This window comes from Carassius carassius, chromosome 32 (assembly GCF_963082965.1).
Source record: "Carassius carassius chromosome 32, fCarCar2.1, whole genome shotgun sequence".
NCBI lineage: Eukaryota > Metazoa > Chordata > Actinopteri > Cypriniformes > Cyprinidae > Carassius > Carassius carassius.
In genome coordinates, this window is record NC_081786.1 from 25,676,007 (window position 1) to 25,740,775 (window position 64,769).

The 64,769-nt window shown below is 37.7% G+C and overlaps 2 protein-coding genes across 3 annotated transcripts; both read right to left on the reverse strand.

The window, feature by feature from the left end:
* Positions 1–2,564: 2,564 nt before the first annotated feature.
* znf292a (zinc finger protein 292a) lies at positions 2,565–48,158 on the reverse strand. The gene is made up of 8 exons (XM_059520837.1): positions 48,010–48,158; positions 47,204–47,358; positions 25,094–25,172; positions 21,769–21,904; positions 21,455–21,657; positions 14,874–15,010; positions 9,288–9,426; positions 2,565–9,200 (listed from the first exon to the last, which is right to left on the reverse strand). The coding sequence occupies exons 1-8, from the start codon at positions 48,142–48,144 to the stop codon at positions 3,195–3,197; spliced, it is 6,990 nt and encodes a 2,329-aa protein (XP_059376820.1). The 5' UTR covers positions 48,145–48,158; the 3' UTR covers positions 2,565–3,194.
* A 911-nt stretch (positions 48,159–49,069) lies between these two features.
* Positions 49,070–50,279, reverse strand: cga (glycoprotein hormones, alpha polypeptide). 2 transcript variants are annotated; one of them, XM_059521105.1, is made up of 4 exons: positions 50,177–50,279; positions 49,919–50,014; positions 49,650–49,837; positions 49,070–49,528 (listed from the first exon to the last, which is right to left on the reverse strand). In XM_059521105.1, the coding sequence occupies exons 1-4, from the start codon at positions 50,226–50,228 to the stop codon at positions 49,454–49,456; spliced, it is 411 nt and encodes a 136-aa protein (XP_059377088.1). In that variant the 5' UTR covers positions 50,229–50,279; the 3' UTR covers positions 49,070–49,453. The 2 variants fall into 2 exon arrangements, with proteins under 2 accessions (XP_059377088.1, XP_059377089.1); XM_059521106.1 differs by having other exon boundaries at positions 49,071–49,528; positions 49,919–50,033; positions 50,177–50,201.
* Between the last annotated feature and the right edge of the window lie 14,490 nt (positions 50,280–64,769).

Below are 64,769 nucleotides of genomic sequence, written 5' to 3' on the forward strand. Positions count from 1 at the left end.
ACCCACGTGGGAAGAGAGCTCTGCCAGGAAAGTCTCAAAAACACACACACACACACAAATCCGAGTGGATTCGTAGTAAAATAACGATTTGTACATTCAGACACTCGTACATTTTAAACATTCAAAGGTTTTTGTGCACAGTTGTATATCTACAAATTGTTTTTTGCATTTGTGAAATGTATTTTATAAATATATAATTTTATTTTGCGCATGTGAATTGCTTTTTGTGAATATATTTTTGTTTCACGCACGTGAATTTTTTTTGTGTGTACGTGAATTAGGTTTCATGCATGTGAAATTGTCTACGCATGTGTGAATCGTGTTTTTTGCGTGAATTATATTTGAGACTAATCTGCTTCCATACTAGTCATACTAGTCATAGTAATTCACATGACTGCTTAAAGACAGTGACAGACAGCACTCATTTTAACTAAATATCAGAGATTGACAGAGATACAGTTGAAACATTGTGTGGTTTTGTATTAAATAATGACCCAGATTGTGAAATACATTTATTAGCCTTAGAGTAAGGGAAGCTTGGGAAATGAGAGCATCCAAGGTGAAAGGTATGGATTTATTTTAAATATTTGTAATGTTCCTTAATTTTATCCACAGTTTTTTTTTTTGTCGAAAAATGGCGAAATGGCACCGGACGCTACTTAAAAGTTATTATTTCTTACTGGCTAATTTACCAAATGGGTACGATTTTATACAACACTTACATAAACAAACATAGTTAAGAGACTTACGTTTTAGACACTATATTTCCTGTTTTTGCTCTATTTGTCCAACAAAAAAATATTTTCAAACACTGCTGCTGTTTTGTGTCTCTGAGTAACATGACACAGTTTTTTTTTTTTTTTTTTTAATGAATCAACCGTTTAAATGATTCGGTTCAAACGCAATGACTCACTTATTAACAACAACTTGCTGCCGCTAACTGGCAGTTTTAATTTCACATTTAATGTACCTTTTCATTTTTAAAATAGTTTCAAACATCAGTTTTCAATGTTTTATATTTAAAATATCCAAACATTATTTATACATTTGTAAACACAGGTTAAAGTATTTAATGTCCTTAAGCTGCATTAAAGAGTGTGTAAATGCATCTAGACACTTCTAATGCAGCTTCTGTGTTTCCTCTGCATTGAAAAGATACATTTAGTTGATACCGATTAAATTTTCTTGGTAACAACCCAAATACAAGAATTTGACAACAGATGGGACACACCTGTAGAAAAAATGGCTTAAAGGTAAAATTGCCCATAAAAATGGGATGAAAATTTATAATTTCTATTACTGCTGTGAACTTACCACAGAGAATATGAAGAATATCAAAAAAATTCAGGAGTCAGCTGTCCACGGTAGTCCTTAAGATACCAGCACAATAACACACACAGCAAATTATAGTCTGCTTATAGTTATAGATGAAATCCCAGAATAGCGATATATATTGTGAATATCGCACACCCCTAATGTATTTAATATAATAATTTATTGATAATTGTTTAAATTAATATATTTTTTACTCATCCATTTTCTTGACAATGGTTTAAAGACTGAAATGTGAAGTTTATAATTTTGTGAAAACTTGAATCAGAACTGTAAATTATGCTTTTTACAGTTTAATTTGGTACTATAGACATTGCCCTAATCCTGCTCATATGGTATTAATTTTGTCATTGCAGGTCTTTAAAAAGATCTTAAATTTGAGAGTAAAAATGTTACGGTGCGAAAGAGGTGAAGATTCAAATGCAGGCAGAATGATCCTTTTAATACAAAAAATGAAACAAAACTAAAAAAATAAAAAAAAACCCCGAGTGGGACAAACAGGCAGACTAGAAACTGTACTATAAACAGACATAACACCATGATGGAAAACAACAGATCAGCACAGGATTACAGACACCAGGAGAATAAATAGGGAACCTAAGAGGGAGACACAGGTGTGGCAACTAAAACAATAATGATGTAACAAGATGGGTGGGGTCAGAAAATAGACAGGAGAGAGCACATGGCACCAAATAAAACACAACACTCACAAAAAGACAGTGTCATCTGAGGGCCACCAGATTTATACTTTAAGTAGTTAAAGACCACTTATAAGATGTAAGATATATAAACATATTATAGCTTAAATATATATGATTTTTATTGTGTGCCATATAAATCATCACACTCTTAAAAGTTATAAGCGCAAATAGGTAAGTATTATAAGATTATATAACATACTATAATATTGTTTAGAAGGCATTAAGTGTACATTAAAATGCATTAATGATTCCCTTATAATGTTTTACCATATTTTGTTCTTTTCAGAATGGAACACCGGATCCTCAATCCACCACTACGCTGAGAAGGGACTGACCTTGTTGAGGTGTACTCAAGATAGACTACAGTAATCCTGATGTGCCATAGCAGTGTTTGTGATATCAGAGAAGCTGCATTTATATTTCTTCACTGATTCTGCCACTAAGTTTGATTTGTGTCTTGTTTGTTGCTTCCAAGTCCATCCTTAGAGCTATTATTTTTGTTGTAAAATTATACAAACACAAAAAAAACTGTAAATTCTTTTAATATCTTTATTCCCCCCAACCCCCCCCCCCCCCCCCAATCTGTACTTTGTCCTTCATTTCTGTACTATATTGAATGTTCACAAATATTTCACCTCATTCTTGAATTCTGGTGGAAAGAACCTCATAACTGCAAACACCACAATCCAACACCTCATGTGGATGCCACAATTTACACTGAGCATTCAGTTTACTTAAATTGAATGTTAGGTGGAAGACAAGTACATTGACACGCTAACGTTAAGCTAAAAATAAATACTTTCAAAAACAACAACAACAGCAAAAATGAAAAAAGAATACAATCCCACAGGGATATATCGTTACTTTTTCATCCTACATAAAAGTGTACATTTTTAAAAATGTTTCCATCTAATTTTTATCAGACAATTTCAGAAATACAAAATGGTATTTTAACACAAACATTATAATGGTACATCAAAATGTTAAATATTGTACAAAAGTTTTCTCTATTCTTCTTTTAAAGCACTAATCAAAATCCATTAACAAACAAGGTGTTGGAACTACTATAAATGCAAGAGTGTAAATGGATGCACCTGACAGCTGCATGTGACACAGTATGTGGTCCTGAGAACAAGGCCTTGATTAATATATATCTAACCATCAACTGTGCAGCCCCTTTGTCAGGATCACCATAGGCTGCATATCTTGAAGTTGCCTTAGCATAAGTTCAGAAGAATGGGATAGGTTGTCATACATAACAATTTTAACATTCTCAACAGTCTCAATCTTTAGTGGATTTCTGAAATTAACAATGCATTGGATTTGATCTCTCTCTGGGATGACTGGTTGAAGTGTTCGCTGTCGTTTTGATGGGTTGGATAGAGAGTCTTCACTGAACTTCAGGACGGATGTCTCAAACCCTGAAGGCTTATAAAGTTTTAGTGCAACTTCATTATCTACGTGGTTCCCTTGAGAGTTTGACGAGTTCAATATGGATTCTGAGACTTTCAGCAAACATTTAACATGCTCAGTAGAGCAGTTCCGAAGACTTTGTTTTCTCTCGACGCTGATTTTGTTTCTACATTCTGACTTCCGTGGACGACCCCTTTTCCGTTTGATTACTGGCATGGTTGTGGAAACGAATCCTTCATTAACTACAACCTCTGTTGCAGGCTCTGGGCCTTCATCTTGAGAACTGACCTTTAAATTCTCTGTTTGATCTCCATCAAAGACTGTTTCCGCAACCTCAACATTTTTTGAGGTATCATCTTCTTTGGGCATCTCATTGCTTTTCTTGCAAAATATGAACTGGCTTCTCTGATCCTCAATATATCGTTCTGTGAGACCATGAGTGGTGTAATGTTTTATTATATTGTGCTCAGCACTCATTACTGAATCACAACTCTCAATCATGCACGGATACTGTAAAGCAAGTCTTTCATTGCACAAGGCAGATGCTTCATCTGTGGATTTAAGAGCAGGCTTTTCTACCATCATCTGATGGTTCTGGGCCTTGTTCTCTTTCTTTTTTGAATTATTCCTCTTCATTTTTATCTTGTTATTTGCAATATTCTCTTTTCCATTGTTTGAACCTGCACTTAAGTTTTTTGCTTGAACATCATCCCCAAACCTATTTTCTTGTTTCTGTTTCATAGTTTCAAAAGTAGCATCATGTTTCTTCATAAGGTGTCGAAGAAGGTTTGACTTGGTTGTATATACCCTGTCACAACCTTCAAACTGACATCTGAATGTGAGTTCCACGCTCTCAAAGTCCCCATCTGCTGAAACCTTTATTGCTTTGTGATCATTTTTTATATGATCAATGTACTTCAAATGACACGTGAAGTGAGCAGAACATTTTGATTGGTCACACTGAAACGTGCCTACCTCAACACCGGATAACAATGCACTTGCCTTTTCCAATGTGCATCTATGGAGTAAAAGATAGTGTTTCAACAAACTGGTAACTTTCGACACTACTTTTGAGCATTGTTTGACTTGGCATCTGTATTCCTGCACTTGGACAACTCCATTAGTTTCTTTAGCCCTCTTTTTGTCATCACATTCTGATTGATGCATAGCCCTGTAATGGAGAATAAGATTTTGTTGGATTGAAAAGGCAGCCACACATCCTTCATGCACGCATCGGTATGGACGGTACATAATTTGTGCGTCACTTGAATCACAAAACTCAATATTGTCAACTGGCATTTTAGCTTTTTCTATAAGATCAACCATCACATTTGAATTTGTCTCAGTTTCTCTGTTAGATTGTGCAGTTGCATATTCTGTTCTTTTGTCTGGAGCATTAAGAGTGTCAAAGAGATACGGACTTCCACCACTCAGCTCTTGCACTGCAAATATACCTGGCTCGTTTAATTCAATGACACGATTCTCTTCAGTCAGAGAGGGACTTTCTAGTTTTATATTTGTAGCTGAAAGTCCATCAAGATTTACTACATTTTTCTGTGATGTTTCCACAGTCCTGGAGGTGTCAGTGCTGGCAACTGTAACAGAGTTTTGAGTGGGGCATTTATTTTTTCTTTTGGTAATGGTGCTGGCTTTTCCTTTAACATTGGAATCAACAGATGTAACTGTCAAATTTGTACTGATTTGGGATTGAGACTGTTCTGGCAGGGAGTCTTTTCCCTGGTCGATGATGACACTGGTATGCACATTTGCTGACACATTTTCTGTTGATTTTCTGATTTTTCTATAACCAAGACCAATTTTCAAGCCAGACAATTCCTCTTTTGAAAAATGGTGGACATTTTTGTAGTGAATTTTAAGGCCTGTGGTTCTGGTAAATGTCTTGGAACATAGATGACAGTTGTAAGGAGCTAATTTGTCAGGGTTTTTCTTCATTTCATTTATCCTTTCCTCACTGTAATCATGTACACGGCTAAGGTGTTTAAATAAAGCTTCTTTTGTCATTGCTCCATAAACACAGCCTTCTTTACATCTAAAGGGCTTTAAAATACATTTCTGCTCGTTTTGAACAGGGTCTTTATTTTTTTTAAACTGATCATTTCTAGTGACAGCTTCAGAGTTTAGATCATGCAGGTTAGTGCTCTCAGATACACATTTGTCTTGACTATGTATATCAACTAAATCAAGACGCTGTAGTGCCCTTTCAATTTCTATGATTTTGCCATCTTCACCAGTATTTGCAGGGGTGAATTCAACTTCAGTTTTGATTTCTGTGCCTGTGTTTGTAACAGGTGGATGGAGGGAATTGTAATTTCTAGTCATTTCAGAGGGGTCTTGAGAGGATATATTAGTGTTCTGAAGGTTGTCTGTGCCATGTACACTTGTAAAAGAGTTCCCATTAAAGATATTTGATTCTAATGGTGCATAGATGCAGGATTTGTGATTGGGCTCATGTATGTCATTCGCAGGGAGAGGCATTTGCACCGTTGAAATGTCAGGATCATTCAGAAAATCAAGAAATGATACTGGTAAATCAGCAGTAAGATCAATTTCATCTACAGGTTTGCACTGAGAACGTTTTGATAAATGACCTCCTAGTGACTTTGTGCTTGAAAACTCTCTGTAGCACCTGCAGCAAATAACTTTCCCATCCTGTATTATGGCAGGCCATTTTGTTCTCTTAGATGATTTCATTTTTTTGGATTTCCCAGTTTCTCCAAAACCTGAAATGCTTTGGTCATCTGAAGCAATTACTTCAGTTCCTTCCTGTGACAGTTCATGATTACAAAAATCTTCTGGACTTTTCTCATCAGTCAGCGGGGCAGCACCAAAGAAATCTTCTCCCGATTCCTTATATTGAGGGTTTAAAAGATTCGAAATACATTTGATATCTGATGAGAATACGGCATCAGTAATATCAGTACTGATTTCTTCATCTGAATTTGCCAATGGCTGCACCGAAATAGCACTTTCCTCGGAAGGCAAAGTTGAAAAATATAGGCTGACATTGTCTCCAGACAAAGATCCTGTTTGCAGCAAGCCAGTGCTAACGGAAATATCATTGAGATGGTTTTGTCCAATTTGACTGAATCCAGGATTGACACTTGACTCAACCTGTGGCAAGTCACAAGTCTGATCGCTGTTAAGTGCATGTAGTACTCTAAGAGAGGTTGACACATATTTTGAGGCTTCGTTCATCACACTGGAGGGTGTGTGGGCATTCACAGAAAGGGGGATGATCTCATCGTAAGAAGAGGGAGATGCGTAATTTAAGACTGTGTCAGAATGGTATGACAGGTTTGTGTGTTGGTTGTCAGATAAAATCGTAGTGTGGTAAGGATCATTTACAGAAAAAACTGAATCCAAATGTTTCATTGAGGGTGTTTCCCATGTCTGAGTTATTGGTAACTGCATCAGACCTGTCGGGTTTGGTGATGTTGCACTTTGAGTGTTTTCAAGCGGAGTGCCAAACTTTGCACTTGCAGAGTGCACACTATTTTGATTGGAAAAAGCAGAAGAGTCCAGAAATGCAGTATGTTCAGTTTGTTTGTAACGGCTTGTCCCTTTTGGTTTCTGAGAACTAGCGGTTGTGTGCTCAGAAGATTTTTTTGCAGCAATTTCCACAATCCGTTTGTACTTCTTTGACAGCTTCCACTCCTCAAAGGCCTCTGAATGAACATTTTTGACATGTCTCGATAAACTTTTTGAAGTGCTGTATTTCCGTGTACAGGTTTCAAATGGACACACATGAGTCAGACCTTCTTCTCTGTTGGCTTTTGTCACAAAGGTAGATGACTTCAATGTTGAAGGCTCAAGCTGACTCTGCGGGAAAGAAAACAATTTCTTGTCTTTCAAGAGTGTTTGAGTTTCACAGTCAGCATCCTTTAGAGCATTTACATATATTGAATCATTGCACTTGATGGGAATAGGCTGCAGTTTTACAAAGCATGATTCAAGATGTGATTGATTTGTCCTCCCAAGACAATGAGATGTCTTCGATCCATCAGGCTGAGAAGCATTAGTTTGGGAATCATTTTTGCTTGCTGTCAACTGAGCTGTTCCTGATACAAGGTGCTTAGGTTGTTCTGTGGAATCATGAGTGTCTACTACGTTTTCAACTTTGCATTTCATTTCTACTGGGGTAGACTCTTGAGAAACCTCTGTCATTTGGCCTGGAGGCAACTCAAAGGCAGGACAAGTCGAAGCTGTTAATTCCGGTTGAGAAGGTGAGTGAACATCAATAGCAGAGCGGTCCTGCTTTGTGTGTCTTTTCTGATGCAATTTTAGCTCAGACAGGGTGTAGAACACCTTGTCACAGTTATGACTTTTGCAGGAGAATGACATGTAGTGCTGTGCTTCATGATCATATAGCAAGTATGTCTCGTTGAATATTCTCTCACAGTTTGGATATGCACACTGTGCCTTAAATTCAGCATGATCTTTTCTGTGTATCAGAAGCTCAGCATGAGAGGAAAAGCTGCAGTTACATCCAAGCTGAATGCAAAAATATGGCTTCTCACCACAATGCATCTGTAAGTGATCATTAAGGTGGGTCACATTAACAAACTGGCGGTGACAATATTGGCACAAAGCCTTCTGGCTCTGTTTTTCCAGGAAATGTGTTGCTTCCCGCTCATTTTTGTGGGCCTTAACATGTGCAACCAAATTCCTGAAGTACTTAAAAACTTTCTGACAGCTAGTAACAGGGCAGGAACAAAGTTTAGTGTTGTTAACGTCACGAATAGGGTTGTTCTGTTTTGGGGATGACGACTTAATTTTACTTTTCACATTTGTGATGGGACTATCATTTGAAGCATACAAATTATTGCAAATTGTCCCTTGGCTAACTTCTGCAGCAGTTTTGTTGTAGTGCTCTTCCCTGCTGTAGTGCTCTTCTGCTCTGCTCGAAGTACTGCTAGCTTGTGTTAACTTGGTGTCAGAACTGGGACGTTTCTTGCTCACACCCATTGCAGCAAGGCGCTCCTTACATGACTGTTTCACATGTGATGCCACATGAGGCTCTAAAATTGCCCTAGTTTCAAAAGTCTCAGCACATATTGGACAACGGAAAATCCCATCTTGGACATGCTTCAATGCATGCTTCACAATCCTGTGTCCAAGGAACTCTTTATCACACAAAACACAATACTGCATATAAGCCTGCCAATTGCGGAATCGAGCAGAAACAAATCCCCTCTCTCTCATCTTCTTGGTTTCTTTTTTCTTTTTTCTTTCTTCTTCAGCCTCACTAAGTTCATAAGTAGGACTATGTGTAAAATGCACATGTCTGAAATATTTCTCATCAAGGTCATGGACTTCATTGTCTTCACTGTCAGTAAATTTATCAGTAGACAATATAGCTGCTGCCTCCTGATCCATCAAAGCAAGGCATTGACGTTTTAGGGTTTTCCAGTCCCAGAACTCTGGATCGAAAGGCCACTTAGTCTTTAAGGCCAACAACAGGTCACAGCGTAGTGAATTTAGAATTGGTGGATCATCCAGCTCAAGCTTTTGGTCGTGCTCATTAAAAAGAGCCTCGACATCATAATAAGAATCCAAAGATGGCTTTATCAGGAACTCAGTGAGCTGACAAGCCTGTTTTACTTCCAAGTCTAAAGGCAGCAAACAAGAGATAGTTTTGCAGATGGAGATATTGCAGCCCTCGTTATCATTGACTCCCATTTTTAGTGCTTGAATGCACATTTCGATGCATACTGACAGTCCATCTTTCTCAACCTGAGGAAACAAAAATGTCACTGTCACATGAATGCCATTGCCATGATTTCCAAAACAAATCGACATAAAAACTAAAACCTTTCTAACCTCAGCCTGAATGACTTTGATGAGGAGCAGAATATGGTACACACTCCCAGAAAGGCGTGCTAACAGTCTGCATTGGTCCAAAAAGGCCCGTTTAGATTCAAGCCGTATAAGAAGTTTACTCCAAAACAGTGTCAGCTCCCTGTAAGATGTACAATATAAAACGATAATCATAATTTGTTCAAAATTGTTCAATTATTTTCATGCAAGCTCAAGAGAACTCTTGTTAAAATCAATCAAGCTGTCTATAGTGCACAATAAATCTTCACAGTGTAGCTATGTCTAGATAATTAAAAAGGGGACATTGGTGAAAGTGGGGAAAGTCAGTGAGTTTGCACAGTCATACGGACACTAAAAGAGCTAGTGCTATACAAAAGGATCTTCAGTGGTTTTCTTTCACGCCAGTGGACATATCATAAAACTTTCTTTTTTTTTTTACACTGTGTGTGCATTATTGAGCAATTAAAAACAAGAAGAAAAAAAAAATCTAACACTAGCTTCTCTAATCTTTTTTGTATGGTTTTCTTGTTCTTTTTTTATACAATTAACAAAAGCAAAAAAGGCCTCTAACACTAGCTTGCTCTGTTCTTTTTCAATTCTACCTATTTCTTTTTTATTATATAATAAAACCTTGCTACGTGTACAGCGTCAGTGTTAATTTTGGCAGACATTTTTGATTTAGTCTTAGTCTTAAGTCTTGAGACGAAAATGCTTAATAGTCTTAGTCACATTTTAGTCATTTGAGTCTTTCATAGTTTTAGTCTAGTTTTAGTCGGCGAAAAGTCATTGCATTTTTATCAACTTTTAGTCATTACTTTTAGTCAATAGTTTTAGCCAAACTGTAGTTACCAAAATTGATTTTGGTAGCTATTTTATATGTAGTTTTCAAATTAAAATAATCATTAATTCTTCTCTCTTTAGACCAAATAAATTAAGCTTATGAGAAATTTTAATCAAGGACTGAATTTGGAAAATCTTGAATAAATTATGACAATTTTCATTTTTGGGTGAACTATCCCTTTAACAGAAGTGAAAAGGGAGCAACTTAATATATATATATATATATATATATATACATACATACATACATATATATATTTACTATCACACATTCAGTTTTCACCCACCCATCATTTGGACTGCTGTGTGTGTATTTAAGCGCTGAGAACTGATCGCGTGCTGTATATGAGGAAGTGGAGTGTTCGTGCACACGCACACGAGAGCACTTCTATCAGCGTGATTCCGCCTATCCCGCCTTTACTAACTTTAAGTTAATCGACAACGAATTGTGACTCCCGGGAAAAACGGGACGTCTGGTCACCTTATCCCTACTCCTTCGGTTGCTGAGGCCATTGTTTCATATCACTAGTTCGCATTTTATTAGCCTATCCATCCACTGCAGCTGTTATACTGACTAGATATGCAAACGGCCCTTATCCGATCGCAATCCAATGACAGAGACGCACATTTTGAAGGACATGCAGCCTATAGGATGCATTCAGAATGTCCGGTAGTCCTCAAATAACAGGTCTCATCTAGTCTTGTCTAGTTAACGAAGACACAGCATAAATTTCATCATAATTTCGTCATTTGATATTATTTTTAGCTCGTCAACGTCTTGTCTTAGTCACAGAAAAAATGTTTGTTAACAAATATTTTTCGTCGTTGTCTTCGTTAACGAAATTAACACTGTACTGCGTTAAGGTAAATTAGACTTGTTATAGCACTTGCATATCATTGCTATTTTTGTTGATTGTAGTTGCTTTCATTATTTGTAAGTCACTTTGGATAAAAGCGTCTGCTAAATGACTAAATATAAATTTTTACCTGACAAAGGTCTTTGACAGAAATGTTGACAGTTTTATCTTCTGCTTAATAAAGGGTGAATAACTGTGCAGATCTTTCTTGCATAATTTGAATGTACCCTTTGATCTTCAAGATGTTTTGGATGTGCGTATTTTGACCTTTTTTCCCAATCTGATGTGCCAATCTGAGTCACTGAATACCGTGTGTATGCCGATACTGATACCCGGCGGAAGTTTCACGAATAACTTTAGCACGGGACTGACTTGAAGTTAACGCCGTGTCCCTGCAGTGGAGGTACACGCGGCGGTAATAGGCATTTTGGTTGTCCACCTACTGTAGCTTTTAATATACAGTTTTATCCTGATTAAAGCTTTAATACAGTATTGCAAATGCACACATAATGCTTCTCATGGCTGGAAACAGAACTGCATTTCCTAACAAAATGCTCCAAATACACGGACATTCAAACAGTGTTCTATGATAAAATACAGCAGATCCATCAGAAATTTAAAACTCTTTCAAACCAGGAGAAACTGCCATATCTGTTAGGAGAACACAAAAACTGCTGTGTGTTTGCTGCTCAATATGTGTCTGCCTGCCATGATATAAGAGAAAACACTCAACCTGCCCTTATCTGATGTTTCCAGCACATGTAAATTATATTATGCCATATTACTATATTATATTACTTAGATGTATATTTTGCTTCTGTAAATCTAATACTTCCATCTTTATTCATCTCATTTTATTTTATTTCTAACTTATACACTTACACTAAATCATTTTGCACTGCATGCTTAATACTTTTTATAAATTTTTATTATTACTATTACTTTTATCCTTTTCTTTTTCTGTTAATACATATGTGCACTATTTGTAAGCAGCCCAACTGCAACTGCTTTGGCAATACAAATGTAGTTTTTGTCATGTCAATAAATCTCACCTAAATTGAAATTGACATTGAGAGAGAGAGAAAGAGAGAGAGCGAGAGATGCAGAGCGTGTGCAGAGAGTGGGACACAAATAACAGTATTAATAACTGCTGCTTAGTTTAGAACACGGATTTTGAAACTTGTGAATCCATTAGAATCATTAGAAGACAGAATCGCAATTCATATATAAAAAGATTTTTACATACACCTCTAGTCTTCTCTTCCTTTTCTTTAAAGCAGCACAGCATGGCCTCGTATGGAATGATATTCCGGACATTATTCAAAAGGAATTGCAAATTGTATTTGCAATTGCGATTTCAATTTGTGGATGCATAAAATGTGACAATCCAAACGCAAATGCAAATCGCACATTACCGTTTGCATTTTCGTTTAAGCGAATGCACAGTGTCTGCCAAATTTAAAATGGAAATGCAAAGTCCCTTTGCAATTGTGTTTCCCATATCTTACGAGCTATGAGCCTGTTATATTAAAATAGCAATATTAATTACCACATTTGCTTTTTTACTCTCTCTGCACTGCGCATGTAAACTGCCAAAACACAAATGGAATCGCGATTTCTTTTGCATTTGAATTTCTGATGTCTACACGGAAACCTGTCAATCACGTGACAGGGTGGGGCCATTTTATTGGGCGTGTTTGCATTGGGAAGTGACGTCACTCACAGTCGACGGTAATAAACAATTATTAATAGACGACTTTGCGGAATGTTTTGAAAAATGGAAGTAATTGGTGAAATTGTGGAGGACATTTTGACACTCGCGCAGCAACTTGACGACAGTCAATGAGTTAAATGAGGACTGGTTAAATGAGTTTGTTGCCTTGACGAACAGCATCATCAGTAATGATGTCTTTGCCAATCTAATGCCGCGTTTCCACCGAAATGACCCGGAACAATTGTACCAGGAAACTTTTTGCCCCAGGAACTACCCCCCCCCCCCCCCCCCCCCCAGACCTTTTGCTTTCTGTGTTTCCACCACTGTCTAAAGTACCGGGAAGATTAGGCAAATAGACTGGTGACGTAGGTCTGCGCGCGTTTCTCAATACAAAGTACGCTGATTTCGGATTTGCATCCTCGGTAGTTCAGACTTTGTGCATTCGACTCGGGGGTGTGATGTCCGCGAAGACGCAAGTCCGGTAATTCTGCAAACAGCAGCGTACTTGATAACATCAGTCAGCTCGCCTTGACTTCTGCAATTTTCCTCACTGTATATTTACAATAAAACGAAAAATGATATGAAATACCAGTGCCTCCTATCATTTTTCATTTAAACATAATAGCAGCAGAAATGTACATAGTTCAGTTTTAGTTTTACAAATTAAACTAAATATTATTTCAATTGCCTCTTTTTATCTTTTTAATCCGATGACAACACACTAATATTTTCAGAGTCGCTTTAACGCAAAACAGGAAACTCATGTCATGTATGGTCCGCCCAGTGACACCAAATATCTCAGAAACCGAAAATTTCAGAACTCCGGCCACTTCACTTAGATTGGCGAAGACATCATTACTGATTATCCTGTTCGTCAAGACTACAAACACATTTAACCTGTCCAAAACCAAATGGCTTCTGAGTAAAAGGAAATCTGTACCGTATGAACTGTCGTCAAGTTGCTGCGCGAGTGTCAAAATGTCATCCACAATTTCACCAATTAATTCCATTTACTTCCAAAATCGTCTATTAATAATTGTTTATTACCGTCGACTGTGAGTGACGTCACATCCCAATGCAAACACGCCCAGTAAAATGGGCCCACCCCGTCACTTGATTGACAGGTTTCCGTGTAGACGTCAGAAATTCAAAAGCAAAAGGAATTGCGATTCCATTTGAGTTTTGGCAGTTTACATGCGCAGTGCAGAGAGAGTGAAAAAGCAAATGTGGTCATTTATATTGATATTTAAATATGACAGGCTCATAGCTCGTAAGATAAGATATAAGGCGGGGTTTGTCTGGGTTTGTTACATCAAGAACCTGTGAAGAAACTTGTTGTTGTCCCTACCAGCCGTTTTTGTAGACATTAAACTGCCAGAATTTTATAGGGGTCCTATTTTGCTCTTTTACAAAATCTTGATTTTGTTTTGGGGGTGTACTAGAACAGATTCTCATGCCAGGTTCATTAGTTTTCACATATTTTACATTATTACAACAACCCTCTCCCCAGTCTGGCATGAACGGCTCGAATAGTTCCTGTAACAAATGAAGGCCCGCCTTCTGAAATATGAAATGTGCTTTGATTCATTATAGTTTTTAAAAAGTGGTTTCTGTTAAATGAAATATCTCATTTTGAAGTGGAGTTTGCGCTTTGTAACTTTGCAGATCTTTTTATGTTCAAACAACATTAAGAACTAACTAAAGTTGAAAAAGCATAATAGAACCCCTTTATAGAACTCAGCTTGCATTGAACTTTCAGCTTCGTAACTTTGCAGATATTGTTCATGCTCAAAAAGCAATATTACACACTAACATTAAAAAACTGAAATCGCAATTAACCACCCCTTTAAGAAAATACATCTTTTATATTTAATTAGAGGTGGGGTGTACTAATTTATGCTGTGCGCTGTGTATATCTTAACATAAATTAGTAAGATTAATGTAAATGAAATGTGTGAATGTGCTTAGAAGAAATACATGATCAGAAAATTGACTTGCCAAATAATTATACATGCACTGTAATGTGCCACTAAAAATACAGAAGTAAATAATTTAAACAAATTTAAGAAAAATTATGTTAACTGTAGCATGCGAAATCAAGATCACAATTACTTTAACATAATTAGTGCATGCTAATGTACAATGACTGACAATTTTGAGTGAGAACAAGAGGCTTACCAGGCACAATAAGCATCGCCACTGAGAAGCTGGCGCTTGAAAAATGCTGTACAAAGGCTGAGAGCTCCCTTTTCCTCTTCCTCAGACTCTAAATTACAAATCATGTCCAGAGCCTCTTTGCAGTCTACCTCCTTTATCTGCCAAAGAGAATGGAGAGAATTTAGGGTATAAATTAGGTGTGTGTGGGTGTATACACATTTTATATATGATCAGTGATATCACACGAGCAAGTCAAGTCACCTTTATTTATATAGCGCTTTAAACAAAATACATTGCGTCAAAGCAACTGAACAACATTCATTAGGAAAACAGTGTGTCAATAATGCAAAATGACAATTAAAGGCAGTTCATAATTGAATTCAGTGATGTCATCTCTGTTCAGTTTAAATAGTGTCTGTGCATTTATTTGCAATCAAGTCAACAATATCGCTGTAGTTGAAGTGACCCAAACTAAGCAAGCCAGAGGCGACGGCGGCAAGGAACTGAAACTCCATCGGTGACAGAATGAAGGAAAAAACCTTGGGAGAAACCAGGCTCAGTTGGGGGGCCAGTTCTCCTCTGACCAGACGAAACCAGCAGTTTAATTCCAGGCTGCAGCAAAGTCAGATTGTGCAGAAGAATCATCTGTTTCTTGTGGTCTTGTACTGGTGGTCGTCTGAGACAAGGTCTTTACAGAGGATCCGTATCTGGGGCTCTAGTTGTCCTGGTCTCCGCTGTCTTTCGGGGATGTAGAGGTCCTTTCTAGGTGCTGATCCACCATCTGGTCTGGATACGTACTGGATCCGGGTGACTGCAGTGACCCTCTGATCTGGATACAGACTGAATCTGGTGGCTACGGTGACCTCGGAATAAGAGAGAAAAAGAATAAAATTAGCGTAGATGCCATTCTTCTAATGATGTAGCAAGTACATGGGTGTTATGGGAAGTGTTCCCCGGTTCCGGTTTACCTAATTAATGCAGCCTAAAAATCCTTTAACGGATTTGGATATTAAAAGTAAGCCAGGTTAAAGAAATGGGTCTTTAATCTAGATTTAAACTGCAAGAGTGTGTCTGCCTGCTGAACAATGTTAGGTAGGTTATTCCAGAGTTTAGGCACCAAATAGGAAAACGATCTGCCGTCCGCAGTTGATTTTGATATTCTACGTATTATCAAATTGCCTGAGTTTTGAGAACGTAGCGGACGTAGAGGATTATTATGTAAAAGGAGCTCATTCAAATACTGAGGTGCTAAACCATTCAGGGTTTTTATAAGTAATAAGCAATATTTTAAAATCTATACGATGTTTGATAGGGAGCCAGTGCAGTGTTAACAGGACCGGGCTACTATGGTCATACTTCCTGGTTCTAGTAAGAACTCTTGCTGCTGCATTTTGGACTTGCTGTAGTTTGTTTACTAAGCATGCAGAACAACCACCCAATAAAGCATTACAATAATCTACCCTTGAGGTCATGAATGCATGGATTAACATTTCTACATTTGACATTGAGAGCATAGGCCGTAATTTAGATATATTTTTAAGATGGAAAAATGCAGTTTTACAAATGCTAGAAACGTGGCTTTCTAAGGAAAGATTGCTATCAAATAGCACACCTAGACTCCTAACCGATGAAAAATAATTGACAGAGCAGCCATCAAGTCTTAGACAGTGTTCTAGGTTAATACATGCAGAGTTTTAGGTCCTATAAAAAACACTTCTGTTTTTTCAGAATTTAGCAATAAGAAATTACTCGTCATCCAGTTTTTTATATCGACTATGCATTCCATTAGTTTTTCAAATTGGTTTGTTTCAACGGGTCGCGAAGAAATATAGAGCTGAGCATCATCAGCATAATAGTGAAAGCTAACACCATGTTTCATGATGATATCTCCCAAGGATAACATATAAAGCGTGAAGATTAGCGGCTCTAGTACTAAGCCTTGAGGTACTCCATACTGCACTTGTGATCGATATGATACCTCTTCATTCACTGCTATGAACTGATGGCGGTCATATAAGTATGATTTAAAACATGCTCTTCTATTAATACCAACAAAGTGTTCAAGTCTATGCAAAATAATGTTGTGGTCAATTGTGTCAAACGCAGCACTTAGATCCAATAGAACTAACCGAGAGATACAACCACGATTAGATTGATGAGAGGCTTAATAACAGCCAGTTTGAAGGTTTTGGGACATATCCTAATGACAATGAAAAATTAATAATAGTCAGAAGAGTATCTATGACTTCTGAAAGCACCTCTTTTAGGAGCTTAGATGGTATAGGGTCTAACATACATGTTGTTGGTTTAGATTTAACAAATGTATACAATTCTTCCTCTCCTATGGTAGAGAATGAGTGTAACTGTTCCTCAGGGGGTCTATAGTGCACTGTTTGATGCAATACTGTTGCTGACGGCTGAATGGTTACAATTTTATCTCTAATAGTATTGATTTTAGAAGTAAAGTAGTTCATACAGTCATTACTGCTGTGATGTTAGGCTTTATTTTTTGTTAATTTAGCCACTGTATTGAATAAATACCTTGGGTTATGTTTGTTTTCTTCTAAAAGAGAAGAAAAGTAATCGGATCTAGCAGTTTTTAATGCTTTTCTGTAGGATAGGTTACTTTCCCACCAAGCAATATGAAATACCTCTAGTTTTGTTTTCCTCCAGCTGCGCTCCATTTTTGGGCTGCTCTCTTTAGGGTGCTCATTATACCATGGTGTCATACTGGTTTCCTTAACCTTCCTTAAGCGTAAAGGAGCAACTGTATTTAAAATGCTAGAAAAGAGAGTCCATAGTTTCTGTTACATCATCAAGTTGTTCTGAGGTTTTGGATATGCTAAGGAATTGGGATACATTAGGAAGATAACTTAAAAAGCATTTTTAAGCAAGTCTTTTGTGGTAGAAGTGATGGTTCTACCATACTTGTAACAAGAAGTAGAATTTACCATTTTGGCTATATGAAGTTTGCACAAAACTAAATAATGATCTGAGATATCATCACTTGCCTGCATAATTTCAACACTATCAACATCAATTCCATGTGACAGTATTAAGCAAGAGTGTGATTTCGACAATGAGTAGGTCCTGAAACGTGTTGTCTAAACCCAATAATAGTTCAGAATGTCTATAAATGCTGATCCAAATGGACCTTTTCATTATCAACATGGATATTAAAATCACCAACCATTAAAACTTTATCTGCAGCCAGATGTAACTCGGATGTAAAATCACCAAACTCTTTAATAAAGTCCGTATGGTGACCTGGTGGCCTGTATCCAGTAGCCAGTACAAACATAACAGGGGATTTATCATTAACATTTGTTTCTCTGGATAATGTTATATGAAGCACCATTATGTCAAACAAGTTACACTTGAAGCCTGCCCTCTGAGAAATCCTGAAAACGTTGTTAAATTGAAGCAACACCTCCCCCTTTACTTTTAGACGTGGCTCATGTTTATAACAGTAATCTTGGGGGGTGTACTCATTTAAAATAATGTAATCATCAGGTTTTAGCCAGGTTTCTGTCAAACAGAGCACATCTAGATTATGATCAGTGATCATATTATTTACAAAAAGTGTTTTCGTAGAAAGGGATCTGATATTCAATAAGCCAAGCTTTATCATTTGTTTATCCATATTGCATCTGTTTTTTATTTGTTGAACCTCAATTAAATTGTTAATCTTAACTTGGTTTGGACGTTTTTTTGTATTTTCTAGTTCGGGGAACAGACACAGTCTATATAGTGTGATATATAGGTGAAAGAGTCTCTATGTGCTGAAAATGAACAGACCTCTGTGACGTGAGGCAGCTAGCAGATGTTATTTTTAGTGATCTCCGACTGGCAAAGTCGAACATCATTAGCGCCGGCATGAATAACAATCTTACTGTATTTACTTTTAGCATTAGCCAGCACTTTTAAATTTGCCAAGATGTCAGGCACTCTGGCTCCCGGTAAACATCTGACTGTGGTGGCTGGTGTCTCTATATTCACGTTCCGTACAATAGAATCACCAATAACTAGAGCACTTTCATCAGGTTTCTCAGTGGGTGCATAACTTAGTGGGGAGAACCTGTTTAATGTTTTGATCGGAACAGAAGAGCAGTGTTTTGACCCACGACTATGCTGCCTCACTGTAACCCAGTTACCCTGCTGCAGGGGCTCTGTTGCCGGAACTGAACAATGTACAGGAATCCCTGAGCTAGACGCATCCAAAGCCATATCTAGAGCCTTAACATTCTTACTGTCCTCATTTAAAGTTTGGATGCGTGTCTCTAATTATGAAATCTTCTCTGTCACCCTAACTATTTCCCTGTATTTATCACATGTGAATCCCTCATCTGCGACAGAGATAGATAAACTGTACCTGTGGCAAGAGGTGCAAATAACAATAGCAGGAGAAGCCATTACTCACTGTGCTTGATGAAATATTCTTACCACAGTTGTTTGAGGAACTTGTGAAAAACTGGAGCAAGAGAGAGGAGAGAAGAAAAGAAAACAGCGATAGGTTCGAATGAAAACGCTAATGACAAGCTAACGAGTGCTAACGCAAGAGCAGCGAGAGCAATATCACATGAATAGCACAAGGCAAATGGGATTTTATACAACAGTTAAGTAATTAAGAAGTTAGTGTATTACAGGGGTGCCCAACCCTGCTCCTGGCGATCAACTGTCCTGTAAAAGTTAGCTCCAATCCTAATCAAACACACCTGAAGCAACTAATTAAGGTCTTCAGGCTCACTTAAAAAATTAAAGGCAGGTGTGTTTGATTAGGGATGGAGCCAAACTTTGCAGGACAGTCGATCGCCAGGAACAGGGTTGGGCACCCCTGGTGTATTATATTTTTTGCTCAGTTTTGACAACAAAAGTGTGACCTAAAGCATAATTGTTAAAATTATGTTTTACATCCTGCTTGCCAAGAATATGTTATGAATGTTATGAATAAAAACGCAAGGTTTTTCTTTGCAGCGCCGCAATGCGCCTGTCTGCTTTCATGTGTTACAGCTCTATGAACAAAATCTTTCGATCTGATCAACGGATTATTGTTAATTTGGGCTCTTATTAAATACTTTTTGTTACAAAAGCCGGTTTTGTCCAATGTCAAGGCATCGCGAGTTTCTTCTGCAGCTGTGTTGCTTTTAAAATCATCCTCAGTGCTTGAGTCTGATGTTATTAATGCCAGTGTCACAGAGGAGCGCTTTAGTCTATTGTTAACTTTTGTGGAGACTCTCTAATCATTCTGGTGAAATCACAAAATAAAATGCACAAAAAAACAAAAACAAAAAACTTTAAAAAAAAAACTAAAACTTTTATATTACAAAAAAACTAACTTTTAATGAACTCTAATTTGAAAAAAGTGATATTACTTTGGAATGCACAATCAAAAAACATGATTTGTGAAAATCTACAAAAATGTAGTTAATTGTTTTTTTGCAAATAAACTCTTCATATATATCCTTGTATATCCCTTTATTAAAGAAAAAAACATTATTCGATAATTTTTCATTGGGACCTTAAAGTTTTTAAAATGCCCTCCCTTAAGGGGAAAAACAATTGTGAAGCCCTGATTTCCTCTTTCTCATTTCATTTTAAACCCAAAAGAAGTCCATTCATCTTTGGAACATATCATTATTATCCATCAAACTTTCATGCATCAAAACGTAGAAAAACAAGAGGTAAAAGTAAACCATATGAAATGAGTCTTCTAAAGAGACACAACTGCTTTAAATTATGAACTGATTTTTTTTTTTGTTGTGGCTTTTATTCATATAGAAACATTGAGCTTATCAAATATGTTAAACAGAGAAGCTTGATAAGGTTTGTCTCACACATCGAGAAAGTACAGTTGTGCTTCCATATTTACCATATTTAATAAGCTTCATGCATGGGCGTTGATCAAGGATGAGAGAATATTAAAAATCTTAATTTGTGCTCCGAAGATGAACAAAAGCCATCAAGCAAACAAGTCTGTGTTTAACATATTTGATGTAGATGCACTGATCAGTGTTCATGACAGAATAAAAGCATTAATTAAATATTTTCATCATAAGCAATCATGTCTCTTCAGAAGACTTGGATTAATCTGCTCAATTCATATGGATTACTTTTATTTCTTTATTTTTGAAGCCTCACGTTTTTGGTGGAATGGACTGTCAATAGAGGGGAAAATATCAAAATACATCATTGATACACATCATTGTGTATCAATGATGAACAAAAGTGTTGAATTGGTTTGGAGCACACTTTAAGCATGATGGGGATTCCAACATGATGCAGATACATGCAGGCCAAGATATCTGGATAACTTGAATATGACTAAGATATCAGAATCCTTGGCGAAATCAGGAAAAAATGATAATAGAATGACTGTTGCCTGGAAGACATTTACTTTTTTTTTTCTTGTTTTTTTTTTTTAATACACATCTTTTTAATTAAGAATCAATTCAATAAATAATGAGTCTATTATTTCAAAAAATAAAATAGAAAATATCTTGGTTATAATTTCAAATATAACAAAAAATGTGAAAGAGCCGAAATAAAATTCAGAATATGCATAAACTTCAACCATCAATGCAAAGTAGACAAAAGACCCTTACCTCCTGCATAAGTTCTTCTTGCGGCTTTATTTCACACAGACATACGAGGTAGATTTGTTTGAAGTTCTTTTTGCCTCCAAATTCTGGAAACTCTGTGCATGTCTTAGCTAGTCTTGCAGCTTTTTCCATATGCTTGTGTTTTATTAGGTGCTTTATACGCATATGAAGTAGTTCTGGTCCTTCTCGAGATAAAAACTCATGCACTATGGAAGACGCACATTCAATCAAGTTAACAACCAAAATATGGAAATAAGATAATAAGAACAAATAGAACATTTAAATAAGAATGTTAAAGACAGTAGAATACATTTCACCTTTCTGTACATTAGTGATATCAGTTGAGAGAAGGCTACACAGCGTAGCGTTGGACCACACACCATTCTCCTCTGCTAGAGTCAACAGGGTGTGAAACTGTGAGTTTCCATGTGCCTGAAGAATACCATGAGCCATCTGGATTAAAAGAAAACAAAAACACACTCATAACACAAGCACTGTGGTGATAAAGGGTCATCTAACTAACCAAGCCCAAGGATAAAATAAATACACAATAATTCCACAAAGAATTATGGTTTTATTGTGATATTAAAACTTGCAAAAAAAACTTTAACTATGCATTAAAAGTTAAACATTCAAAGTCCTTGAACATGCAAAACAATTACACACACACATTTTTTTTGTCATATATATTGTAATATATGGATGGAAACCAGACACAAATGAATGGAAATGTCCACTGCATCCTGAGACAGGTTTTAATTTATTTTAACTTGACATCGTGCATTAAAAGTATTTGAGTATTTGAGAAGCCAAAATTACTAACATCCCTTGTAGTCGATTAAAAGCCTAATGAAACATTATTCCAGTGAAATAACTCCTGTTAACTTTTACTTCAGTAAAGTATAAATGTACTTAATTTTAATTTATATATGTTATTAAAATAGTAAGAGTACTGATTGGTGGATTTTTTGGCCATTCTATATACTCTATCCTACTGGGGAGTACGTCCTAGGCCACAGATAGGAAAGAGATTATTATGAACTATTAAGAGCAAATATGATTAGTAATTTGCACTCAAGCAGACACTCACACTGTTTTGTGTTTATTTTATTATTAAAGTTTCATTTGAATGTTCGCTGGTTCCCGCGTCCTTCTTCCCATGATTATGAAGTTTTTACATTGTTACATACACATTACAAAACTAAATGAATCGTTGGACTAATCCTATTACATTTGGAAAAAAACAGCTTAGAGTGTATGAAATATAATGTTCACAGTGCCACTGTGGTCAACAAGGCTTTCAAAAACAATTTGTTTCTATAAAATCTGGACTTAAGAATGGTTTTGTTGTCCAGGGTCACATTTCTTCTAATTTTTTATCACTATGTACGGGCCACGAGAAATATTAAAGGTCCTATGACCTGAAAATTTCACTTTCTGAGGTTTTTTAACATTATAATAAGTTCGCCAGCTATACAGTGCATTGTGATAGGCTGAATACCTCAAGCATGAAGCTCAAGCAGCGCTATCAGAATACATGCAATGTGCATGCATTAGAAAATAAAACATTCTGCAGTTTATTTCACAATTTCTCATCTCACAGTAGCCTAACCACCAGCATCAGCCACCTCTTCTTCTCATCGGAGACATGTGATGCAGCACAAAACAGTCTCTCGCTGTCGTGGCTTCATGCTTGTAATGATTTTGGCGTCTTTCTCTGATAGTTTTAAATACTTTCACACTGCCGACATGTTTGCTGCATTAGTCCGGGGCCTCTATTTGATCGCATTAGTCATTGCTCGGTACATATTATTCGGCCTTTTCGCTAATTCAGGCGAACACCGAAAGATTTATTTTTTTATATTTTCGGCCAAATAATTTTGGTTGCCGAACATTCAGTGCATCCCTACTACTAACGGTTATTTTTTATTTCAAACAACTGAAATCAAAGCTAGCTTGAAATACAGACACTCACGTGTGCACACATACCTATACTCTGAATGCAAGAATTAGTAAATTATGGGTATAAAATTAGTGTTAATAAGGATAATTCATGGATAGAATGAACATGCTGTAAGCTGTCAGACAGACATTAACTTTATGTGTGTGTTTTATCATATGCAGCACTCATGCTTTCAGAGCTGCACTCTCTAATTTAAATCTCACACAATCATATTCATATATCATCGCCAGCTTCCACGTGTAGTTCTTCTGTGTGCTTGTAGGCATTTTTTTCTTATTTTTTACACTCTGAGGACCGAGTGAAACACTTCCAGACGTATGCGCTGCCTGCCCCCCCCCCCCCCCCCCCCCCCCTCAGTTCCAGAAGAATTGGAACCTCTTACGATACTGAAAAAAAAACAAGTACCGACAGGATTTTCAAATGTTTATACAAACTTGGTTCTGTAGTATCGGTTCTTGTGACAACCCTACTTGCAACGCTTGACCCACTTCCGGGGTCATCCAACTGGTTTCGGAACTGCCATTGATGAGCAGCACTGCATGTAAATTTTTTAATTAATTTAACGCACCACTCACATGTGAGACATAGGCTTGCCATAATAGACGCTGCTAACGGTGATACCGTTGTTAAGCAACAACACCGGTTACGTCACTTGCCCAACGCTGCACCGACCCGTCACCGTCCAGTGGACCACTGACACACCCATGGTAATGCACTTATAAATCTGCGATCTGCCGTAAAGCAATAAGAGGAAGCCTCCTCACGTGCCTGCTTGAGAACGCGCTCAGGAGGATGCGCTTAGGAGAGTTCGAACAGTTTGCACATTGCATGAATCAGAGGTAAAAAATGATATAAATACTGTTCAGTTTCTTGCACAGACCGATTGTTTTGTCTTTACACATCAATGTATCATCACGAACCGCAGGGTTTGTGAAATTTGGTTTTGTTGGTGTATGTTTTTTTTTTTTGTTTTATTGTATGTTTTAACCGTGATTCCCATCCACTTACATTATAAGACTGAAAAACTGCAACAGTTTCAGTTAAAAATCTCAGTTTGTGTTACGAAGAAACAAAGTCACCTACATCTTGGATGCCCTGGGGTAAAGCAGATAAACATCAAATTTTCATTTTTGGGTGAACTATCCTTTTAGTAGGATTAAAAAACAAAAACAAATAACAGACATGGGAAAATTCTGTCAGTTAGAGGTTCTGAATTTCAGTTTAAATTAATCATCCAGCCCTAACAAACAGTGCTATTTTTATAATCACATCGCTTCTTTATAATCATGGCACACAATATTTGTTTGTACGCACATATAAATGTACAGTATGTGTATATGATTCTGTTTACTATATGAATAAAACATATTATAGTTTTCAGTGTTTTGTAAACTCATAAATCCCTTAACCAAGCTATCTTATACATATTTTTTATTTTGACCTCTTACCCAAGTTTTCTTTATAGCTCTTCTAAAAAAAAATTGTTATTGTGTGACAAGTGCGATTCAACGGTTAATAAAGCTGATCCTTTATCAAATGATATTCTTATATGAAGCTTATATGGTTAATTGTATCATTCTGCTTCATAGTTTAATGATCTAGGTCCATCTATTACTTCCCCATATGCTGCATGTTACCTTTATTGTAATAAAAACATGCAATTAAGTATTGTCTCTGACCTTGACAGAAGACTGAAACTCTTCCCATAAGGCACCAGGGATTTGCTCAGAGAATGACAACAGAAGATTCAGACAGCTCCTAAGAAGAAACAAGAACATAGAATGAGTACATTTACTTACATTGTATTTAAAAATGGCTATTTTTTTATTTAGTGAACAGCATAGCATGCCACTATATAATTAAATAGTGAAAAAAATCTGTAAGCAAATATGGACATTAAGGTATATACATTGTTGCACCCCAGAGAACTGCAGCTCTGCAGCATTTTGAACTAGAACTGCTGCACAGCTGGATAACATATTTAAAACAATAAAGAATGACATAATGAGAATTGATATTTACTAAATATTTATAAAATACATTTATCAACTTTCATTTTAGACGTCATAAAACATAATAAAAAAAAAAAACAACTAACAACTACACTCATAGTAGCTCCCCCTTCCGACCAAAAATAGTCACATGCTTAAATTGCACAAAAAAAAACTACTAGGGTACAATGCACAGCATAAATTAGTACACCCCCTCTAAAACTTTACTAAGAAAATATGTTGGGGTTCTTTGGAGATACAATGCTCTAACAAGTCTGCTTGATCAATTACCAAAGAAGGATGCCAAAATTATTTGGCAAAATAAGATTTTCTTATCAAAGTGATAAAATTTTGTGTTGCAAAAACGAGTATGCCCTCCTGAAAATTACTATATAAAAAAAGTGTATAGGTTTAAGCAGGGCTCCGAACCGGTTCAAGGAACGAAAACGAAAACCGGAAACGAATGAAATTTTGACAGGAACAGAACCAGAAACAGAAACGAAATCAAATTTTATACTTTCGAACAGAATCGAAAATTTGAAAAGGCCGATAACCCGTTAATAACGTTATTTTATCGTTCCATTTGATATTTGAAATTTGCTGCCAACCAATCAGAATTCCAGTAGACTACGGCATATGCAAATATGACGCTGAAGCCAGCGAGTGAAATGTCCGCTTAGCTGTGAACTCATCATAGGAGACTCTCAATGACAATGAACCGCCTTCAGGGCCGGTTTAAGACCAAATTAGGCCTGATGATTCAGCGCAAAAAGGGGCTTTTTTTTCTCGCCGTTGGTGCATGTGCATTCGACACTCAAGCACCAGCATGCCTTTCCTGCCCAACTGAGGACCGCAGCTCTCCTTTGATCATTCCCAACATTTAGAAGCTCCGCTCGCCGGTGGCATTGTACATCATCATGCACAGATAGATGCTCTAACCAATTTCGTCACTGTGGCGAGTGGGGCGGGGCCGAGGGACGTGGGAACAAGGAGGGAGGCCGGCAATGATTGGGCAAATCAGTGACACCTGCGACCCACTGCCGTTCTCGAGTCCCACGTAGGAGATGGAAGGATATAAAACTGGAGCGACGACAGTGAAGGACGAGAGAGGACCAGGCCTGGGCATTATTTTAGGTTTTGGTTTTATTTTGGTGCGCACCAGTCGTCCGTGAGGGGCTGGTGCGCTGTTTTGTGTTTATTTTGGATTAAAGTGTTATTTGATTGTCCGCCGGTTCCCGCCTCCTTCTTCCGGATGAATACGAAGGTTGTAAATCATTACAGTGGTGCCGAAGCCCGGGAGAAGGAGGGACGCGCTGCTGAAGATCCCTCGCCGCTGTGGGGAATCCGTGGTGCCACAGAGTAGGCGAGGAGGATGCCGCCATGGACGCTCGAGGCGGTGGGCTGGAGCGAGTTGCCGGGGACGGGCGAGCTCGCTGCCGACCGCCCGCTATCTGGAGGGGCGGCTGCCGTCCGTGAGGGAGTGGAGGAGTCGGCGCTGTTCGCCAGAGAGCCGGAGCCTGCTGCCGTCCGCCTGGACGGGGAGGAGCAGGGAACAGGGGACTCCTGCCGGCTGCCCAAAACCGGAGGAGCCGTCGCCGTCCACCGGGCGGCGTTTATAATTTGTATTTTTTTTAAATACTTTTTAATAAAATATATATAAAAGAATAAGAAATAAAATACTGCTGCAAAGTTCTCCACTAAATAAAATACTCTCAGTCTCAAACCAATATCATATAATAAAATATAATGAAAAATATAAATAAATAACTATGATTACAGTGCAGCATTACCAATCCCAGCTTGTAGGCCTGCTCATATTTAAAAACTATATATAACTTTTCCAAAGTGTAAAGTGTAGCATCAACAGTTTCAGTTTTTAGACCTGCTCAGATTTCGTTATTGCGTTGGCCCGATCGGAATTAAGAGCAAAGGTCTGTTTAAATGCCGAGAGGAGCTGCGTTTGAATTACAATCTTTTTTTTCCTAGTTGTAGTGATGTTCACACTCGCGTGATGCCTTTTGAAAACATTAGGCCGGTGACACACTGGCATATTGCACCTGTCAAACATAGTCTATTTTGCCATCAATACTGTTGACGGTGTCCTTTATCAGTAGGCTTTATATTTATGCTCAACATGAAGTATAGATATTGTTGTCGTGAAGACAAGATCCTGGTCTGTCGGCGGTCTCCCTCTATGTCACCTACAGTAGCAGCACCGCGTCAGGCACCATTCTGGTGTGTAAAGACACAGAAAACGCGAAGCAGCCGTCACAGCAGAAACGCCACGCAGCCAGTGTGTTACCGGCCTTAGAATCAGCTGCAGGGCAGGATTTGCGCTGAACGCAAAGACTTCCACCACTTAATATGTTCGTTTGGAAACACGAAAATGTACAGTCATGGCCAAAAGTTTTGAGAATTACATATATATTAGTTTTCAAAAAGTTTGCTGCTAAACTGCTTTTAGATCTTTGTTTCAGTTGTTTCTGTGATGTATTGAAATATAATTACAAGCACTTCATATGTTTCAAAGGCTTTTATCGACAATTACATTCTTTCATAATCACTTCTTGGAGTTTGTCAGAATTAGTGGGTTTTTGTTTGTCCATCCGCCTCTTGAGGATTGACCACAAGTTCTCAATGGGATTAAGATCTGGGGAGTTTCCAGGCCATGGACCCAAAATTTCAACATTCTGGTCCCCGAGTCACTTAGTTATCACTTTTGCCTTATGGCACGGTGCTCCATCGTGCTGGAAAATGCATTGTTCTTCACCAAACTGTTGTTGGATTGATGGAAGAAGTTGCTGTTGGAGGGTGTTTTGGTACCATTCTTTATTCATGGCTGTGTTTTTGGGCACAATTGTGAGTGAGCCCACTTTCTTGGATGAGAAGCAACCCCACACATGAATGGTGTCAGGATGCTTTACTGTTGGCATGACACAGGACTGATGGTAGCGCTCACCTTTTCTTCTCCGGACAAGCCTTTTTCCAGATGCCCCAAACAATCGGAAAGGGGCTTCATCGGAGTATATGACTTTGCCCCAGTCCTCAGCAGTCCATTCACTATACTTTCTGCAGAAGATTAATCTGTCCCTGATGTTTTTTTTTGGAGAGAAGTGGCTTCTTTGCTGCCCTTCTTGACACCAGGCCATCTTCCAAAAGTCTTCGCCTCACTGTGCGTGCAGATGCGCTCACACCTGCCTGCTGCCATTCCTGAGCAAGCTCTGCACTGGTGGCACTCCGATCCCGCAGCTAATCCTCTTTAGGAGATGATCCTGGTGCTTGCTGGACTTTCTTGGACGCCCTGAAGCCTTCTTTACAAGAATTGAACCTCTTTCCTTGAAGTTCTTGATGATCCTATAAATTGTTGATTTAGGTTGCAATCTTAGTAGCCACAATATCCTTGCCTGTGAAGCCATTTTTATGCAACGCAATGATGGCTGCACGCGTTTCTTTGCAGGTCACCATGGTTAACAATGGAAGAAATATGATTTCAAGCATCACCCTCCTTTTAACATGTCAAGTCTGCCATTCTAACCCAATCAGCCTGACATAATGATCTCCAGCCTTGTGCTCGTCAACATTCTCACCTGAGTTAACAAGACGATTACTGAAATGATCTCAGCAGGTCCTTTAATGACAGCAATGAAATGCAGTGGAAAGGTTTTTTGGGGATTAAGTTAATTTTCATGACAAAGAAGGACTATGCAATTCATCTGATCACTCTTTATAACATTCGGGAGTATATGCAAATTGCTATTATAAAAACTTAAGCAGCAACTTTTCCAATTTCCAATATTTATGTAATTCTCAAAACTTTTGGCCACGACTGTATATGTGTCACGGAATGCTCGACAACGCCTCCTCCTGGTTTCACCAGATCTCTCTCTCCTGCGTATTAGGACTGCTTTTCCTATTACCCTCCTCTGCTCATTATCTCCTGATTAATCTCGTTATCATTGCATGATTATCACCTGTGTACCCTCAGCTCCCCTTTATCTGGACTGTTCTGCTGATCGTTCATTTGTGAAGTCTTGATTTACCCATACTCTGCCTCTAACTTGTTTCTCGTGTTTGTTCTTGTGATTTTGACTTGGACTCTATCTCGTTTGTGAACCTAAGCTGCCAGCCCTTTGACCCACGCCTGTTTGAGTTACGATTCTTGGATTGCCCTTATCTGTGTGCTGTCTAGTGTAATTTATACTGGCCTTGCCTGGTCTCCTTGAGTTGTATGACTGTCTATCTCTGCTGGCTCACCTGTGTTAATAAAATACTGCAGATGGATCCGACCGCCTCAGCCTCTTCGTCACAGAAGACTTCACCAAAACAGGATCCAGCAGATTTCCATCGACTGGCCTCTAAGGTATCCTCTCAAGCTAATGTGCTGGCCGCCCATCAGCAACAGCTGGTCAAATTAACAGCTCTCACCGAGGAGCTCGTGAGATCTGTCCGAGCCCTATCCTCGCCGAGCACGGCTGAGAATCAAGCTCCGAGTCCCGCTGCACCTGCTCCCGTTACACCTGCCGTCAGTAACACTACTAACCAGCCTAAATTATCCCTTCCTGAGAAGTTTGATGGCTCACCTTCTGCCTGTAAGGGATTTTTGTTGCAGTGCAGCTTGTATTTTAACCAGCAGACACAGTCCTACTCCACGGATGAGAGCCGCGTTTCCTTCATATGCTCCCTACTCACCGGCCGAGCTTTGGAATGGGCTACTGCACTCTGGTATGGAGGTCAGCTCTCTTTCCCCTCTTATGATGAGTTTCTAACCCAATTTAGAGAGGTGTTTGAACATTCAGCGGGAGGAAAGGATCCAGGAGAACTACTGCTCACGTTACGCCAGGGTAATTCTACCGCAGCAGATTACACGCTCTCTTTTCGGACCCTCGCAGCTCAAGCTGGATGGGAGGAGGAACCTCTGAAGCTCCTGTATCGCAAGGGACTCAACTCGGACCTCCAGGGAGAGCTGGCGTGCCGCGACGACGGTAAATCCTTGAATCAAATTATGGAGCTTGCCATTCGCCTCGACAACTTGATTCGCTCCCGACACCCACCTCTCAGGTCCAGTTTCTTTGAGTGTGCTTCCCCCAGCACGGAGTCGGGAGCCCATGCAGATTGGTTACACACGCCTCTCTACGGCGGAGCGGGAGAGGAGACGCCGTAATCATCTCTGCATGTACTGCGGAGAGGCGGGACATCTGAGAGCTACCTGTCCGGTTAATCCAGCGCTCAAGAATTCTGCTGCGGTGAGTTCAAATCACTCTTCTAAATTATTTTCTGTGGATAGTTCTTTGAAATTTAACAGACAAACTTTATACGTAAAAGCCTTGATTGATTCGGGAGCTGCTGGAAATTTTATCGACCTTGCATTTGCCAAAACTCATCATGTTTCTCTCCTCGCATGTGAGTCTGGTGTGACCGCGGAAGCACTGGATGGACGCCCCCTGGGGTCTGGAGAGGTGCAATACACCACGCAACCCCTCACGCTCAGCTTCGGGACACAGCATTCTGAAATTATCCAATTCTTCACGATTCACTCGCCTGGGCATCCTATAATCTTGGGGCTTCCGTGGCTAGAGAGACATAACCCCCAGATTTCCTGGTCAGACGGAGAAATATCTCGGTGGTCCGCATTCTGTCAGATCAACTGTATGGCTGCTGTCCCAGGTTCTGAACTCCACAGCGCTTCTCTCAATGGAGTGGATTTTCTGAGGATTCCCCCCGAATACCATGATCTAGCTCTGGCTTTCAGCGAGACCGAGGCCTCTCATCTTCCGGCTCACCGTACTGGCGACTGTGCCATTGAGCTTGTGCCTGGGGCTGTACCTCCACGCGGAAGAGTTTACTTGCTGTCACAACCTGAAACGGAGGCCATGAGGGCGTACATTGACGAACAGCTGGCTAAAGGTTTCATTACTACCTCTACATCCCCTGCTTCCGCCGGATTCTTTTTCGTTAAGAAGATGGATGGGGGTCATCGGCCGTGCATCGACTATCGTGGTCTTAATGAAGTGACAGTGAAGTACCGCTATCCTCTCCCGTTAGTCCCAGCAGCCCTGGAGATGCTTCGTACTGCCCGCTACTTTACCAAGCTGGACTTAAGGAACGCATACAACCTGATTCGCATACGCAGTGGTGACGAGTGGAAAACTGCATTTTCTACTACATCCGGGCACTACGAATATCGGGTAATGCCTTTTGGCCTGTCTAACAGTCCTTCAGTTTTTCAACCCTTTATAAATGAAATTTTCCGGGACATGTTACATCAGAGAGTTATTGTCTACATTGATGACATTTTGATTTATTCTGATTCCCTTGAGGAGCATGTCCAAGATGTTTGTGCGGTCCTCAAGCGCCTGATTGATAACCAGCTCTATGCCATGCTCGCCAAGTGCGAGTTCCATCAGACACGTATCTCCTTTCTGGGCTATATTATCAGTGCGGACGGAGTTTTGATGGATGACAGCAAGGTCAAAGCCGTGGTGAAGTGGCCACAACCTTCCTCTGTTAAGGAGCTGCAATGCTTTTTGGGCTTCGCCAACTTTTACCGCAGATTCATCCGCAACTTCAGTGTGATTGCATCTCCCCTCACATCCCTGCTTCGAGGAGGGGGTAAATATTTTAAGTGGACAGCGGATAGTGCGGCGGCCTTTGCTCAGCTCAAGGAGAGATTCACTTCTGCTCCTATTCTCCATCACCCGGATCCCGGGAGGGAGTTTATCATTGAAGTGGATGCATCTAACACAGGAGTGGGGGCTGTGCTGTCTCAGCGGTATGGTAACCCTGCGAAAATGTTCCCGTGTGCCTTCTACTCTCGCAAGCTCAACTCTGCAGAACGCAATTATGACGTGGGTGATCGCGAACTCTTGGCCATGAAGACCGCCTTTGAGGAGTGGAGGCACTGGCTGGAGGGAGCGCGTCAGCCTTTTACAGTGCTCACTGATCACAGGAATCTGGAGTACATTAGGTCAGCTAAGCGTCTGAATGCTCGCCAGGCTCGCTGGTCTCTGTTCTTTTCAAGATTCGATTTTAAGATCACCTACAGGCCGGGCTCCCAGAACGGCAAAGCGGACGCCCTGTCCCGACAGTTTGATGGTCCCAGTGAAGAATCCAAGCCTGAACCCATGATTCCCCCTGCACTAATCGTGGCTCCTGTCCAGTGGGACATAATCTCTGAGATCACGGCGTCTCTAAGTAATCATCCCGCTCCGCCAGAATGTCCCGCTGACCGGCTCTTTGTTCCGTCCGGGCTCCGCCACCGTGTGCTTCAGTGGGTTCACTGCACCCCTAGCGCGGGTCATCCTGGTATCGCGGCCACCATACAGTTGGTTTCCAATCGCTTTTGGTGGGTTTCCCTCCGGTCTGATGTCATACAGTTTATTCATCAATGCTCCATTTGTAACACTGTGAAATCCTCCCATCTCAAACCTGCTGGATTATTACAACCTCTTCCTGTACCACAGCGTCCCTGGTCGCACATCGCAGTGGATTTTGTTACGGATCTGCCTCCATCCCAGGGGTTTACGACCATCTTCTCCGTGGTGGACCGCTTCTCTAAGTCCTGCCGTTTTATACCCCTGACTGGCCCACCCACGGCCTTACAGACAGCCGAGGCTCTTCTCAACCAAGTGTTCCGTCTCTTTGGTCTGCCCGAGGACATTGTCACTGACCGCGGGTCCCAGTTTACCTCCCGTGTCTGGAGAGAGTTGTGTTCCAAACTCAATATCAATGTCAGTTTAACATCTGGTTACCATCCCCAGTCCAATGGGCAGGCTGAACGTCTAAACCAGGATTTGATTCAATTTCTGAGAACTTACTGCCACCAGAATCAGCAGGACTGGAGTCGCTTTCTGGCTTGGACGGAGTATGCCCAGAATTCCCTGTTAAAGCCTGCCACTGGTCTAACACCTTTTCAATGTGTTTTAGGTTTCCAGCCTCCTCTCTTCCCGTGGGCCGGGGAGCCATCCGACCTCCCAGCAGTAGATGCATGGCTCCGGCGCAGCGAGGCCACCTGGGATGCTGCTCACGTTCACTTGCAGCGCGCCATTCGCCGGTACCAGCATCAGGCAGATCGGAGGAGGCATGGGGGTCCCAGTTACCGACCCGGCCAGTGGGTGTGGCTCTCTGCATGAGATCTCCGTCTCAAGTTCCCGAGCAAGAAGCTATCTCCTCGTTTCGTCGGGCCATTTAAGATTCTGCGTCAAATAACACCTGTTTCTTTTCGTTTGGCTCTCCCTGCTCACTACAGGATCTCACCCACATTTCATGTGTCCCTTTTCAGACCCGCTGTCGCCCCCAGGAGAGAGAGGAGCCGGGAGGAGGTCGCTCCTGTGCAGACTCCCCCCATTGAGGTGGATGGCGCGGAGGCTTTCCGGGTGCGAGAGGTCCTGGACTCCAGACGTCACGGTGGGGCGTTGCAGTACCTTATCGACTGGGAGGGGTACGGTCCCGAGGAGCGTTCCTGGGTCAGGTCTCAGGACATCCTGGATCCCACATTAACTGCTGCTTTTCACCGAGACCACCCAGATCGACCTGCTCCAAGACCCCGTGGTAGACCCCGTCGTCGGCCAGGTCCTCGCTTTCGGAGCCGCTCGCAGGGGGGGGGGCTCTGTCACGGAATGCTCGACAACGCCTCCTCCTGGTTTCACCAGATCCCTCTCTCCTGCGTATTAGGACTGCTTTTCCTATTACCCTCCTCTGCTCATTATCTCCTGATTAATCTCGTTATCATTGCATGATTATCACCTGTGTACCCTCAGCTCCCCTTTATCTGGACTGTTCTGCTGATCGTTCATTTGTGAAGTCTTGATTTACCCATACTCTGCCTCTAACTTGTTTCTCGTGTTTGTTCTTGTGATTTTGACTTGGACTCTATCTCGTTTGTGAACCTAAGCTGCCAGCCCTTTGACCCACGCCTGTTTGAGTTACGATTCTTGGATTGCCCTTATCTGTGTGCTGTTTAGTGTAATTTATACTGGCCTTGCCTGGTCTCCTTGAGTTGTGTGACTGTCTATCTCTGCTGGCTTACCTGTGTTAATAAAATACTGCAGATGTATCCGACTGCCTCAGCCTCTTCGTCACAATATGTTCCGCAAAACAAAATATTGCATTCGGTACACACGTACACCGTACCGAATGCCCTGTACCAAAACGGTCCGGTACGAATACACGTACCGTTACACCCCTAATATATATATATATATATATATATATATATATATATATATATGAGAGAGAGAGAGAGAGAAAACTTGTATAGCCTATACGTTTTTTAGAGAGGAAAAAAATATTTCATTCAGAAATAGACAATGCAGACACAAAATGTTTACAAACATCAGGCTATAATAAACACTAGGCTATTTTGTATAATCATTTGTCATTCAAATACATCGTGAATACGGAAACTTTGATTTTGTGTTGAATGAGAGTTTCAGTTTCATTTTAGCCTAAATTAATTAGTTTTATTTTGTCGTTAATATTGCTATAGCTTCTTATATTTTTATTCTTGTTCTTTTCTAAATACTGTTAATTGAAATTATTTTGTTGTGGAGTGAGGGGAACTAAAATAGCCTAGCGGAGCTTCTCAAATTTCCCGGAAACTGAACAGTTTTCATTTGCTATATTAACCTCAAAATAATTCTTAGAATGAAATTTGGAGTCCAACTTTCGGATGCATATACAGCGTTACTTATTATTCATTTACTATTATTCTATATTCTTTATATTAAATAGCATCCAGATACGTCGGGAACATGGAAAAATTTGGATTCGTGCCGAAAGAGAGAGGTAGGCATCAGCTTCACCTTAGATTAATTTGTTTTTGGATTGACGTTTTTATAGCCTAAACTAACTGCTTCTATAATGTTTTTAAACATATTGCTTTAGACTACAGGCATTTTAGCCTTAATTATTTTGGAAATAATAGGGCTAATAAAATGCGACGTGAGCCGCAACTTTTTTTTTCTTTTCTTTTACTCTCAAAACCAAATCTTATGTTTTTTTTTTCTTTGAATGCAGCAAACATTTTTAAATATCTTAAAAATACTTTGTCTTTAAAGTGTTGATAGATTTTTTTTTATTATTATTATTTTTAAGTAGCTTACATTTGGCCAAAATGTAGAGATGATGATGCTGTAGCCTATTGGCTGTGACTAAGCGTTAGATCTCTTTTCGAGTAAAGAAAACGCTATACTTTATTATTATTATATTATTATTAGGCAAATAATATTGTTTTAAAAAAAATAGCGTTATTAACCGATATTTCTTCCACCTGAACCGGTTTCGGAACGGCAGTGGTGGACAGTAACGGAGTAGCTTTACTTCGTTACTGTACTTAAGTACATTTTTCAAGTATCTGTACTTTACTGGAGTAGTTTTATTTTGAGTAACTTTTACTTTTACTTCACTACATTCCAAAGCATAAAATCGTACTTTTAACTTCACTACATTTCATAAAACATATCGTTACTCCCTATAATATATCACATTCTCCGACACGCAGAAGCGGTGTCTGATTCATCATGAACAAACTGAGTCTTTTCAAAATAAACTTAAATCGGATCGCAAATCGCACCAAACGATTCGTTAACGAATTAGAATGATCCGATTGCAGCCTACTGTCTATGGATTGCAGCTGTTCTGGAGTCGACCACTCACTGATTCAAATGAACCGTATAGTGCCAGTCTACAGAAGTAAGAACCGGGAGATCTTGTGAGTGCGCGTTCGTCTGATTTTACTAAAAGTAAGTTACTAATGTCGAAATTTAGGATTAATTATTGTAACTGAAAATCATATCTAGGTCAAAATTGTCAGTTGTTTGGGAACTAAATCCGTTGTAAAGAGTGATCTATTTAAGCCCACTGAAATGCTCGAGTGCAGACGATGCAGACACATAAATTTTTATGTAAAAAAAAAAATAAATAAATAAATAAAAAAACAAACATGAAAAGTACACAGATTAAATACAATAACTCATGCACGTTCATCACGTAATATTAACAGTTTTATTAAAATGCTACCGTCCATGTCCTATGTGACGTCTGTTTTTATATTGTTTATCAACAGTTAACATTTGGATTAACTAGACGAGTAGACAGACATGAATGTTTATTCATAACCATACTGAAAATAAGTAAATATTGTTAGCTGATGCTAACTATCTAGCTAAAAAGCTTGCTGGTGCTAAGTTGAGGTAACTTTTATAAATAATGTCCAAATATTTTTATTCAACCACCTATATATATATATATATATATATATATATATATATATATATATATATATATATATATTACATCTGAGGAGAAAAGAAAGGATGTGATGTTCAGAACATGGTAACTACAGTAATTATCAAAGTGGGAAGAGATGGACCCCGTTTGGCCAGGGGTGTTTTTACACCACAGACATGGTTTGAGAAGGAAAAAATCCAGGGGCGTAGCCATCTTTTCAGAAGTGAGGGGGACAGAAATTATATATATATATATACATTTTTTCCCTATTTGAATGTATTTTAAAATGTAATTTATTCCTGTGATCAAAGCTGTATTTTCAGCATCATTACTCCAGTCTTTAGTGTCACATCCTTCAGAAATCATTCTAATATGCTGATTTGCTGATTATCAATATTTAAAACCTGAGTATTTTTTTCAGTATTCTTTGATGAATATAAGGATCCAAAAATTAGCATTTATGTGAAATAAAAAGCTTTTGCAACATTGTACACTATATCATTCAAAAGCTTACAGTCAATATAATTTTAGTTTTTTGGAAAATAAATTATAGAAATTAACACTTCTACTTAGCAAGGACTCTTTTGTGGGTTCGAGTCTCAGGCCGGCAACACCATGACTAAGGTTCTCTTGAGCAAGACACCGAGCCCCCCAACTGCTCCCCAGGTGCCGCAGCATAAATGATGCCCATTGCTCCGGGTGTGTGTTCTCGGTGTGTGTGTGTTCACTGCTGTGTGTGTGCACTTTGGATGGGTTAAAAACAGAGCAAGAATTCTGAGTATGGGTCACCATACTTGGCTGTATGTCACGTCACTTCACTTTAAATTGATCAAAAGTAAAATTTTCTCAAATTTCTAACTTTTAATTGGCTTAGAAATCTATAACTGCTGGACAATAACAAATAATAATGATTTGTTTATATACTACGTACAAAATGTTTTTGTCAATTAGCACTGCATTGTTCATACTTTATTTATCACCTGCTGAAGATGACTTGAAAAACCATATATTGTTGCAATCGTATGTTTAATATCTTTGTGTTTCCAAAAGTTTCTGGCCTTTTTTTTCTGTTTAAAAACTGTTTTCATACAGCGATAGCTGGATGCTTTTGCCCATATTAGGAATTTCCTGATATGACTTTCTGCGTGAGAGCGCCCTCTGGCTTCGAGTATAAATGAAACACACACTGCAGGAGAGTTCAGCGCTCTGTGATGTTCATCTCGCTGTATTCTGGGTCCGAATAAAATATCAAATCATGTGCCGACTATCCCGTATCTTTGAGTTTAAATCTATATTTATTCACACCAGCTCTTGAAAACCTCTATCCGAACACACTTATAAGTATAATCTACGCCCCTGAAAAAATTATTATAAAAATATAATTATATTTTCCTTTAAAATGTTCTTCCTAACTTCAGGCCTTATTATCATGTCATATATATGCCTAGCTGTGATGTTCTGTAAAACAACAAACTTTAAAATACTTTGTTCTTACTGGTGAAAATCAGATGGTCATCTCTGTTTTCTCTCATGTACATCACAGTGTAAGCTTTCACAGTTAACATCACTCTCATCAGCGTAGTCCATATCAACAACAAAAATATATCTTGACTCCATATAGTGGTTATTTTGGAGTATTTTTGTACTTTCACTTGAGTAAAATTGAAAAAGGAGTACTTTACTCTTACTGGAGTAATATTTTATTATATGTATCTGTACTTTTACTCAAGTACTTGATTTGTGTACTTCGTCCACCACTGCGGAACGGTAATAATATCAGAGGAACGCAGACCAGAAACTTTAAAATATCGATTCTGCTCTGAGTGAACCGATTGAATTTTTTTTTTTCGTTTTCAAGCCCTGGGTTTAAGGCTATTTTCGATCAACATGTAAGTATATTGAACCAAAAACTTTTAAAGACAAGTAATTTCCTGGCAATTAAAAGTGTAATATAGCCCACTTAATCATACTCAGACTATATGCTGGTAGCAAAGGAACCATTTGGGAGAAAACTGCCAGGTGACTTATTTCTTAGTATAAAAGAGGACAATACAAGTACAAGAGGAGTACCAAATTACTGTTTTAAGTGTGAAAATATTGCAGAAGTACAATCTCTTCATTGCAAATAAATCACTCGCATATGCGACTAAATCTTCACTCTGGGCGACTAAATGATGTCTTATATTAGCCAATGGCTAATCAATTCACAGATTTTACTCGCCAGTGTGTGAGTTGGAGGCTAAGTATAAGTTTAGCACATATATTTTCACTCACCGGCCACTCTTGATTGAGCGCTTCTGAGTTACAGTACACTCTCAGTCAAACAATCGGTGCTATTTTTCAGTTCACCTCAATGGATGTGCAGCGCACCTGCATTTGATGTTCCTTAAACTCTAGTGCATCGCGCACGACTCACCATCGTTTTGGTGAGTCGTTTTTTACGTGTTACATGTAAACGATATTCCTTGTTCTATTTTTCCTATACCTGTCTGGGGAGTAAACTAAAAAAAATACTAGCCAATGGAGATTCAGTTGCCAAGGTGTCGGTAGAGGGTTGAAGTAGCACCCACATTCAAAAACAATGGACTTGTGATAAGGCTCCTGAAAAACTAAGGTCTTCACTTTAAGTTTTCATTTAGTGATTAGTAAATTTTTGCTAGAAAAAAAGAGCAGGAGAAATTACATGCAAGTATCTAAGAGCTATGAAAAGAGTGACACTATCTCACAGAGTATGACGCAGCCTGCAGAAGTGACATGCATGGCTGTTATCACCAGTAGAATTACCTACTGTAAGCAAAAGCAAAATAAAATCATTTAACCTCTTTCTATGCCCATATTTACAAAAAAAATATTTCTGGGAATCCATACTCTGGTTTTAAGAGACCAAGTCAATAATTTCGGATACCAAAGCATCCAAAATGTTCTGGTGTTGCTAGAGGAGTATAGAGGAGTATGCTAGAGGAGTATGTAGAGATGAATGAGTGCTGAAGGTGTGAGGGAGTTGTGCTTTATCAATGCTGGAATGAATTTACACACTTCTGTGTGATGTAATACAAAATCTTGAAACAGAGGATGCTACCCTCCGCTCATTACATGCATTATTGGCTATTTTCTCAGCATGACAATGAATATATTCACTCTCATATTATTGAGAGTGAGGAGTCTATGGTTGCACGGTGCACTGATACTTCAAAAGTATCGCAATTCTCGGAAATTAAAAGGCGAAAGAAATGGGACCTTACAGGAACAAGCTCACACCAAGCACAAAACAGCGGTGTTTGGAGAAGCTCCCTGCAGCGGCACAGAGACCTGGACCATTTACCTCCATGCACATACAGTATATGGACATTGTGAATTATATTGTTTACGATGTAAGTCACCTTGCATTCACGCTGTTAAATGGCTTTAATCTAATCATGACATTTACATCTTGCAATCACACATTAACTACCCTAGCCAACCCAGAACTGGTTTGTCCACTTTGCAGCCCCCAACACAAAAACCTGGTACAATATGTGTCATTGGGCTAAAATCAAATTATAACTAAACATACACAGCTTTAGTCTTCATCAAAACATGTTGGAAACGTTTGTGTACATTGAACATCTCGTTATAATCTAGTGTTTACGAAACAGTCGCAGTTATTTAAGTTACTTTGTCATTTTGGTCAAGAAGTGTCTGCTAAATGCAATGTAATTACAACACGCTAAAATGCATGTGAATAAACTTACCTTGGCCAGTACAACACTGTTTTCACCACCTGGAGGCTTGTAGATGGACCCAACCACAGCAGAAAGCCTCGTAACTTTCCAAAGACTTTAAAACTTTAAAACTCCTGCATTGTGTAGTAACGTACATCAAAAACAAGATAATTCACAATGTCCATATCTGTGCGTGGATGTATGGTCCAGGTCTCTGTGCCATTCCGCTGCAGGGAGCTCGTATGGGTCGATATTTTGGATGCCTGAGAGCTTCTCCAAAATACCGCTGTTTTACGCTTGGTGTAACTTAAAAAAAACTGTATTCCATTGTTCCTATGTGTTCCATATGTATTGTGTGAGGCAGTTTTTAACGCAGCAGTAACTTCCAGGCATGGTAAAACAGTGCAGAATTGCGAGAACCTCCTCTACTACCGAGTTAACAACACACATAAACAATTATGTTTTGCTGCCGGTGTCCTGCCAACATGGGGGAGACTGTGATATTGAGGGGAGGGGCTCTGTGCTATGACTACAACTCTTCACTCTCAACAGCCCAGTTTCTGCTGATTACAGTGAGATTAGACTTTAGCCATTTAGATGTGTATAAGAAACTGAACAAAGCACAAATGAGACTCCAGAGGGTTAAAAAGTCATTTATTCTCAGTAATTTATCAAAATTTTTAAAAAGGTTTCCATATGTTTTACTGACTGTATTTTATTATGATAATGAATAGGCTACATTGTCAAGGTAGCAAAGCTTAACTGTGTGCTCGCATGTGGCGCCAGCAATCACTTGAATTTTTTCCTTCTAATAGTGGAAGCAACTACTCCTTTTAGTCATGAAGATAATCAGAATTGTAAATGGTTTGCCTTTAGGGCTGAAACGATTAGTCGACATTATCGACAATGTTGCCATTAAAAAATTGTCGACAAATATTTTTGTTGTCGAATAGTTTGATTTAATTTGACCTAATTCAGAGCCTGCAATAATGCGCTTTGACCAGTTTGGTGCTGTAGCGCAAGACTGTAATTCAGCCCTCCTTGATGCAATTCAGAGAAACGCACCCGAGCCAAAATGAATGGCTTTTGGATATGAAAATATATGACGAGCGCTTTCCTCTCAATAACGAAATAAACAGCAACAACACCATTAACAAAAACAAAAAAAAATCACAGCAGTGTGAAAGCAGCAGTTAAAAATATATCTTATTACACTGATAAGGATGTTTGCACGAGCTCAGTAAAGCATTCACGTCACGTCTATGCAATACCTTAAATCAAGCAGCTTTATGGTATTAAACATTATTATTAAATATTTGATTAAAGTGATAGTTTGGTTTGCAGAGATCAAAGCTTAATCTAGCTCAGGACTGTTGTGATTATCATAATCCAGTAAGGTATTTTAAGAGAGGTTTTTGAATGGTAACATTAAGATTCTTTGTTTTGTTTTTTTTTTTTTAAAGAAGTCTCTTCTGCTCACCAAGCCTGCATTTATTTGATCCAAAATACAGCAAAAGCAGTAATATTGTGCAATATTTTTACGATTTAAAATAACTGCTTTATATTTGAAAATATTTTAAAATTTAATTTATTCTTATGATATTCTTATAATTTATTATATTATGATCAAAGCTGAATTTTCTCTGATCTTCAGTGTCACATGATGCTTCAGAAATCATTCTAATATGCTTATTTGTTGCTCAAGAAACATTTATTATTATTATTATTATTATTATTATCAATATTTAAATATTTTCAGGATTCTTTGATGAATATAAATCATCAATAAATATCAGAACTTGGAGTCAATATCATTTTTTATTAAAAAAAATTTATTCGAGGAGGGGTTATTGTAGAAATTAATACTTCTATTTAGCAAGGATGCTTTAAATTGACAAAGACATTTATAATGTTACAAAGATTTCTATTTCAGATAAATGCTGATCTTCTGAACTTTCTATTCATCAAAAAAAAACTGAAAAAATTATATTCAGCTGTTTTCAACATAATAATAATAATCATCATCATCATAATAATCATCATAATGATAAATGTATTTGGAGCAGCAAATCAGTATTTTAGAATGATTTCTGAAGGATCATGTGACTGGAGTAATGATGCTGAAAATTCATCCTTGAAATCACAGGAATAAATTACAGTTTAAAATATATTCAAATAAAAAAACTGTTATTTTAAATAGTAAAAAATCTTTCAAAATTTTACTGTTTTTGCTGTACTTTGTATCCAATACATGCAGGCTTGATGAGCAGAAGACATTTCTTTAAAAACAATGTTACTGTTCAAAAATGTTTGACTGGTAGTGTATATTGTAAATACAATTTTTATCCGAAAATAAAATATCTAATCACTTACCTTTATTTTGTTTCTTATCAATATTACTTACGAAAGGAGATGTTAGGCAGAATGATTTGTCATTCAGTTAATTTTCATATAGTAATTAAATGGTAAATAAGAAGGTTTCTGTCATCTCATTTTGTTTGTCAAATATATTTATTTGTATAAATTAATTGTATAATAATTGTAAGTACATAATATTATTTCCCAAAGCTGAAGTGATTAGACTAGCTTTTATTTATGTGTTATGTATAACAGTATTTTAACTAATTGCAACAGCTGAATAATCAATCAAATTCTTTTGATTAATCAGTTAAATAATCGCTGATTAGTCGATTAATCATTCTAATAATCATTAGAAAATAATCGTTTGTTGCAGCCCTATTTGCCTTAATTTTTTTGTACATTCACAATAAAAACTAATCTTTGTGTGTAAAATAACCCTAAAGAAAAATGGATGCTGCTTCCTGCTGTCTGGTTTCCTTTTGCGCAGCACCAAAATGAACCAAAACCAAACATTTTCTTAATTTATTACTTAAGTAAAAATATATTTCTCGTATAGGCCTATTTATTCATTTTATATATATATATATATATATATATATATATATATATATATATATATATATATATATATATATATATATATATATATATTATGTTTTCTCCGCTCGCAGAAGCGCTGCAGGTGAGTGATGTGATACATGTGTATCTTCATGTTCTGTTGTTTGATTCTTTTTGCGCATGTAAAATTAATGTTAGTATCCTTTCTAAAATATTCTTGTTTGTTAACGGTTAATAAACGGTTAACGAGCGTCAATAAGGAAAAATAAGCAAAATGAACATCCCTACCACAAAGTTAAAAATCCCATTAAAACTAACATTCAAACTGGATCATCTAGAAATAGTTGTGTGAAATGTTTGAAAGTCTTTGAAAAGTGCTTGAATTCCTAGTAACATTGCCGGCTTCAGTCCCGGAACGAGCGCTGTGTGAACAAAAGCCAGAACTAATGCCATGTCATAGTAATGACGCACATTTTCGCGCGACTCTTTTACCAGTTGTTTTGAAGGCAGATCAAGGTTTGCAATGAAAAAATATGTGAAAACTGTAATGAAGCAGATATCAGTTAGTTCCTCACTTTCCGCGCTGAATCTGAGATCGTTCGCCAGTTTAAGTGAAAGTTAATGTGCCTAGTGTTTTCGACTCGTATATTACACGTCACGCCCTGATGTCACGTGTCTTTACTGGACCTTTATGGGTTGTGTGAACGGATGCACGTGTTCCGGATAATCACTGGCAGTGTGAAAGTGCAAATTCTAGCGATATGTTCTGTTAAAAAATATTAATATCGGAGGCATATTTGCAGATACCGATACATATCGGCGACAGGCTCATACTGGCCGATAATATCGGCTAAACATTATATTTAACCCCTACAAGCTAGTGAACAACACAAGTCAAGGAAGGAATTTTATATCACTGTTCAAGATTGTGCAGGGTGGTGATAAATTTTTGTAGCCCGAATAGAAAACAGCCCAAGAATGTAGGGCTCGTGATTTTGCGAGCCCTGCTTTATTATGATGAACATTATAATAAGAAAAAGATAAACCATATATTGCCGTAGTCGTGTGTTTAGGTCTTGTTGAATCAACGAAAGCAGTTAAAACTTCTGTTTATTCAGCTGTAGCGATAGGCATTTCCTGGATTTCTTCTTTGGCATATTTGGATTTTCAGTGCGAGAGCGCTCCCTCTGGCATTCAGATGGAGATTTACTACTGATCACAGAACTGTTGCCTCACTGAAAGATACGCACGACAATCGCAGCTTCTGCGATTTATTGCCTTTGCGATTTAATTTAGATGAATTGTGGAGCCCTACTATAAATAATACATGTGTTAATTATACCTATCTGTCTAGATAGTTATAATTAACACAGTGAATACTTATTAGTTTACACAATGTATGTAGAGTTTCTTATGTATTGTAGTTTTTTGTCCTATTTAGGGATGTTCATTTTAACCGGTTAACCGACCATTAAGAATTTTGACACATTAATATAATCAGATAAATTATTTTCAGTAATTTATGAAGATATTTAAAAAGGTTTGCTGCATGGTGTATATATATATATATATATACACAATTTTTTTTTTTTTTTTTTTTAATCATAAATAGGTCTAATGCAGACGCAAAATTTTTACTAGGGGTGGGCCAGAATATTTGTAATAAAGATATTTATTATTCATGGCTACTGTCATCGATGACAGACTACCTAATTTGAAGTTTAAATCTATTGTCATAAGGTGGCAGCAGCAGCTGTGTGTTGAAGCAGACCGATTGGTGTACAGGGCCGTAGCTGGGATTTGCGGGGCTCCGGAGCAGGTTTTACCAGTGGGCCCAAGTAAACAAATATACAAATTAAAACATTTAAGTTTTTTCAAGCTTGTTAGTGTCAAGGTACAGAAACTGAATAATCAAATGTAAATAGCATTGCAAAAACTTTACTGCATAAATTAAATATAGACTTTTTTTTTTTAAACTACAAAGTAATTCAGTAAAGAGCAGAGAGTGATTTTCTCCTATTTAATTTCTTAGATTAACATTAAGGACACTGACAGCAGCTAGTAAATTAGGCGCGGTCATTTTAAGAGATAATACATTCAATATGATACACATTCAATTTATTTCGCAACAGTTTACTTTCACTTAAGACATAACCGACCATTTTTTAGAGAATGACAATTTTGTATGTATTTGTCATTTCAAGAGCAAGAAGAGGGCTGTAGACACACCCTCTGCATGCACACTGTACATGCTGAACAGCGTGCGGGTGCTGAATTAAGCTTTTCATGTCTTTTTGTGCTTGTTTGTTTTAACTGGCAAGGTGTATAAATTTGTTCTGGCATGGGAGGAAGCGAAGAAGAGCTCGGTTTGGAGTTTGTGCAGCTCTCCATGTGCGCACTGAACTCTCAATAGAGTTTTTCTGTGTCTTCCGCTTGAATGCTTTAAACTATTTTGAATGTTTAAATTGGCAAGGCTTAAAACACGTCAACAATTACAGCATTATGGACGTGACATTTGCAGTAAAAACTTGAAATATAAATTCTCAGAAAATGTTAACAATTTAAAACCCCTTTCTGAGTTTATGCATCAGAAAAAAAAAGTATATGCACGTGTTTTATATTTTAAATTAGGGATGCATCAATCCGATACATGGGATCGGTATCTGCTCCGATACTGGCATTTTCTGTGGATCAGGTATCGGTCAGACTAGACCGATCTAAATCTGATATTATGCGTATACTATTTTGTGTTATTGCTGAGCCCCACGAAAGGCACAAAAACTTTATAAAGCACCAAAACGTTTTAAGTGCACTATATATCAAATGTTCTTGAGCTGTTCCATTGTTCAGTGTGAGGTACAGATTAATATTTAAGTCATTAAATTCAAGTTCACCAGAACTCTTCTTTCCGCTGCGGCTGTCTGTCATCCCCATTCAGCAATCAAACTGCATTTCGCGTTGTGTACTAGTGATGTCCGGTTCGCGAACGAATCATTGCATTAAACCGGTTCTTCTTAGTAAACCAGTCAACCAAATCGGACTGAATCCTTTGAAACGGTCTGTGTCTCCAGGAAGAAATAATCAACAAATAACTTCAGTTATTTCCTTTTTTTTACACTCCCTATGAGTCTAAATCAACCAATAACCCAAAGTAATTAATTTACCCAAACAGTACACTGACTGAACTGCTGTGAAGAGAGAATTGAAGATGAACATGAGCTGAGCAGCTTGTGTGTTCTACTAACTTTTCAAGTTGCATTGTCCAAAATACATGTAGTAGCACAGCATTGCACACCTGTTTACATTTAATTAAGGTTGACTAGACTAGACTGTAATAGAAATAGTTGAGTTTAAAAGGTGCATAACATTTATGACAGGTTTTCATGAAAGTGTTTGTCAGTTTGTCTGCTTGATAATCCCTTTTTGGACTGCAACAATAAAATTGAAGTGAGAAAAACAAACTGAGAGATGTTACTTTTTAGTTAAAACAGATGTTGCCAAAGTTTTCATTTGCAGACATAATTTGAAGTTGGAAAAAGGTAATCAATTGCAATATATTGCAGAATATTGCAATATATTGCAATAATATTACATCGTGACACAAGTATCAGGATAATATTGTATCGTGGGGCCTCTGGTGATCCCCCCCCCCCAATAGTCCTGCTACTTTTTGTTGTTTTTTGGCATAAAACTTGATTTCAGTGTGTGTCCAACACATTTTAACATGTATTATACCATGTTATACCATATATAACAGTTTAGATTGATACATTATTTAAGAAATTTTCATACTGGATAACAAGTAAATTAAGTTACTTAAAGTTAACTTATATTCAGTTCAAGTGATACAAAAACTAAAATAAAATAAATAAATAACCCCAAGAGAAAGAACATGCATGCAAAGCTATTGTAATTTATCAATAGAGAGAATACTAATGAAAAATATAGTCACCATGACAACTTCTCCAGAACATCTGTGACATGTTCACATTCAGGGCTGAGGAACGGGCTTGCCTCAGCACAACACGTTATAGCTAATGTATACATCTCCAAAAGAGGATGCGGATCTTCATCAGGTCTCCACTGACATCCATGATGCATCAAAACCTGCATGAAAAAAAGAGCCAAAAATGAATGGTCATGCCCATTCCCATTCCCATGAAAGCTATTTCAAACAAAGGGATGTAACAGTCAGTGATAATGAAATATGGAACAAGCTAGATCTGACAAAACAGCAGTGATTTTTTTTATATATGCAATTAAAAATATTAAAATCATACATTGATAGGATCCTAACATGATTATTTAATCTGCTAGTCAAAGAATTTTGTCACAAACTGATAAATAATGATCTGAAAACAGCAGTTTTCTTCAATAAAAGAGACAATTAAAACCCTGTATCTTTAAGTTACATCTGCTAAGTTTTTATATAGATAACGGTTATATCATGATATATAACATACATATTTATTTTTTCTGAGTAAAAGTACAGGCTGCTGCTACAATAAGCTAACGTGTTAGCCATCAGGAGCTGTGACCATACCATACAAACAAAAGGCATGACTGTAAGATTTAATGACTTTAAAAGACAACCATGCTTCATCTCTCCATCACACAGCTTTCTTTGTTTTACCCATCACATTTATGAATGACTGTATAATTATTGTTAGTTTTGTTATCGTTGGTGCAGCGATGCAAACATGCAATATCGTCCACGAACAAAGACTGATAGATTAAAACGCATGAATAAAGTCGTACTTGACAAAAATCCTGACAAAAACTATAGGAGGCATCTAGCGTCGATTCGGAGCTCCTTTTTAATGCAGAGATGAGATCCTGAAATTTGTGTCTGAGGGCCACAACCTCAGTCGCACTGCCCTCCTCCTCCGCCATCTTCGCTGCATTCACACCAGCCCAAATATCTCAAACTACTACGGTCAAGGCCTGATCCACATATTCATGGCCCGTGCATTCGCTATTAGAGGGTTACCGAGCAACGTCAGCACAACCTAATTAATATTCAAGAGAAAATCTGCATGACAGCAAGCGACGTCTACAAGACATATTTAATATTTATGATTGTGAAGCAGTCACTATAGTAACTGCTATGAAGTACATGAAAGCACCATAATTAATATTTAACATGACCTTTCATCATAGTAGCATTCGAAATTTCGCATCGCACCCTGTCCCAGCAATGGCGAAGACGTTTATGCGGGTGTCTCTTTTCACCGAAATTACTAACTAAAGGAAATGAAAAAAAAACTCAACTATCGTTTCAATCACCTCAAGATAACATTGTTTTTGCTCTGTGTCTTCGTCTTATTAAGATTCAAGTGGCTTTATTGGCCTGGCATTGCATTGGTAACAATAAATTACAGACATACACATTTACAGTTTTGATAAGAACAATGAAAATGAAACGACAAAAAAGTACACAATGATATGGTTTCTTATTTAGGCTAAATGTGTTGATCATTAGGTGTTGTTATTGTGTGGTTGGTGGTCCTGTTGCACTGGTTAATCTTTTACCATGACAGGACATCACAAACCATATTTGAGTTTCTCTCAGCATACGTGGAATGTTCCATTATGGCATCAGGTTCTTCAGGTTCAAGTCTTTTTCATGGGTTTTGATTAAAATGTTCTTTACACTGAGAAAAACAACATCAACAACAAAAAAAAAGGTCCTTTGTAAGAACCATTCACTGAAAATTCCTCTCCCAAAATGGTTCTTCTAAGGTTTTAGTGCGAAAACACAATTTTGAAACTTGTATGTAGGAATTTCAATCACACACTCAATACAAAGCTAGAATAAAAGTGATGGAGAAAAGAAGAAGCAAAGCATGTCACAAGCAATCATATTTTTCATTTAATATATGGATAAGATGACAAAATAAGTAAGCAATTACCAGGAAAACAGGGCTTAAACTAATAGTGCAGTAATTTTTTCTTGCATTTTATTAAGGATAAAATATCACATTATGTGCTTTATAATGTTGGTTGCAATAATGATGGCAACCTTTTGGAAAAGACACCCAGCATTGACAATTTACAGATACATTTTTATGGTAGAAAAGTTAATATGGACAGCTAACAAAACTCTAATAAGTGGCATAAAATGACCAGTAGATGGGAATATAACTAGTTTTAGGCAAACACGAGCAAATCTTGAATGTCACAAGGTTTTTTTTTTTTTTTTTTAAGACTTATGATGGTAGCAGGTGCTGCAGTGGCAGTCTGTGTGGTTCACTAGTCTTACATCATTGACAAGCACCTACAAATAAAAACAAAAACAATATTTGTTATATACTGAGTAAAATGTACTATAGTAAAATATATACAAATGTAATGAAACATAATATTACAGCAATAGCAGTTATTAATGCACATTTTACCCGTTTAACTTCTTTGGCTACACAGCATGTAGCTTCTGATGTGATATTTTTTGGAACAAGCATGGTTTTCTTGGACCTCAGGGGTGTGGGATAAGCCCTAGAAAAACAGCATCCCATACACTGATAGACAGGAGCTCCAGGTTTTGAGAAAATGTTGTTCTCCTTGAGTTTGCACTCCTCACATCCAACTTGTATAAAATAAAAATATAATAGTAAAGGAAATGGTTCCATATGAAGTATCAAAATTTTGTCATTGGTTAGCAACTTACAGTTCATATCATTTCTTGGATAAAGTTGTCCAAGATGAATAAGCATCAATAGCAATAATATACTTGCTCCAGCATATCTTGTCCAAAACATGATGGCTATAACAGAAGAGAAAAGCTAAAAAGTGTACATACATTAGGCTACACAACTGCACTATTACATTAAATGTACACACACAGACCATAGTTTTGTATTGCTACATTTTAACATTTTAAATATATTCTTTAAGATCATAAATATTTCATTTAAAAAAAAATCACCTTTGTTCTTGACTTCCTGCGAGATGTGATCGATCTGTCTTCTCAGAATCATGTACCTAGCTACCTTTTATACCTTGCTTACGTCTGTCTTGTTGTGTGTGTGTGTGTGTGTGCCTGACCAAGTGTGTGACTGTTCCCTTGCTGACCTTGTAATCCATTAGGTAAATGATGTTCGGAGGACTGAATATGTAATGTAGTTTCAACTACATCAACAATCATTTTGTCTTTGAGATATCTAAATTTCATCATTTACATTGTTGACTGGAAAAAAACCCAACCAGTTTTTACAGAAAAAAAATTGTTCAGCTGTTTTCTTTTCATTCAAACCTTCAGATTGTTACATGATTTACTGACACATTAATTAACCTGTAATTAATACTGTCCTTAATCTCTTCTGTAAACACACAGTATCGAGTGTCAAGGTTGAATGTTTGTTTTGCCTTAACTATCTTTCAACCTTTCCATCTGCAGCAAATCCACAAGACCTTGGTTTGGATTGTGCAGTTTCATGCCTTATGCAAAGGTAATTCAATATTTTCAATGCCAGATGGAGAGTCACATTAATAATAACAAACTGAGATTGTGGAAAATAACAAATGGCAACATGCAAACATATTCCCTAAAAATGCACATGTTCTCCTTTCTATTTTATGGTAACGTATTTCCAACACTGCAGTTTATTAGAAGCCTTTGCTCTATAGCTTTTATGCTACTTTGTAAATGTATTGTTCTGCTTCATTTTACGTTCTCCAATGTACAAATTGCTTTTTTTTTTAAGACCAAGTAAAGAAACTTTATAGAAAAAAATTAAAGTGAATGCTACATCAACATTTTGTCTATAGGGAGCACATGATGAAAAACAACCTTTAACAGATCACCAATAGCCTATTTTTGTTAAAAAAAAAAAAACGTTGGCTTGAATATCTCTGCTCCTAACCACTAACTTATAATATCGTTATTGTTACTTATAATTCATTTATAAGTATTCGTATAATTCACTAGCAATTTCTGAGTGAAAAACCTGGTGAACCATTTACTAAACACGTCAACAAAACTGACAAAAGCAGCATTGCAAATGCATTTTGCATGAATTCAAGTATTTCTTCTATAAATCTGAAATTGAAACAGTTCTAACAAACTTTTTGTTGTCATTAATAATAAGTGACCAAAAACTATAGTCAAAAACAACAAACTTAATTAGTTTTTTTTCTTTTTCTTTTGTGTGTGACTACCCATGATCATGATTTGAAATTTAAATGATCAGATTAATCGATTTATCCTAACCTCAATTTTAGACCACTTCCATTCTTTGCACTTCCTGACTAGACATCACTTGATACTGCATGCATTTACATTTAGATTTTTAGTCATTTAGCAGACGCTTTTATCCAAAGTGACTTATAAATGAGGACAATAGACCAATTTTTCAAAATTGAGATTTATACATCATCTGAAAGGTGAATAAATAAGCTTTCCATTGATGTATTGTTTATTAGGATCTGACAGTATACGAGATACAACTATTTGAAAATTTGGAATCTGAGGGTGCAAGAAAATCTAAATACTGAGAAAATCGCCTGTCCAAATGATTTCTTAACAATGCATATTACTAATCAAAAATTACATTTCGATATAGTTTATTTATGGCAGGAAATTTACAAAACATCTTAATGAAACAAGACCTTTACTTAATATCCTTAATGATTTTTGGCATAAAAGAAAAATCAATAATTTTGACCCATACAATGTTTTTTTTTTTTTTTTTGGGCTATTGATAAAAATATACCCAGCGACTTAAGACTGGTTTTGTTGTCTAGGGTCACAATTCAGAGCAGACGTCTATGGAGGTCAGTTGATGCCTAAAAGATTTGCATACGCAGGGTAGGAGTTGTGGAAGTGTACATAAAACTGTAAGTGTAAATTTAAATTTGCATGTGCAATAGAAGCTTTGTAAAGCTGTGAATCACGTTTCAAATATAAGAAATAATTATTTGCAGCATTTTACTGTTACTAGTAAGTGTCATTCATATATTGTGAAACTGCAGCTTCAAGCCAAAGCAAAATAAATATGATCTGCATTCCTCTGACTTCCATTTTTCTGAGCTTACACTTTTGGCACATTGTTTTAGCTAAAATACAGTCAAAAGTACTGCAAACCTGTGAACAGTGATTTGCATGCGAAAACAACAGTTTAAAGAACTGCAAAATGGATCGACTGCATAGAACCAATCTGTATCTGTAAAAAAAAATTAAAAAAAAAAAACGTTGCAAATGTCTAAATGACTAGCTGTGCATGTGGGGCAAAAAGTTACCGAAATCAAGCAATATGTACACCTCCGTCTTTCTTTTCAATGTGCTTACAATTTTGGAATGATTCTCTCACTAACTGAGTTTTACAAGCGTGAGGGAGAGGGCAGGTCCACCACCTTCATGTAGTCAATCACATGAGGCTCTGGCTGACTCTCCATTTACTCTTATCTGATTGGTTCAATAAACGCATCATATGCCAAAACATTAATCTTCATTAACAGTTAGTTACTTTAACATGAACTAACAATGGACAACTCCACTGTTCAGGATTACTTAATGTTTTTAAATGTTAACTTACACATTTACTAATGCATTTCGTCACATTAATATTAACTAGTTAACGTTAACATAAGACCTCCGTAAGACCTCCGTAAGACCTCCGTTTATCCTTGGAACACAGTTTAAAATATTTTAGATTAAGTCTGAGAGCTCTCAGTCCCTCCATTGAAGCTGTGTGAATGGTATACTGTCCATGTCCAGAAAGGTAAGAAAAACATCATCAAAGTAGTCCATGTGACATCAGAGGGTCAGTTAGAATTTTTTGAAGCATCGAAAATACATTTTGGTCCAAAAATACCAAAAACTACGACTTTATTCAGCATTGTCTTCTCTTCCGTGTCTGTTGTGAGAGAGAGTTCAAAACAAAGCAGTTTGTGATATCCGGTTCGCGAACGAATCATTCGATGTAACCGGATCTTTTTGAAACAGTTCACCAAATTGGACTGAATCGTTTTAAACGGTTCGCGTCTCCATTACGCATTAATCCACAAATGACTTAAGCTGTTAACTTTTTTAATGTGGCTGACACTCCCTCTGAGTTAAAACAAACCAAACTGCTGTGAAGAGATAACTGAAGATGAACACCGAGCCGAGCCAGATAATGAACAATAGACTGACTCGTTCACGAGTCAAGAAAAGGTTGCATCGGTTTTCAGATCACCAGTACTTCTTTCGGACAGTTGGATTCAATAATCCGGTTGAAGAAAATGGTTCACCGGTTCTTTTGCGCTCCACGTAATGGCGTCATTGGCGATGATTGCCCTTGATTCAACCTTCGGTTTACCCGCGCTAATAACACTAGCACAGAATAATTTCTGAATCAATCACCAAAAGAATCAGTTCGGTTCAGACGCTCTGTGTGTCAGTCTACTTCACGCTGAATCACACATGCGCAGTATCATCAGCTCCTTGGTTCTCGAATCGGACGCGTCTGACAGAAACGGTTCTTGACTCGTGAACAAGTCATTATCTGGCTCGGCTCTGTGTTCATCTTCAGTTCTCTCTTCACATCAGTTCAGTCAGTGTACTGTTTGAGTACATGAATTACTCAGGGATATTGGTTTATTTTAACTCAGAGGGAGTGTCAGCCACATTAAAAAAGTTAACAGCTTAAGTCATTAAGGATTAATGCGTATTTAACAGTTTAAAACGATTCAGTTCGATTTGGTGAACTGGTTCAAAAAGATCAGGTTACATCGAATGATTCGTTCACGAACCGGATATCACAAACTGCTTTGTTTTGAACTCTCTCTCACAACAGACACGGAAGAGAAGACAATGCTGAATAAAGTCATAGTTTTTGGTATTTTTGGACCAAAATGTATTTTCGATGCTTCCAAAAATTCTAACTGACCCTCTGATGTCACATGGACTACTTTGATGATGTTTTTCTAACCTTTCTGGACATGGACAGTATACCGTTCACACAGCTTCAATGGAGGGACTGAGAGCTCTCTGACTAAATCTAAAATATCTTAAATTGTGTTCCAAAGATAAACGGAGGTCTTACGGGTTTGGAACAACATGAGGGTAAGTTATTAATGACATAATTTTGCTATTTGGTTGAACTACCCCTTTAAGGGAATTAATTTGTGAAGCTGTAATATGTCTCAGTTTGTGTGTGGGGTGGTGTTGGCGCAGTGGATAAGACACATGCCATTGGTGTGATAGACCCGGGTTCGAATCCACTGTGAAACACCAATGTGTCCCTGAGCAAGACACTTAACCCCTAGTTGCTCCAGAGGCGTGCGACCTCTGACATATATAGCAATTGTAAGTCGCTTTGGATAAAAGCGTCAGCTAAATGTCTGAGTGAGAAGGAAGGAGTTCGGGGTTGGCTTTCTGAAGCTCGTGGGTACCTCGCTGAACCACGCCTCCCCTGCCACATACCCCCAACCGTCCGACTCAGGCCGGGGAGCCATCCTAGGAGGTAATAGCGAAGGGTGAGCACCACCCACCTGATGGCCAAACACTCCTTCTTTATGGTGCTGTACTTAGTCTCTCCCTTTTAGAGCTTACGACTATTGTACAGCACCGGACGGTCCTCCCCCTCCATCTGCTGGTCAGGGCAGTGCCCAGTCCCCTGTCCGATGCGTCAGTCTGCAACAGAAAAGGGAGAGAAAAGTTAGGAGAGTGCAGGAGCGGCCCGCCACACAGGGCAGCCTTAACCTGGGTGAAAGCCTGTTGGCACTGCTCCGTCCACTGGACCGCATTTTGTCCCCAAAAGGAAGCATCACAAATTGGTGTAATCCAAATGACGTGGTGAAGGCTGTTTTTTCTTTGGACATGGGTGATAAGGGGATCTGCCAATATCCTTTTGTTAAGTCCAATGTCGAATAAAAACAAGCCGTACCTAACCAATCAAGCAGCTCGTCAATCTGCGGCATTGGATATGAGTCAAATTTTGACACTGCGTTTACCTTGCGATAGTCCACACAAAATCGCACTGAGCCGTCCATTTTAGGAACCAAAACTATTGGGCTTGCCCAATAACTGTGGGACTCCTCGATTACGCCCATCCCCAGTATTGCTTCTAATACCGTCTGAACCACTTTTTTCTTGTGTTCAGGTAACCTGTAAGACTGGCTGCGAACCACCATGCCTGGCTCTGTCTCAATATGGTTCTGAATCAGATTAGTATGACCAGGCAAGGGTGAAAACACATCTGCAAATTCTGATTGTAAATGTATAATGTCAGTGAGCTGCAAGGGCGAGAGGTGATCCCCTCCCAGGGCCAGGGCAAGAGATTTCTCTTTGACGATCGCTTCTTGCCCGAGATCCTCCTCTCCGCTCACTGCCGTCGCAAGCAACACTGACTCCTCTTCACTCCATTTTTTAAGGAGGTTGAGTTGGTAGATTTGCCGTGAATCGTCTCTGTCTGTTCATATTACTTCATAATTGAGATCTCCTATTCGCTGGGTGACCTCAGAGGTTCCTTGCCACTTTGCTAACAGTTTGGAGCTGGAGGTTGGTAGTAATACGAGCACTTTATCTCCCGGTGCAAATTCTCAAAGCTTAGTTCCCCTGTTATACAACCGGCTTTGCCTGCCCTGGGCCTGAAGCAAATTCTCCATAGACAGCCGCCCCAGTGTATGGAGTTTTGCTCTCAGGTCCATGACATACTGAATCTCGTTTTTACTATATGAGCATCTGTCCTCCCAAGTTTCTCTACGGATGCCTAAAACCTCACGGGGCTGGCGTCCATACAGAAGCTCGAAGGGGGAAACCCCCTTCGAGAATCTCTTTAGGGATTCCCATATGGGAGATTAAACAAAACAGGGCATCCGCCACACTCTTCGCTGAAATGTTGCGGAGAGCCACTGCTTCCGGATATCGCGTTGCGCAGTCTACGATAACTAACACATTGATATTCTAGGTATCATCAAATTGCCTGAGTTTTGAGAACGTAGCGGACATAGAGGATTATAATGTAAAAGGAGCTCATTCAAATACTGAGGTGCTAAACCATTCAGGGCTTTATAAGTAATAAGCAATATTTTAAAATCTATACGATGTTTGATAGGGAGCCAGTGCAGTGTTGACAGGACCGGGCTAATATGGTCATACTTCCTGGTTCTAGTAGGAACTCTTGCTGCTGCATTTTGGACTAGCTGTAGTTTGTTTACTAAGCGTGCAGAACAACCACCCAATAAAGCATTACAATAATCTAACCTTGAGGTCATAAATGCATGGATTAACATTTCTGCATTTGACATTGAGACCATAGGCCTTAATTTAAATATATTTTTGAGATGGAAAAATGCAGTTTTACAAATGCTAGAAACGTGGCTTTCTAAGGAAAGATTGTGATCAAATAGCACACCTAGGTTCCTAACTGATGACGAAGAATTGACAGAGCAACCATCAAGTCTTAGACAGTGTTCTAGGTTATTACAAGCAGAGTTTTTAGGTCCTATAATTAACACCTCTGTTTTTTCAGAATTTAGCAGTAAGAAATTACTCGTCATCCAGTTTTTTATATCGACTATGCATTCCATTAGTTTTTCAAATTGGTGTGTTTCACCGGGCCGCGAAGAAATATAGAGCTGAGTATCATCAGCATAACAGTGAAAGCTAACACCATGTTTCCTGATGATATCTCCCAAGGGTAACATATAAAGCGTGAAGAGTAGCGGCCCTTGAGGTACTCCATACTGCACTTGTGATCGATATGATACATCTTCATTCACTGCTACGAACTGATGGCGGTCATATAAGTACGATTTAAACCACTTCCATTAATGCCAGCAAAGTGTTCAAGTCTATGCAAAAGAATGTTGTGGTCAGTTGTGTCAAACGCAGCACTAAGATCCAATAAAACTAATAGAGAGATACACTCACGATCAGATGATATGAGCAGATCATTTGTAACTCTAAGGAGAGCAGTCTCAGTACTATGATATGGTCTAAATCCTGACTGGGAATCCTCACATATACCATTTTTCTCTAAGAAGGAATATAATTGTGAGGATACCACCCCTTTTTACTAGTATCTTGGACAGAAAAGGGAGATTCAAGATTGGTCTATAATTAACCAGTTCTTTGGGGTCAAGTTGTGGTTTTTTGATGAAAGGCTTAATAACAGCCAGTTTGAAGGTTTTGGGGACATATCCTAATTACAATGAGGAATTAATAATAGTCAGAAGAGGATCTTTGACTTCTGGAAGCACCTCTTTTAGGAGCTTAGATGGTATAGGGTCTAACATACATGTTGTTGTTGTTGTAAGTTTATACAATTCTTCCTCTCCTATAGTAGAGAATGAGTGGAACTGTTCCTCAGGGGGTCTATAGTGCACTGTCTGATGCGATACTGTAGCTGACGGCTGAATGGTTGCAATTTTATCTCTAATAGTATCGATTTTAGAAGTACTACATAAAGTCATTACTGCTGTGGTGTTGGGATATGTCAAAACTTATTGAGGCTTTATTTTTCGTTAATTTAGCCACTGTATTGAATAAATACCTGAGGTTATGTTTGTTTTCTTCTAAAAGAGAAGAAAAGTAATCGAATCTAGCAGTTTGTAATGCTTTTCTGTAGGATAGGTTACTTTCCCGCCAAAAAATACGAAATACCGCTAGTTTTGTTTTACTCCAGCTGCGCTCCATTTTTCAGGCTGCTCTCTTTAGAGTGCGAGTATGCTCATTATACCAATGATGTCAAACAGTTTTCCTTAACCTTCCTTAAGCGTAAAGGAGCAACTGTACACTAAGTAGACAGCCTAAAGGCCCTTCTTATTGCCGCGGGTACCGCCGCCGCGGCGTGTGTAAAGTGCATTTGCAGCTTTTGACCGCTGAGTGGCGCTTTAACCACAAGTTATCAAACAAGCGCATCACAGCACATTTTCGCAAATAGACGTCAGTTTTGCCTCACTGATGTGTTACATTTAACGATTATATTTTCTCTAAGCTACATGGTATTAAACCATATTTTAGATTTGATACATTTAAAAGGTGTGCAGTGTTATTTATATTGTATGAATGTTTGTGTTATATTATTCAAAAGAAATTGTGGTTTACTTTGCATTTGAGCATTAAAAGTGGTAGCCTATTTTAGGGGGGTAGGCTACATGGATTAATATGCAATATTTTCATATATTATGCCTATATTTTAATTTATATTTTAAAATTCCTTTAATAAAACAACATACATTTTTGTTATTCGTTACCTGTCCTTTATTTTGACAGATAACTTCTTGGAAAAAAGACATTTGTCTGTAAACTGATTAAGAAATTGTTGCATGTTTAAACATGAAGCGCTGTATAATTTCATTCACATTAATTATGAAAGTGAAAGTGAAGTGACATTCAGCCAAGTATGGTGACCCATACTCAGAATTTGTGCTCTGCATTTAACCCATCCGAAGTGCACACACACAGAGCAGTGAACACACACACACACACTGTGAGCACACACCCGGAGCAGTGGGCAGCCATTTATGCTGCGGCGCCCGGGGAGCAGTTGGGGGTTCGATACCTTGCTCAAGGGCACCTAAGTCGTGGTATTGAAGGTGGAGAGAGAACTGTACATGCACTCCCCCCACCCACAATTCCTGCCAGCCCGGGACTCGAACTCACAACCTTTCGATTGGGAGTCCGATTCTCTAACCATTAGGCCACGACTTCCCCCCATTAGGCCACGACTTCCCTTATGCCTAATTAGCCTAAAACAAGAAACAAATAAATTAAACCTGCACGATTTAGCTAAATCTTTGAAACTCTAAAGAATGGATGGATTAATAAACCGTCCTCATGATTAAACTCAAGTTCTCTCATTATAATCAACAAATTGCACACAATGTAAAAAAGAGCTTCATTAACTGACAACATAAGTGATTTTAAAGGGAGCCTTCTTTACTTGCTTTTAGTGCTGGGCGATAGCATATGGCATTAAAAAAAAAATCAGATTTATGATTTAAATCGATTTTTAAATCAATATTCAAATGACAAAGAAATTTTTCAAAAAAAAGTTTTAATATAGTTATAAACATAACTGAGACAAGATGATAAAAAACTGTAATGTTATTATCTTAATGCTGGAAAGAACTTTATTTTATTTTATTATAATTTTTTATTATATATTATTTTTATTATTATTTATTTTTTGTTGATACTAGCCCATCAGCTGTGCAAATTTTGTTTGTGAGGAAAATAACAGTACATTTTTGTCAGTTATTTTATCTAAACAGATCGATTAATTTCTTCAAGATTTCAAAATCAAATAGCCAACTGATAATGTAGTAGCTAGCTATGGCTTGATCAGGTTATAATGACTGCAATAGTTGAGCGGGATGTTAAAGGCTATATGAGTTTGTCTGTTTCTTTTACAGATTATTTTCGGGTTAAAGCATGATTTAAACAGATAAAGCACATTCACACGCAATCGCTTTAGCAATAATGCATTCAAACAAATGTGATCTTACATGTTTAACATGAATTCTTGAAGAATATGCAGTTATATTACGGTGCTCGGCGGTAATATTCAACATTCAACAATCTGTGAATGTTGCATTTCTCTGTCGGAGAGAGCCAGCACTGTTAATTTCATCTTGCAGCAGACAAGAAAACATTTGTTTATTAATAAATAATTAAAATGTCAAATTTTTCACAATTATTAGGCTACTTCTGCATGTAATTTGTGGCAAACTTAATGCATGTGATTGAGCGCGGAATATATTAAGATTTGATTATGTAAAATTAATACAAACCTCTGATTAGTTGAATATAACAAATGAACGACTAGAACTAGAAAAATCTTACGTGGGGACAGACCATTTTTTAGTCTATAACCAAAACAACAGTCCTATATAAACCGGTTCAGCAACTTTAGACGGTGGGCCGAGGGGAGATTTCGTGTTTTCAAATGATCTGTGGTGAGGGATAACCCAGGTTTTAATACGTAACCGCTACGCTTTTCGACATAGCAAATAAAAATTGTTGCCACTCACACACTTTGTCCATTACTATAATATCGATAACTTTCTCCAGGTTATTTTCCCAGCGAATAGAGCAAGCAGCTACGTGCGGGGTCCGACCTGCATGACGTATTTGTTGCCTTCATCCAATAGCGTGTGTGGAAAGTGTCGATGCTGGTGACGCGTTTGTGAACACACTAGCCTAGCGCGTTTCGTGCCCAGGATTTAAGATTGTACTATTTAAGATGAGAAATATTTTACCTAATTTTGCTACATATTCAGTTTGACACAAAATGAGAATGTAGAGGCTACTTTATCCATTTGTACAGTTTTTATTTTATGTAACCACATTTTGTCATACGATGTCCTGCTCATCAAGCCTGCATTCATTTGCTCAAAAATACAGAAAAAATTTAATATTGTGATATATTATTACAATGTAAAATAATTGATTTTCAATTTATTATACCTTTAAATTATCATTAATTTCTGTGATGCAAAGCTGCATTTTTAGGATCATTATCACATGATCCTTTAGAAATCATTCTAATATGTCTAATATGATGATTCCTTATTAAAGTTGGAAACAGGTCTGCTGCTAAAAAAAATTTCATAACATGTGATACTTTAATACTTTGATGAATAAAAAGTAAAAAAAAAGAAAGAAAAAGAAGCTGTTTTTAAAACGGAAATATTTTGTAACAACAATATACACTAATAATACACTAATATATAATATACACTAGTAACTTGGGGTCGGTCATTTTCTTTCTTTACTTCTTTAAATAAAATCAATACTTTTATTCAGCAAGGATGTGTAAACTTGATAAAAAGTGATAATAAAGAAGATTTATATTATTAGAAATTTTTTTTTTATTTTGAATAAATGCAGTTCTTTTTAACCTTTTATTCATCAAATATATTAGACAGCAGTACTGTTTTCAACACTCATAATAAATCAGAATATTAGAATGATTTCTAAATGATCATGTGATAGACTGGATGTAACATGTGACACTGAAGGCTGGAGTAATGATGCTGAAAATTCAGCTTTGCATCACAGGAATAAATAATTTTAAGTATATTCAAATAGAAAACTATTATTTTAAGTTGTTATAATATATCACAATATTACTGTTTTTTCTGTATTTTTGATCAAATAAATGCAGGCTTGATGAGCAGAAGATACTTCTTTCAAAAACATTAAAAATAGTAATGTTTACAAACTTTTGACCTGTACTGTACAGTGCAGAATGGACAGTAGTACACAGTTAAGATAGTATGGTTTACAGTAATATAAATTAAATAAGAGCAGAATAGATACAGTATGAACAACATGTACAGATATGTGCAGTGTATTTGCAGTAACAACATAAGATTAGTACAAAAAACTGGATAAAATCTGTTGGCAAACTTTTAAGTTGGCTTGAAAAAGCCTAGCCCGAAAGTTCAGGCAATACAGTTCGATAGATAGGTGGAAAGAAAGGAAAATTAGGTAGAAAGAAATAAAGAATAGATAAAAGAAAAAAATAACATCCGGCGGGCAGGCTATCAGGCTGCAGTACACAGATGGAGTCTTGAGTGCATGCCAGACATTCCTCCTCCTGTAAATCATGGCTGAAGATGGTAGGAGATTTCTACAGAGTGGACTGGATGACACTTCCGCCAGCTCAACAGGCCATACTGGAACGTGTGCACTGCTCATGTAAAAAAAAACTAATTGTGTTAAGGGTAGATGCAAATGTAAACTGCATGAGCTGCCATGTACAAACCTGTGTAAGTCAGTGTGTAAACTGTGACAATAAGTCACTTGAAGATGACTAGGGCACATGTGTGTACACATGTGAGGAGTTGATGTTTGCGCTACTCTTGCAGAAGTAAATTTGCATGACATGTTTATGTACATTTTAACTCTGCTCTGTTTGATAGCCTATGTTCTTTGATAGTTACCGTATACTTATAATCTTGTTTCTTTTGCATGCGGTTTATGTTCTTTGTTATATTCTTATTTTAATTACATACAGTTCTAACTAACGTTAGAGCTCTTAGCTCTCCAGTTTAAATATTGATTAGAATACTGATACTTTAACATTGTTTAAGATGTAACTGATAATTTAATATAGGTCTTAAACATCAACATGTTCATGTTTGCCTTGAGTTTTTAGCGAACGTTTGCAAAACGGTCTGAGGTAATTATCTGCCAACATACAGTGGAGCTGTAGTCTATGTGAGTTGGACAAAGTGTTACCATGAGAATTGAATGTTTACACCAAATCAAATATGTAATCGCATGATGCTAGCTACTGCCAGAGTCGTTAAATAGGATATTCTCAAAGGCTCTGGCTACTGCTAGTTCGCCAGCTGAAACGTTACCCTACGTAAAACGACACTAACGAGATGCTTACACACGTTTGAAAAACACAGTGTACAAAACAAACATTTTATATAGATATAATATTCTAATTAAATGATCACTTACAATCACACAAATAACGTCCATGATATCTATGCGCTACTGCTGCTGCTCGCTCGTGTCTAATAGCTAAATCATCCATGTAACAGCTGTTCTAAATAAGATGCATCTGATTGGTTAATAATAATCCCATGTCAGTATCTTGCCGCGATATTGGCTCAACTAATATAGTAGGCAACCGCGTTTGCCTGCATATTTATGTTTCGTGCATTATGATTTTGGGGAAAATGTGCAATAAATGAGAGTGGCAACACTTTTCATATCGTTGAGAATAAAACAACCGTCCCAACTTTACAAATTCAGGTTCTCCCTCCATGGGGATCATCCATTTCGAAAAGTAAAGCAGATACGGAACCTCGGCCCACCGCCTACTTTGAAAGCCTCATACACTGTCCATATGAAAGAGCAAGAGATTCACACCTTTATCTCGACCCCCACAAGCCATACATAACTACCCCCAAAAACCCAACCCCATCCAGCTGAACAGAATTCGGTCTGTGTTTTGGCTCTGAGGAATGGTGTGTTACTCGGCTGAAACATGCCTGCACTCAGCAGCACTACTCTTTGTATTCATTATTTTCTCGCAGCCCATATTATTTTCACAAGACCATAATAATAATAACAAATCATCAATTAATAATTAATAATTATTTTACGAAATTCATTGTTATTTGTTATCGTGGATGTTTGTGGAAGGCTTTAAGACCAAGCGGAATCCTCTGTTCCCGCCTCACAGCACGCGGAACTAGCGCTCAGTGATGCAGCTTCACTGTCTGCAGTTTGACTTTACTGAATCAGATTGAGGCGATACAACTTATTGATCATGAGACCAACATTTAGCAAGCAGGAACACATTCATTCTACCTGAAGGAAGACGTATTTTATTGAGCTAATGCTGTTAAATAGAGAGAGAGAGAGAGAGAGAGAGAACCAGTCTACGGCTATTCTTAAACTTGGAGCTCATTATATTGAAGTACAAGTCCAAACACCAGAAATTTTATGCATTTTATGAATAATAAAATGTTATGAAAAGTATGCATTTTATTTATTCACATTCAGTATGGTTGTTAGTATTTAGCAGTTAAAACCTATTTTTAAACTTGAATTTAAATAATATTAAACTAACTTTTTATAAATTAAAAATGGTAAAATGTCACAGTGCATGTTAAATAGCCTAAATGACCTTGTGTTAATATAATTAGAACTAAGAATATAATTAAATTTTTTTACATGAACAACTCCTGTATAAAATGGGACAGCAACCTTTATATCAAACATTTTTAAATCGTCCACAGCTGAGCAACGCAGAGTCATTTTCAGATGCAAAGAAAAAAAAAATAGCCTAGATTAGGCCCATGCAGGCTCTGCTCTGAAGTATATAATACTTGTAATTAGTGTTAACCCAGAGTAACAAATTTTAACGGATTAATCGCCTTTTTCCATTTGCTGCATGTTTTCTTTATTTATTTAATTTTAAACACGCTAAAAAATAAATTAAGTTTGTGAGAGAAAAAAAATATATATGAGTCATGTATAGGTTTCATTTTAATGTATTAATCACCTATTTTCGTTTGCTGCATGTTTTTTTTTTTGATATTATATAATTCATGTATAAATTGCATTTTATTACATTTAGAAATAATAACGGCTGGCCTAATAATGTTATCATGTACAAACAGGATATATTTAATTGCCTTCACTTTACAACAAATCCTTTAAATTTATCAAATATATCAGAACAAATCAAGAATTAAAAATATAGAATTCTAATGGATAAATATAATTGCAGTGTATAATAATATAGGCTTAGCTATAAACAAACAAATAATAATAATAATAATTTAAAGCTAAGCATAAGGTAAGGTTGGGCTTTCTCATTCTCTCACTCGGGAGAAATCCGTCTCCATATTCGTGATGTTGCCCATTTGAAGCTTAAGTTTTATTCATGAGGTAAAATAGGCTTTGTTGTTCACGCGTGTTTCAGTATCGATGGAAAAAAAATCATAATTAACAATATGTGGAGTAAGTGGATCGCTGCTAACACTGAATGTCTGGTGAATGACTGCTGTTTCCAGTGAATATGTGCACGAGACACCAGCGCGATCAAACAGCAGAAACA

Excerpts from the sequence above, each read along its gene's own strand:
- znf292a (XM_059520837.1), bottom strand. The coding sequence starts at position 48,144 with ATGGCGGAGGAGGAGGGCAGTGCGACTGAGGTTGTGGCCCTCAGACAC. Across the intron at positions 21,658-21,768 it reads TATCACTAATGTACAGAAAG|TGCATGAGTTTTTATCTCGA; the intron begins GTGAAATGTATT and ends CGTCTTCCATAG. Across the intron at positions 9,427-14,873 it reads GGCGATGCTTATTGTGCCTG|GGAGCTGACACTGTTTTGGA; the intron begins GTAAGCCTCTTG and ends TACATCTTACAG.
- cga (XM_059521105.1), bottom strand. The coding sequence starts at position 50,228 with ATGATTCTGAGAAGACAGATCGATCACATCTCGCAGGAAGTCAAGAAC. Across the intron at positions 50,015-50,176 it reads GCAGGAAGTCAAGAACAAAG|CCATCATGTTTTGGACAAGA; the intron begins GTGATTTTTTTT and ends CTTCTGTTATAG. Across the intron at positions 49,838-49,918 it reads TCCAAGAAATGATATGAACT|TTGGATGTGAGGAGTGCAAA; the intron begins GTAAGTTGCTAA and ends ATTTTATACAAG.